Source organism: Primulina tabacum, chromosome 8, assembly GCF_025594145.1.
Source record: "Primulina tabacum isolate GXHZ01 chromosome 8, ASM2559414v2, whole genome shotgun sequence".
Taxonomy (NCBI): domain Eukaryota; kingdom Viridiplantae; phylum Streptophyta; class Magnoliopsida; order Lamiales; family Gesneriaceae; genus Primulina; species Primulina tabacum.
The window spans coordinates 36,306,560-36,378,158 of NC_134557.1; the positions used below are offsets into that span (position 1 = coordinate 36,306,560).

The following is a 71,599-nucleotide window of genomic DNA, read 5'->3' on the forward strand; positions in this document are numbered from 1 at the left end:
GGTATAGATAAGTTTATATTGTGTTACACTTTATGGAGGTGTAACAAAGATTGGTCAAGAGGCTCTCTCTCGCGCACGCCGGCGCAGGGAGGTGCAAATCATGGGCCCGATTTGTAGTGGAAAAAGGTTTGACTTGTGTGCAAGCGTACGAGCACGACCTGGATGCGTCGAATGTTGAACCGATCAAGGCAAAAATCGCCTAGCAGTCTATGCCATCTTTTGTTTTTTTTCGGTTGAGACCTTTCACATGCCCTTGAGACCTTTGACATGGCTTGGTTGTTGGTGCTTCATCTCCCTAACTCTTGGTGCTTCATTTATCATTATTAAGGCAACCTTTGGCCTTTCATATGGATGGTATTGACATGTATAAATAGGGGATGTGTCTAGCTTAGAAAGACACACCTACCACTTTCTCCTCGTTACGCTTCTGGTTTTGCTAAACTGCTGCTTCTGGTTCTGCTAGACTACTGCTTTTGCGTTCTGCTGAACTTCTGGTTTTGCTGAATTGTTGCTTCTACTCGTTAACTTCTGCTTCTGCTTCTTCCACTGATAAAGTTCAGGTACTATTTTTGTTCGCTAGCATAGTGTTTTATGATGCAACTCTGCTGGTCTGCCCGTTGTATCCTAGGAAACAGACGTCCGCTGAAATCTCGGAGCACATACCGGAGGGGGCGAATCTATTTTAAGGAAAACTGTACAAGCTACAGGTCTCGGTCTGATTTATTTAAGCATTGTAATATTGTTTTGATTCGCTGTACTGATTTGCTGGTTTTATACATATCTGTCCTGTACCATTCGGTATATATTGAACAAAAAACTTAAAACATATTTACTCATTACGTGGTTTGTTTCAGATATGGCTACTGAAACCAGCGTGCAAAGGGAAACTGGTCATGTTTTCCCAACTGTGCCTACTCAAGTTGTCCCACGTGCTGATGCGATTACTGTCCCAGCCAGCCACGGCGAAAAGCCTGAGAACTTCACTGGTGTGGACTTCAAGAGGTGGCAGCAGAAAATATTGTTTTACTTGACAACACTGAACCTGGCTAGATTCCTATTCGAGGATGCTCCTAACCTGAAAGAGGGTGAGGGAGATGTTGAATCCGTCAGTGCACTGGAGGCTTGGAATCATTCTGATTTCCTATGCCAAAATTATGTGCTGAATGGATTGGCAGACTCGCTGTACAATGTGTACTGCGAAAAGAAGACAGCCAAGGAGCTATGGGAATCTCTTGACAGAAAGTACAAAACCGAGGATGCCGGTCAACATCTATCAAAGAATCGAGGTGAGAGTATGTCTCAATTAGAATACTCTCGAGTCATTGGAAGTCTGATGTACTTAATGAGTTGTACAAGACCAGACATATCCAGTAAGCAAATTGAGTAGATTCACGAGTAATCCAGGAGTTGAACACTGGAAAGCAATTATCAGATTGCTAAGATACTTAAGGTACACTCGTGATCATGTGCTGCACTATACCAGATATCCTACTGTTATTGAAGGATACAGCGATGCAAATTGGATATCTGATATGAAAGACTCAAAATCTACAAGTGGATTTGTATTCACTTTAGGAGGTGCATCAATTGCGTGGAAATCTTCTAAACAAACTGTAATAGCCAGATTCACAAAGGAATCTGAGTTTATATCTCTTGACAAGTGTGCTGAAGAGGCTGAATGGCTGCGTCACTTCTTAGAAGATGTTCCAAGATGGGAAAAACCAGTACCGGCTATATGCATACATTGTGATAGCCAATCTGCGATTGGAAGGGCACAAAATAAAATGTATAATGGTAAGTCTAGGTATATACGTCGTAGACATAATACCATTAGACAACTACTCTCAACTGGAGTTATCTCTGTTGACTATGTAAAGTCAAAGGATAATTCAGCGGATCCGCTGACCAAGGGGTTAAACAGAGAGTTAGTTGCAAAATCGTCAAGGGGAACGAGGCTCAAGCCTATAGAATAAATTGGTGCGAAGGAAAACCCAACCTACGCTGACTGGAGATCCCAAGAACTAGGTTCAATGGGACAACCTATTCACACTAATTTGGAGAATCACTGTGGGAGTTATCCCTAGTCCATTCCTATTATGAAACAGTGAATGTTGAGGATAAGCTTATGGCTTTTAATGATTCTAATGAGAAGCAATATAGAATCACCTATGTGAGAGAGAAGTGGGGCCGCTTCGAAGGAATTGCAGGGCTCAATTCTAGACCCTCTTGCAGAACCAGGAGTGTGTTCATGGCCAAAACGAACACAATCATGAGAACTTAATAGTATCAGGGAGAGTCTTATGCGAAGTATATCACAATTCACACAAACGGATGTACAGTTCAAAGACATCACGTCTACTGTCAACCAGTGAATTAATATGTTTTCACAAAGGAAGGTTGAAAGGGTAACACCTACCTATCTTATGCAAGACTCAATTGTTGAACTTTATCAGAAAATCATTTCGTATAACTTTAAATTCCCATTTATGTTGGGGATTGTTGGATTAAAGGTATGTGCTTTTAGGCTTATGGGCTTTCCATGTAATTGAATGGAAATTTGAAAGGTGGGTTTGTCCCATGTTGAAATAATAAAGTCGTATAGATAAGTTTATATTGTGTTACACTTTATGGAGGTGTAACAAAGATTGGTCAAGAGGCTCTCTCTCGCGCACGCCGGCGCAGGGGGTGCAAATCATGGGCCCGATTTGCAGTGGAAAAAGGCTTGACTTGTGTGCAGGCGTACGAGCGCGACCTGGTTGCATCGAATGTCGGACCGATCAAGGCAAAAATCGCCTAGCAGTCTATGCCATCTTATGTTATTTTTTTTCGGTTGAGACCTTTCACATGCCCTTGAGACCTTTCACATGGCTTGGCTGTTGGTGCTTTGATCGAGCAAAACTTGCACTGTGAAATCCTTAATAAAAATATGGTTTTATATGCTCAAAATTAATCGCAAGTGCACGATGTCAAATAATAGTATAATGTACGTGAGTACGAATATCGTTCCACTGAAGACTGTATTTGACAATTATTATTTTCAGTTATTAAATCTTTAGCAACGAAAAATTGGTTGATTGATTATTACTACTATGATCAAATAAACATGCAAATAAGATTATTCAAGAATTGATTAATGGAATATAATATCTAAAATGGTTGATTAAAAATTCAATGAGAAATGAATTTGTTGGGAATGTCGGTTCACCTACCCCTCGTTAATTAATTAATTCGTTCAATAATGATTAAATGCTTCCGACAGGATTTCCTATTCAATTAAACACACTCTCTCGAGCCATGCCAAACTAATTCTACTCAATGAAGTAATTAAATGTCTTTAATTATTTATCAAGAGCGAATTGCATGTCGATCTATGAAATCCTCTAGTTTTCGACCCTTAGGATTATAACTATCGGCGCGTATCCAATTTCATATATCTATGTAAATTGTAGATCCACGGATTATACTACTCGTTCTTATCACAAGTTATTCTCTCGAACACACTCGCAATATAAAAACGTTGTTAAAGTTAGCTACGCTCTAACAACACGATAAAACAATAGTATAATCAAGAATAAATCAGAAATCGATATGTGAATTAATTTAAATCAAAGTTCGGGATAGGATCCCCTTAAATCCCAACAAATATGTGAAGTTAGCTACTAGAATTCATAATTAAAATAAACAAAACAATGTTTGAATGATGAAAACTAGATTAGAAATACTAGGCTCGAGGAAAATGCAAGGAACGACGCCCGGAAATCTTCGAATCTTCGATCCAAGCGCAAAATGTAAGAAATATGACACATGTTAAAAGAAGTAGCGTGTACAAATAGGAATTGGCAACGACCAAGAAAATTTAGATGCGTACACGATTCTTCTTCTGAATCTCGGCTCCCGATACACTCATCGATGGTATGAGAAAATGCCTATAAATAGAGCGATTGAGGTCCCTAAGCATACACACCTCATAAGAAATATACACCATCTATCGAGAGGGTGGAGTGCTTAAAAGGCTTCAACTGAGAGGAAAAGCATAGAAATCAAAATTTTCAATGGCCGGAGGTAACACTCGATTTAAGCTTCCGCATATTATTTTTTCATGTTCATGTATACGTAAAAACATGATTTTGAGAAAAATCTCTAACATTTGGTGTCAGAGCCGTTATACCTCTGCCTTGAAAATTTGTTTTCATATCATGAAATTTTGGGAAAAGAATTTTAAGTTTTACGTAAGAAACTTGAAATTTAAAGTTTGGAGATCATAATATTAAGAAACTTACCTGAGAATTTTGTTCTCGGTTCCACCTTTAAAATCTTCCTTGAAGTCTTGAAAATTGGAGAATTTCTAAAAGATTTTGAATGAATTTTCTCTACGGGAAAAATTGCCGAAGATGTTGCAGAAGAAAAGAGGTTGAAGATAACTCTGCAAACTAACTTCAATAATGAATTTAAATGCGAATTATATTGAAAAATATTTTAGAAAAACAATATTCACATTGTGTTCATATTAAATTATATTAAGTTGTTTATAATTTGAAATGAACATATCAAGTAAGATGTGAATATAATAAAATATTTCAGATATTCACAAATGAACAAATAATCCTCACTTTATCACTACTATGATAAAAGAGAAAAACTGATGAGGAGCCCACATTTTTATGTAAATGTGATCCTCACTTTATCACTACTCTGATTGAAGAAAAAAACTGATGGGAAACGTATTTGTTCATATTAAGTAAAAATGTGAATATAAATTTATTTAATAAAAAAATTTGGCTTATAAAGATTCACATAAATGTGGATAATTAAGTTGAATAATAATTATAAGGTGATGTCAGAAAACATAATCTGGGGGAGTTCTTCATAGATCGGTTTAAACTGCCTTGACTAGCCACTGGTCTCCCTGAGGAACGTTGCTCTGTCTAGGAGTTAGGTATTTAAAGGGTCTTAGCACTACCTATCTTTCCTGGGAGCACTCTTGGAAAGTGTTGATTGCGAAATAATTATTATATAAAGCATTAAGTAAAGCCAAAATTTTGTCCGGTGAACCGTATAATTTTAAATAATTGAGGAATAGCCACAGCATCCTTAATTATGAAAAATTATGCATTAAGTGGATTTGGATCACATAATGGACATCAATTGTAATTAATTATATAAACATAATAAATTTTACCTCACAAGGATTTTTATTATATTTATATAACTAATTAGGTTAAAATATCAAATTATATATTTTTTTAATTTACCCACAGAAGTTAAGAAAAATACATTTTGATAGTTTTATCATAAAGTTACAGAAAAATCTTATTGAATTAAAATTTTAGCCCACAGGCAAATTTTATGTCACTAGATTTTTAAAACATGAATTACATTGGTAAAACATGATATTGTCTCAAAATTTTAAGCATATGATATTTTGTGCAGTCATGCAACCTGCGAGTTTTTCTGATATGAAATGTCACATTCCCGAACTAAAGGGCGATAATTATAAAATATGAAAAGAAAGAATTCTTCTTCAATTAAGGGTGGATGGATATTGATTATGCTATAAGAAAAGAGGAACCATGTGCTATTACTGAAAACAACATTCCAGATGATGTTGATCTTTATGAAAAATGGGAGCGATCTAATCGACTTTGTGTAATGTTCATAAAGACAAAAATCTCTGCTGGTATGCGTGGTTCTGTCGATCAGCATAATAATGTCAAAGAATTACTGAAGGCTATCGATGAACAATTTCAGTCTTCAGATAAAGCACTTGCTAGCACCCTAATTATGGAATTCTCTTCATTAAGACTCACAAATGTGAGAGGTGTGCGAGAGCACATCATGAAAATGCGGGACATAGCGGCTCGGCTCAAGACACTTGAAGTGAAAATGTCTGAGACTTTTCTTGTGCACTATATTTTATGCACTCTTTCACAGTAATATGGACCCTTCAAAATTTTCTACAATACACATAAGGATAAATGGTCGATTAATGAAGTAATGACCATGTGTGTTCAAGAGGAAGGAAGGCTGTTAATGGAAACGAGTGATAATGTTTTTATGACTACACAAGGAAAGTATAAGAAGCAAGCCAAAGTCAAGGGAAAAGGGAAAGGAATAATTCCACCCCAACCTGACATCAAGAAAGAATCCAAGTGTTTTTTCTGTAAAAAGACGGGACACATTAAGAAGGATTGCAATAAATTTAAGGACTGGCATGAAAAGAAAGGTATTCCTATTTCATTTATCTGTTATGAATCTAATATTGTTGATATGATTTATAACACGTGGTGGATTGATTCTGGTTCTACAATCCATGTTACAAATACCTTGCAGGGTATGCAAAACCTAAGGAAGCCAATAGAAAATGAGCGAAGCATCTATTCAGGAAACAAGATGTCTTCGCATGTGGAGGCTATTGGGACTTGCTGCCTAGTGTTGAATAGTGGTTATATTTTAACATTAGAAAAGACCTTTTATGTTCCTACTTTTTCTAGGAATTTAATTTCAGTTTCAAAACTTGTACCTCTTGGTTATTCATTTCAGTTTTTGGATAAATCAATAAATTTATTTTATAAATCAAATATTATTGGAAATGGTACAATGGTTGATGGTCTTTTCTCTATTTCTTTACAAAATAATAACACCACTATGCATGTTCAATGAGGTATTAAAAGATGTGTTATAAATGAAGATTCATCTATACTATGGGAGATTGGGACACATCTCCATAGAGAGAATTAAAAGATTAGTAAATGATGGAGTACTCGGTACTTTAGATTTTACTGATTTTGAGACTTGTGTTGACTGTATTAAAGGAAAACAGACTAATAAGTCTAAAAAGAGTGCCAAGAGGAGTACAGAAATATTAGAAATCATACATTCAGATATTTGTTGTGCAGATATGGACATGCAAAGTCCGAAATACTTCATCTCCTTCATTGATGATTATTCACGATACATGTATATCTACATGCTTCATAACAAAAACGAAGCACTTGAAACCTTTAAGATTTTTAAGGCTGAAGTGGAGAAAAAATGTGGAAAACATATTAGGATCGTGAGAACAGATAGAGGTGGAGAATATTACGGTAGATACACTGAGAATGGACAGGCACCTGGTCCGTTTGCGAAGTTTCTCCAAGAACATGGGATTGTTGCCTAATATACTATGCCTGGTTCTCCGGACCAAAATGGTATAGCTGAGAGGAGAAACCGAACATTATTGGACATGGTGAGGAGCATGTTTAGTAGCTCCAAACTTCCTAAATCTTTGTGGACTGAAGCTCTTAAGACAGCTGTGTATATATTAAAACGAGTTCCAACTAAGGCTGTCCCAAAGACGCCATTTGAGTTATTTAAAGGTTGGAAACCGAGTTTGCAACATATACGCGTTTGGGGTTGTCCTTCTGAAATAAGAGTTTACAACCCACATGAAAAGAAACTGGACCCAAAAACTATAAGTGGATACTTCATTGGGTATGTCGAAAAATCCAAAGTGTACAGATTCTATTGTCCATCTCACAACACTAGAATTGTGGAATCAAGAAATGCAAAATTTCTTAAGAATGATTTGATTAGTGGGAATGACCATTCAAATGACATAGTTCTTGAGAAAGATCACATTAATTCACAACCCTCTTATTCAAATGATAGATTGGTCGTTATTCACACCCCTCAAGACCAAATGGGTGTTAGGCAACCGATTACTGAAGTTCCACAAATCGCTGATGAAAATCCAGTAGATCAAGTTGTTAATGAAGAACAACAAGAAATTGTTGATCAACCAAACAACCTAAGGAGATCTACTAGAATAAGAAGATCAGCTATATCTAGTGATTATGTTGTGTATTTACAAGAATCGGATATTAACATCGGAGCCGAAAATGATCCTGAAACGTTTTCACAAGCCATGAGTTGTAATGAGTCAAAACTATAGTTTAATTCTATGAAAGAAGAGATGAATTCTATGGCAGTTAATGGAGTCTGGAATCTTGTTCAGTTGCCTAATGGTGTAAAAGCCATTGGATGTAAATGGGTCTTCAAAACAAAGAAAGACTCGTTAGGCAACATTGAAAGGTGTAAAGCAAGACTCATAGCTAAAGGATTCACTCAGCAGGAAGGAATCGACTACAAGGAGACTTTTTCTCCTGTATCTAAGAAAGATTCTCTTCGTATCATTCTAGCATTAGTTGCACATTTTGACTTAGATTTACAACAAATGGATGTGAAAACAGCTTTTCTCAATGGAGAACTAGAGGAAGAGGTTTATATGAAACAACCTGAAGGATTCTACTCTAGTAATGGTGAGCAATTGGTTTGTAAGCTTAAGAAATCTATATATGGATTGAAACAAGCTTCTCGTCAATGGTATTTAAAATTTCATGATGTTATCTTTTCATTCGGATTCGTTGAGAACCCCATGGATCAATGTATATACCAGAAGGTCAGTGGGAGCAAGATTTTTTTCCTAATTCTATATGTGGATGATATATTACTTGCAACCAATGATAAGGGTTTTTTATATGAGGTGAAACAATTTCTCTCGAAAAACTTTGATATGAAGGATATGTGTGATGCATCTTATGTCATTGGCATTAAGATACAAAGAGACCGAATTAGAGGTATTCTAGGTCTGTCTCAAGAAACCTATATCAACAAAGTTTTAGAGAGATATCGGATGAAAGATTGTTCACCAAGTATAGCTCCCGTTGTAAAAGGCGATAAATTCAATTTGAGCCAATGCCCAAAGAATGATCTAGAGCGGGAACAAATGAAAAACATTCCTTATGCTTCTGCTGTCGGAAGCTTGATGTATGCTCAGGTTTGCACTAGACCTGACATTGCATTTATTGTTGGGATGTTGGGAAGATATCAGAGTAATCAAGGTTTAGATCACTGGAAAGCTGCAAAGAAAGTCATGAGGTACCTTCAAGGGACCAAAGATTATATGCTTATGTTCAGACGAACTGAGAATTTGGAAGTAATTGGCTACTCTGATTCAGACTATGCTGGCTGCATTGATTCAAGAAAATCCACTTCAGGGTATATTTTCATGCTAGCTGGTGGATCTGTATGTTGGAGAAGTGCAAAGAAGACATTGACTGCTACTTCCACTATGGAAGATGAGTTTATATCTTGTTTTGAGGCAACCTCACATGGTGTATGGTTGAAGAGTTTCATTTCAGGGCTTAGAGTTATGGATTCTATATCTAGGTCATTAAGAATATATTGTGACAATTCAGCTACTGTTTTTATGGCTAAAAATAACAAAAGTGGTAGTCAAAGCAAGCACATCGACATTAAGTATTTAGCCATACGAGAACGTGTTAAAGATAAGAAGTTACTTATCGAGCAGATTAGCACTGAATTGATGATTGCGGATCCTTTGACTAAGGGCATGCCACCATTGAAATTTAAGGATCATACAGAAAGAATGGGACTTGGTTCCTTTATGTAATTTTGTTGTAAGAACAAAGTTAATGAAACTATGATGTGATATTTTCTCATATTTGTTGTGCACACATTCATTGATTCGAGAAATATCAATAAAGTTGGACCTCGAATAAACATAAGTTTTATTCATTAAGTTATACAGTTTGAGATACATAATGCATTGTGATACATGGAAGATAATACTCGCTTCTAGAGGAACTATCGCCATGATTCATGTATTCTGTTTTCTACTATGATAAATGAGATATATGTGTCAAGTGGGAGAATGTAAGAAATATGACACATGTTAAAAGAAGTAGCGTGTACAAATAGGAATTGGCGACGGCCAAGAAAATTTAGATGCGTACACGATTCTTCTTCTGAATCTCGGCTCCCGATACACTCATCGTTAGTATGAGAAAATGCCTATAAATAGAGCGATTGAGGTCCCTAAGCATACACACCTCATAAGAAATATACATCATCTATCGAGAGGGTGGAGTGCTTAGAAGGCTTCAACCGAGAGGAAAATCATAGAAATCAAAATTTTCAATGGCCGAAGGTAACACTCGATTTAAGCTTCCGCATATTGTTTTTTCATTTCATGTATACGTAAAAACATGATTTTGTGAAAAATCTCTAACACAAAAACCCTCCTCAAGCTTGTGGCGGCTGCTCCAATATGTCTGAATGCCCTCAAAACGTCCAAAGATCCCCTCCATATCATCCACATCCTCAGAATAAGGTAAGGAATCGGCAAGGAACTTTTTCCAAAAATAGGTGGCGCTCAGGCAGTAGTCAATTACCGTTCGAGCGCCACACCTTCTGCAATATTTCTTGAGGAATGCGGCATTCGCGCTCGGGAGGTAGAACATTATCGCCCGAGCGTCGATTCTTCTGTAAGTTGGCTCTTCGGAAGGTAAATCTCGCGCCCGGGCGGTAGAAAATTACCGCCCGAGCGCCATACTTTCTGGACATCATCTTAGCTATTCACCTCTCGTGCCCGGGCGGTAATTTTCTACCGCTCGGGCGCTAGCCTTTCTGCCATTTTCTTCTTGGCTTGCGCACTTTGCTCCAGATTTGGTTTTCCCGGTCATTTTTCCTGCAAATTTGTCACACACAAGTGAGACATGATCAAATGCAAATGTTTACTCTAAAATGAACAAAATGTAAATGAAATGTATGCATGCACAATGCAAACACACACAAACTAATGCAATAAAACATGTAAAAACCACGTCTATCAACCCCCTCATACTAACATTTTTCTTGCCCTCAAGCAAAGTAGGTTACAGACTATAACTATAACATGAAACAAACACAAAGTGAACGTATTAAAATAACTAGATTGATGGCGAAGTATCAAACTGACATCTCCTGCCTCAGCGGGTTTGTGAACCACATCCAATTAGTCAAAACACAACATCCAATAATACTCCTTTTCAAAACCTCGCAAAACAATTGTATATTTCCAAGAAGTGTGGTCGTGTGTGTTGTGGATTTTTCTAGCTTATGTTTCAGACAGTTTTATTCGCAAATCATGTGGGTCGTCGTATCAACAAGTTAACGCAAGTTTCTCTTTCCTGAGTTCTGTTTCCATTTGGGACCAACCAGTAAACACAAAAAGTAGTAGAGTTTCATGGTAGAACAACAAAATGTAGGGAGTCAATAGCTATAAATGCTCAAGTGGTTCAGAAAGATTGGGAGTACGTAGATCATTTTCACTATGCCCTTGTTAGAAATTTTCTCTGACATTCCTCAACTCCTTACATCTCCATTTTTTTTAGTCTTGGGATAGAATTTCATTCCTTTTTGGCTCCCCCACACCTTGCATCCCCTTTTTTCTTTCCTTCTTTTTTTTCTAATTTTTATTTTTCAGGCGCATAGTTTTCTCATGCGTACTCCCTAGGCTTGGAATAAAGGGTATGTTTATTTATCTGGCCTAGAGACGAATTTTTAGGTCCTATGCACGATTGGGATGAAGGATATTTGAGGTATACTTTTGATTTTCTACTCGAGTTCATGTTACTGGTAGTCACTCATTTCAACAGATATTCATTCAAGTTCTACTCGCATCTTATGTTTCTCCAGTTCCCCTCACAGATTATTTTGAACTTAACTGTCATCGACACCATTATTAAAATCCACTATGTGTGCATAAAACGATTTCAATTCACTTGGGGATTCATAACGAGTGATAAGACTAAGCAACATGCAGTTCATTTATCTCACAATCATCATTGGCTACCAATTTACTAGTTTCACCATCATCTGACACTCATGCAAGACAAATACGAAAAACGACCCCCTCATACTAAAGGAGTGCAATGTCCCCATTGCACAAAAACCAAAACACAAAAATGAAAACACGAATGGAGACACAAAAATAAATGCACGAATGAAACAACAATAAGAAATAAACATAACGCAATAGACAATAAAAATGCAAAGAAGAGGAAACAGTGAACTCCCCTGATCAAGGCTCCTCCTCATCGTGCTCCTGTGGTGGCACTCCGGCGGCATCCCCCTACTGAAGATAGTCAAACTGAAACTGTAAAACTCAACAAAAGTACAAGAAAGAAAATTAAAACGAGTAGAGAGGGAAAGAAGTTAGTTCTCAATTTATAGTCGAGAGCTAGACTGCAGGTTCCCCTCAGTTCTGATTGTTTTGGAATCGAGTGACTCCAATTTGTCGTTCCCCTGTGCCACCTAAATATTTCTTCAGTCGTTGAGCATTGACTGTGAATGGCTCATTTTTTTCATCTCTCACGGTTATGTCTCCCGGGGGAAACACCTTGGTGATCATGTAAGGGCCCGTCCACCTTGACTTGAGCTTGCTAGGAAACAGGCGCAGCTTGGAGTTGTATAGCAGCACTATTTCACCTTCTTTGAATTCTCTCGACGTGATGCGCTTGTCAGGTGCTCGCTTTGTACGCTCTAAGTACACGTACTTCAGGTGTGGAGGCCGTGATTTTAGCTCACGTGTTAGCGGTTCCTCAATGCTTGACTTCTGAGGGGTCAAATCTCTTCGATCCCCCATGTCCTTCAATTTCACCCTTTCTGGATTCTTCCATTGATGGTTGGCATTATAGTATGCCACTCTTGCAGATTTTTCTTCATCAAGTTCATCCTCCTTCAATTCAGTGGTGAGCGTAGCTTCCAATGGGTCCTTCCTAGCATCCTGCACAATTTGACACACAAGTGAATCCGATGAATCAACTATAAAACAATCATTAGTGTGCTTAAGAGCGTTAAAAACATTAAAAGTGATTTCTTTCTTTCCCACTCTCAATCTCAACTTCCCTTCTTGCACTTCAATCACGGCCTTGCCGGTTGCAAGGAACGGTCTCCCTAAAATCAAAGGCATCTCCCTATCCTCTTCCATGTCAAGCACCACAAAATCTGTAGGAAATGTAAACTTTCCCACTTTCACCAATACATCTTCTTTGACTCCTCGTGGATGTTTGACGGATCCGTCAGCTAGTTGCAAGGACATCTGTGTCGGTTTAGGCTCGCCCAATCCAAGTTTCCTGAATACAGATAAAGGCATAAGATTAATGCTCGCACCAAGATCACATAAAGCTTTAGGAAAAGAAACATCACCAATCATGCAAGGGATAAAAAAACTCCTTAGATCCTTTAGCTTTGGTGGGATCTGCTTTTGTACCAATGCAGAGCAATTCTCAGTCAATTTTACCGTCATGTGATCCTCCAACTTTCTCTTATTAGCTAAGATGTCTTTCAGAAATTTAGTATAACTCGGCATTTGCATCAAGGCATCAACAAAACGAATATTGATGTGCAATTTTTTAAATACCTCAAGAAACTTACCGAATTGCACATCAAGTTTTGCTTTTTTCAATGCTGCAGGAAAAGGAGGAGGTATAATAATTTTGGATTGTGCTGTGGGTGCTGATGTAGAGTTAGAAAACTTACCTGTGTGCTTACCAACCGCTTCTTTTCCTTGATCCTCTTTTTCTTTTTCCTCTGGTTCAAGCATTTTTCCACTCCTCAATGCTATGGCTTTCACTTGCTCTTTCGAGTTAGTCTCAGTGTTGCTTGGCAAGGTGCCTGGCTCTCTACTTGCTATCATCTTCGCTAACTGCCCAATCTGATTCTCTAGCCCCTTTATCGATGCATCCTGATTCTGTAGTCTAGTCTCGGTGGCTGAAATGAACTTGGACATCATCTGCTCCAAATTGGACTTTTCTTCTCGAGGGTCATATCGATACATCGGTTGCTTACTGTACTGCTGTCCTCTTTGTGGTCGATTTTGATTGCCTTGACCACCCCATGAGAAGTTGGGGTGTTGTCTCCATCCAGGATTGTATGTAATTGAGTAAGGATCATTCCTCGGACGGTTTTGAACCCCCACTTGATTCACCGGTGCCTCCTTGTTCACATAGAAAGGACCACTGTCTTGACAGTCCTTAACATAGTGTTCTCCTCCGCATTTTTCACAAAATATCTCCTGCAGACGCATTGGTGTCCCGTTTACGTTCATGTTGTCTATTTTCCTGTTAAGTGCTTCTAATTGTGCAGTGACAGCTGAAAAATCAGTTACCTGATGTACTCCTGCATTCCTTCGCTGAGTGTTCTTCTCATATTGAGGGTGATAGCTGCTAGCAGCCATCTCCTCCAGTAACTCGTATCCTTCCTCGGCCGTTTTCCTCAACAGATTTCCACAGGCCGCAGCATCTATCATGGTACGGTTAGAGGAAATTAACCCATAGTAAAAAGTTTGGACAACTAACCTAAGAGGTAGCTCATGGTGTGGGCATCTTCGCAATAAATCTTTGTAGCGTTCCCAAGCCTCATAGAGTGACTCCTGCTCAAATTGAGAGAAGGTGGTTATGTCCGCTCGCAGCTTCATGGTTTTTGATGGAGGAAAGTATTTTAAGAGGAATGCCTTGGCCATATCTTCCCAAGTTGTGATTGAACCTACGGGCAAACAATTCAACCACGATTTAGCTTTATCACGCAAAGAGAACGGAAATAAACTTAGTCTAACAGCATCATCTGAAACTCCATTAAATTTAAAAGTATCGCAAATTTCTAAGAAGTCGGCGATGTGAGTGTTCGGATCATCCAGCGCATTCCCCCCGAATTGGACAATGTTCTGGATCATTTGAATTATGGCTGGCTTGATCTCAAACTGGTTTGCCTTGACAGTTGGTCGCACTATGCTTGGACGTGCTTCATCAAGTGACAGTTGAGCATACTCAAGCATGGGTATGCGCCTTGGCTCTTCGACCCTTAGATCTTCGTGATGCTCCTCCTCACGTTCGTTCCTGTTCATTATGTCTTTAAGCTTCTGCTGTTGTCGTCTCCTGCGTAAGGTTCTTTCAATCTTGGGATCAAATATCTCTAGTTCAGACTCCAGAGACCTTGGCATGCACAAAAGAGATACCTGCGAAGAAATCGAAGGTGCCAAACAAAGTAAAATAGAGAATGCTAAAATAAATAATTGAAAATAAAATTGTAGATTAACAGTTCCCGGCAACGGCGGCGAAAACTTGATCAAGCAAAACTTGCACTGTGAAATCCTTAATAAAAATATGGTTTTATATGCTCAAAATTAATCGCAAGTGCACGATGTCAAGTAATAGTATAATGTACGTAAGTACGGGTATCGTTCCACTGAATACTGTATTTGACAATTATTATTTTCAGTTATTAAATCTTTAGCAACGAAAAATTGGTTGATTGATTATTACTACTATGATCAAATAAACATGCAAATAAGTTTATTCAAGAATTGATTAATGGAATATAATATCTAAAATGGTTGATTAAAAATTCAATGAGAAATGAATTTGTTGGGAATGTCGGTTCACCTACCCCTCGTTAATTAATTAATTCGTTTGATAATGATTAAATGCTTCCGACAGGATTTCCTATTCAATTGAACACACTCTCTCGAGCTATGCCAAACTCATTTTACTCAATGAAGTAATTAAATGTCTTTAATTATTTATCAAGAGCGAATTGCATATCGATCTATGCAATCCCCTAGTTTTCGACCCTTAGGACTATAACTATCGGCGCGTATCCAATTTCATATATCTATGTAAATTATAGATCCACGAATTATACTACTCATTCCTATCACAAGTTATTCTCTCGAACTCACTCGCAATATAAAAACGTTGTTAAAATTAGCTACGCTCTAACAACACGATAAAACAATAGTATAATCAAGAATAAATCAGAAATCGATATGTGAATTAATTTAAATCAAAGTTCGGGGTAGGATTCCCTTAAATCCCAACAAATATGTGAAGTTAACTACTAGAATTCATAATTAAAATAAACAAAACAATGTTTGAATGATAAAAACTAGATTAGAAATACTAGGCTCGACGAAAATGCAAGGAACGACGCCCGGAAATCTTCAAATCTTCGATCCAAGCGCAAAAACCCTCCTCCTCAAGCTTGTGGCGGCTGCTCCAACATGTCTGAATGCCCTCAAAACGTCCAAAGATCCCCTCCATATCATCCACATCCTCAGAATAAGGTAAGGAATCGGAAAGGAACTTTTTCCAAAAATAGGTGGCGCTCGGGCGGTAGTCAATTACCGCTCGAGCGCCACACCTTCTGTAATATTTCTTGAGGAATGCGGCATTCGCGCCCGGGCGGTAGAAAATTACCGCCCGAGCGCCGAGTCTTCTGTAAGTTGGCTCTTCGGAAGGTAAATCTCGCGCCCGGGCGGTAGAAAATTATCGTCCGAGCGCCATACTTTCTGGACATCATCTTAGCTATTCACCTCTCGCGCCCGGGCGGTAATTTTCTACCGCTCGAGCGCCAGCCTTTCTGCCATTTTCTTCTTGGCTTGCGCACTTTGCTCCAGATTCGGTTTTCCCGGTCATTTTTCCTGCAAATTTGTCACACACAAGTGAGACATGATCAAATGCAAATGTTTACTCTAAAATGAACAAAATGTAAATGAAATATACGCATGCACAATGCGAACACACACAAACTAATGCAATAAAACATGTAAAAACCACGTCTATCATGCTTCATCTCCCCAACTCTTGGTGCTTCATTTACCATCATTAAGACAACCTTTGGCCTTTCATATGGATGGTATTGACATGTATAAATAGGGGATGTGCCTAACCTAGAAAGACACACTGACCGCTTTCTCCTCGTTACGCTTCTGGTTTTGCTGAACTGCTGCTTCTGGTTCTGCTAGACTACTGCTTCTGCGTTCTGCTGAACTTCTGGTTTTGCTGAACTGCTGCTTCTGCTCGTTAACTTCTACTTCTGCTTTCCTCCACTGATAAAGTTCAGGTACTGTTTTTGTTCGCTAGCATAGTGTTTTGTGCTGCAACTCTGCTGGTCTGCCTTTTGTATCCTGGGAAATAGTTTTCCGCTGAAACCTCGAAGCACATACCGGAGGAGGCGAATCTGTTTTAAGGAAACTGTACAAGCTACAAGCCTCTGTTTGATTTATTTAAGCATTGTAATACTATTTTGATTCGCTGTACTGATTTGCTGGTTTTATACATATCTGTTATGTACCATTCGGTATATATTGAACAACATTAATAAATCATAAATTTGTTTTGGATAAATCATCATTTCAAGCCACGTAGATTCCTGTAAATTTTTTAGCACGATGTGAAAAACCGGATCTAGATATCGTGCTATAAATATTTTTAGTTTGTCGAACGTACAAAATTAAAATAATATTAGAGACAATATGCCCAAACAAATTATGAATTTTTTTATAAAGATAATTAGCATATAAAAAAATATTGAAATGCGTTAAAGAAAATAGAAAATAGCCGATAATTTCAAGAGTAGGTTTCTTGTGAAACGGTCTCACGAATCTTTGTCTGTGAGACGGGTCAACCCTACTGATATTCACAATAAAAAACAATACTCTTAACATAAAAAGTAATATTTTTCATGGATGACTCAAATAAGAGATCCGTCTCTCAAAATACGACCCGTGAGACCGTCTCACACAAGTTTTTACGTAATTTAAAACGATGTTATATGATATATTTATATCTTTGTTTTTTATGAAATTTATATATTTTTCTTGTGTATGGATTACTTATTTCAATAATTAAGAATATAATCAATAATAAAGTAAATTGCAATATTTTAAACGTTGTTTTTTAAAATCAAAATGTCAATATGTTTCACGTTTTCGTCAAGAATTTTTTTCCTTGCTATTACGATTGTTAAGAGTTGATTTCTGATTTATAGTAAGAATATTTATTGAATGGATTTGAGCCTTGAAAATTTTGCTAATATAAGGGTATTCGGATCAATTATTCTAATCAAATTTGTATTGAAAAGATGACTAAAAACAAAGGATACCAAACTTGAGAAGATGCCCGTATAAGCTTAGTACCTTCTTGCTTTATTGATTATTTAAATATTATTAATATTCAAGTAGATCGAAGATTTAGTTGTATAACTTACTCCATTGCGAGCAGCCAATGCAACCAATGTACAAATCATGTGATTGTCAACATATTTCAAATGACCCACCGCTGTTTAGCCATAGAATGACAGACCCATACATACTAAGCATCCCCGAAAAGCAGAGTATATGAACCGATATACATATGCCAACACTCGAGCTCGTGAAACTACACGATTATAATCACACCGGAATAGGAACTGCAGGGCCAAGACTCATAGAAACGCATCCTTCTCAAGCAGCTTTAGTACCTCGTTTTGGTCATTTAATTTGGCAACGTCTATAGGAGTCTTTCCATCCAAGTTCTGAAGAGTGCTGCATAAACCAAGAAAAGTTGATGTGTTGGAAAGAAAACGTGCAAATTAAAGCTGGGGATGACGATCAGAAAAACAGGCTTACACAGCTGCACCATTGCTCAACAAAAGCTCCACGCAGTCCTTTCTCCCATAACCGGCAGCATAATGAAGAGGAGTGTTCTTATTCTTATCCAGAGCATCAACCTTAGCCCCAGCCTCTAAAAGAATTTGAGCACATTTAACCTAGAACAAAACCAAACAGCTTTTGGGTGAGAACCTAAAATAATTAGCCGAAAGTCTGTAAAACTACACAACAGGAGTAATAAAAGGCAGCATGCGAAAGAGAATAAAAAAAGGAAATCCAAGCATAGATGGTCAGTGATCGATGAAACTAAAAAGGTTAAAGGAAGGAGTAAGAGGATGATTCTTGTTAGTTTTTCGAATACCTCTCCATATCCACATGAAAAATGCAGCGCAGTCCGTCCCTCAGAATCTTCTTCATCCTTGTCAGCACCATCGGCTAAAGCCTTCTTCAATGCCTAGTTGTTGATAAACAGTCGATAAGGACAGAGAAACCATGATTATAAATGTACTTTTCAACATAATATTGCTAGGAGATACCTCTTCATCACCAACACTAGCTGCGTTATGGACAATGGATTCCTCATCATTTACCTCCTCTGCTTCGTCTTCCCCAGCAGCATCACCAGCAGATGTGGCACTTTCTCCTCCAACAGCAAATCCCATAGCCTCACCCAACTTCTGGAGAGCATCTTTATCATTCCAGTATCTAATTATAATACTTATCAGTGGGGGGGCAATCCAAGTAATGACTAGTTCCCCAATCAAAAATCGAAAGAAAAGCTCAGCTAGTGTGTAAGAGTGAGATGGATCACCAAGATATGTAACGAATATCGGTTAGGACTTAGAAGTATGGTAATGATCCACAACAGCACCATGATTTTAAAATGCATCAAAATATTCTACCAGCTATACTGTAGGCATAGGAATAAATCCTAAACAATTTTTTTAAATATAAACATATCAGTTGACCAGGGTAAAAAATTTCTAGGTTTTTATTCGAATGAATCATTTGTTTTTCTACTTCTCATAGTGTAATGACAGAACATCAGCTCAACTAGAAAACAAGAGCTGAAAAATAAACCGTAATCTTCTAACATTCAAATGTGATAAAAAAAATGTCTTTCCAATTGTAAAAACACAGAAGATACACCCATAGGCCAACAGGAACACCCACTAGTTTGCAGGATGAATTATAAATCTCCCTAAAATAATAATAATAATAAACTACTGGAAATTTCAGAATATGCAGGTAAAAGTAGTTTTAATCAGTCAAGAAAATCAAATAAGTTGAGTTACAAGGACATGTTAAAAGCATTTAGAAGCATTTAACCATATTAAAGTAAACAAAACTCAAAAAAAGATATAACCTCATCATAGCAGCAGGACCCCCAGTTTCGATCTCTTCCAATATAGGCTTCAAAGATGGATCTTCCTTCACACGGGCCATTCGTTCTTCAAGTTGTTCTTTGTTAGCTGGATTTGTCATACTCTCAAGCAGGCCAGACATGGCCGGATCCTGCAGAAAAATCAGAATGATGCAACTTTTGACTTTATATAAAACGATAGTTTGTCGGGAAATAAGGAAAAGGTAGCCCCGAATTACCTGCATCAATGAGTTTCCAAGCCTCTCAGCCATGGTCATGAATTGAGGATTTTCCATGACCTTTTGCATTGTTGACATATACTCTTGCGAATCAAAATTAGGGATGCCATCTTCAAGTGCAGCACCTTGAAAGGATTTCTGTAGCTGTTCTGCCATCTGATTGAATGAAGGATCCTTGGCTATCTGTTCGGCTAGTTCCTTGATGCTTGGGTCCTGCACATACTCAACATAAATAAGAGAACGAGAATATAAAATTATAATATTGATTTAACACTTTCATCAGAAAGCTGATTAATCCACACTACCCTAAATATATCATCGCCCCGTTAATTACTGCTACTTAATCATTAGATGCTCCAAGGTATGCATAATTATCATATGACACAAGAAACATCATATTCTTTCCTCAGTTGCCTCTCATGACATAAATTTATTTAATGGTTTTAGGTTCAATAGACAATAGAATAAGCAGTTCTTCCGGTTGTTTTAAGAGGGGAAACATTTGCCCGTGAACTAGTATTCGAAAGTTTAATTAAGTTGGAGAATAAATAATGATCCGAGTAAACAGATTAGCAGCAACAAGTTTAAAAAAAACATGGACACGTAGTTGTCCTTCATGAAGAAGAAACTAGTAGGAGCTGACACCAACATGCTACGGATTCACCATAATACTTTCTCAATCTAAGAAAAGCCATAAGTGATGAGGAAAGTATACATACATTAAGCAGTCCCGTCATGGCGGAGAAATCGAAAGGATTTGACATTTCAGGAAATGGAGCAGGGATTGAACTGGTCTGTCCAGATTGTGTTCCCCCAGAAGCTGAAGGAGCAGGAGATTTACTTTTAGGCGCATCAGACTTCTCCTCTGAAGAACAGAAACGTAGTTTTTATACACTCAGCATTCATTTTTTCTGCCTAATGGCAAAAAAATCATCCTTAAAACACAAACTCATCAACTAAATAAATTTCTGAAAGAAACGAGATCAACAAAACGCGCATAAAACACACTTTCAGCTCAGATAACATACCGTCTGCAGCAACCGGAGGTTTTTTTACTGGCTGAACACAAAAATAAAAAATCAATCAGTCAAATCAACAGCTGTAAACAAGTGAAAACTGGAATTCATACAATCAATTAGGAAAAATTGTATTAAATAAAAACTTCGAAATACCTCGAATAACCGAATCAATAGAAAAAAAAATCAGTAATTACTCCAATAAATAAACAGAAAATGGATCGAAGTCAACAACCACACTCCAGATCGAACAATCTACTTTCCAATAAAAAAAAATACTAGAACGAATCAAAGCGGGGATAAATTTAGCAAGAATACCTCAGACATGAATGCGAAATCTGATTGAGATGTGTTGGATCCTTTGCTTCGAGTGACCGGAAAGCTTTGCAGGACGCGAAACAATGGTTTGAGGTTAAAAGATGGGATAACAGAGAAAATATTAAAATAATATAACATAAAATAAAACCACGGAAATGGGCCACCTCGCCTTTACAGGGTTGATTGACCTGTTTTGATTTAAGGCCCATTATTTGTTATTTTAGTAGGCCTGATAACTATGGCCCAAACAAGGATCTACGACCCATTTTGGATATAGCAGACATATAAATAACTAACCATAAACGCATTTGATAATTAAGTTATTGATTAATATAATGAATATATAATATAATATAGTATAGATAGACATTGTATTGGTTGTAAGATGGTACGATGAATGATGATACAACAAATTGAAAGATAAAAATAACATATTTATTTTATAACTTCAAATTTTGTAAAATTTGAGTCAAACATTGAATGATAAAAGAATGTTGAATATTATCTTTCACATCAGATGAGGCTTGAGATTCATGCAGTATTATGCCATTCACATGTATCGATTTATCATCTCTATATTTTACAATATATAAAAGAAAAACTTGGAGTTTTGAATTTTGATTATTCTTTGCCTTAGCTGTCAATTGGTTGTCAATAATTATCAACAGAAAGCACCAAACAAAAACGAATAATTTAATTAAACATGGTTTATTGATTTTAAAAAAATTGCTTATATTATCATTGATTAGAAGGTGTTTTAAAAAAAAATAAGTCTTTTGTTAGATGGTCTCACGAATCTTTATCTATGAAACGAGTCAACCTTACCGATATTCATAATAAAAAGTAATAATCTTAACATAAAAAGTAATATTTTTAATAAATGACCCAAAAAAGAGATCTGTCCCACAAAATACCACCCGTGAGACCGTCTCACACAAGTTTTTGTCCTAAAAAAATTAACTAAAATGTCAAGATATGTTATTCAATGCAACAAGTAATTACATAGTTATTATGACATGAAGAATAGTATTACATTGTTCATTTAATACATCCCATCCGGCGATCTATTTTGAAGTTGGAACTCATTCTCTGTTTCTAGTCACTTGACGAATCTTCTGCTAACCTATGATATGCACAACGAACATTCGGCTCGTACAGCTAAAACTGACAAGAGCCTCTATAAGGTAGATGAAGCATGCTCTTCTTAATGATTCTTGAAGAGCGAAAAAATCGGCGCTTTGTCTGTTAAAACATTTCTGCCATTACGGGAGATGGACTCGATTTTCCACGCAGGACCAAGAAACCAAGATACTGCAGCTCCACCTAGTAAACCTCCAACCTGAATTTTTTTAACTAGTCAACGAAGTTAGAAATCCATTGTTTCAAGACAAATATATTTTAGATTTAGCTAACATACATGTCCCCAGTTGTCAATGCCTTGAGATAGGAGCCCAATAGCCTGCACAAGCCGTCGTTTTTGTTAGGAGAACTACCGTGGCTTAGGTTTGAAGATAGAGAATTCGAGATGGGGAAAGCAAATCTCCAACTAAAGCAGAAAAGAAACAAGCGCTTATATGTGCCTAAGAATGAAAGAAGTGCCAATACATGGTGTTTCAGAAGGTGTTTAGTGGCAGATCTAGCAGGAAACAAGTGCTGTATCCCAGTCTTCTAATGAAAAGGAATTATATTGATGATAATAAAGTGTAAGTTTTGACGCTAAGAGTACAAATTCCCAGCCTCAATTAAAACTGGGAACAAATAGTAACGTCTAATCGTTCATACAGTCATGGACTATAGCACACTAGTGATCATCTGATTTTCCTGGAAACCAAAAAACAGCGGAACTTTTGTATTCAGAATCGGTTTGATTTGATTCATACAATAAATCCATTCATAGAACCATTCACAAATGGAATTAAAATCTACGACAACTATCATGGATGGAAGATCACTCTTGTTCCATGTTAGACCGCAATTCTAGAGTTTCGCACTATCTATGATACACTAATATATCCGCTCATTGAGACCCAAACATGAATTCAATAACTATTCATACATTCTAAACTATCATGGGTCATCCTTATAACTATAGAAAATCATTTTTCTAGAATATGCATCTTACTCTGACGAGAGTGTCAAAAGATTATTCACTCAACTAAACATATAAAATATATACACATGTATGCAAGCAGTGAATCCCCTGCTACACTGCACAAGGACCTACTTGATTTACAATATCAATGAACTTGGCACCTTGTGCCCTCAAGAAGTCAGAAAACAAGCCATGATATAATGTTTCCTGAATAAAGGTACCATGGTGTATTAAGTTGTGAAAGTTAATGGTGCACAACTATAATCATGAATTCTTTACTTGATTAGTGGGACCCAATTAGAGAATTTATGGTGCATTTAGGTTTTCACATTTGAAATTTATGGGTTTGAAATGCATTTTCATTATTACATTATTACATAACTGAAACAAAAGAATTTCAAATCGACCTCCCTACTATTCACGTTATGATTATATTAATCAAAATAGATTTCAAATCCTCAGAATATTCCAGTCATTTGAAATTCATTGTGATTGAACGAAATGGATTTAAGTTTTCTTTGTTAAAGTTATTTAATGATAAAAATAAATTCGAAATCATGGATTTCACACCGTCGAAGGATACCACGCCTATCATTGAGCCAATTACACGCATTAACGAGATACCTAATGTGGGAAAGGTACTAACCGGTAATCATTTCCCTTCTCTTAATCAATCTTTTTCTCATCATTGTTTATTTCCTTCTTCCTTCACAGTGTTGGGGTTGTCTAGTGGTTACTTAGGAGGGGGGCAGGGAAGGTCAATGAACCGTCGGGTAACGAGAGAGAGATTTCCTTACGGGCTATCATGGATACAAGTTCTGATACTAAAGATCACAGTGGGGGAAAAGATACAGAAGGAAATTGTTGGGATGAGGTAAAGAAGTCAACCGGAATTTTAAGAAGAGAATTAAGCAGGTTGAATTGGGGAATTAATTATGAGCGAGGAACAACCTCGAAGGGGTCTTTATCTTTGTTATGAAAATATGCACTTGGAATATAAGAGGAGGAGGGGCGGCAAAAAGGAGAGAGCTTGTTCGTGCGGTCATTCGTAAGGAAGCTCCGGATTTAGTGGTTATCTTGGAAACTAAGCAAGAGTTGATTGATAAAAGATTTGTGGCCAGCTTGTGGAAAGCCAGATTTGTTGATTGGGTTTATTTGCCTTCGGTTGGGAGCTCAGGGGGTATACTCGTTATGTGGGATCCCAGGGTGGTGGTGGTGAGCAACAATCTGATAGGGAATCATTCGGTCTCGGTTGAGATTAGTGGGAGTGAAGAGCATAAGTGGTGGTTTTCTGCTATCTATGGACCAGTGAAACCAAGAGAAAGAGAAATGTTATGGGATGAATTAGCGGGACTGAGCACTATTTGTGGGGCAAATTGGTGCCTGGGAAGAGATTTCAATGTGGTCTGAAATGCAGGAGAAAAACTGAATAGCAATTCGATTAATACGAGCATGATGTGTTTTGACAGATTGATAGAGGAGTTGGGACTTCATGACCCTCCGATCTTGAACGCAAAGTATACATGGTCAAATTTAAGGGCACATCCAATTTGTTGTCGACTAGACAGATATCTTTTCGCCGGGGGATGGAGGGAATTGTTTCCCAATTTCAGGCAGACAGTGCTACCCAGAATTACATCGGACCATTGTCCGGTGATACTTGACACTACTAAGGTGTTGTGGGGTCCTACTCCGTTTAGATTTGAGAATGCTTGGCTTTCACACCATACATTTAAAGACTTGGTTGGGATGTGGTGGAGTAATGTGGGCTGTCAGGGGTGGGAGGGGTATAAGTTCATGCTCAAATTGAAAGTAATAAAAGTTGAGGCATCAAAATGGAACCAAGATGTTTTTGGAGATGTGGGTGTTAGGTACAAGGAGTTGACATCGATGATAAAGAGGCTGGATGTGTTAGAGTCCGAGGGAGGGTGGTCGGAAGTTTTACACGAGGAAAGAAAAACAGTGAGGTGCGAATTAGAAACGTTATCACTTTTCAGATTTCGAATGGATCAACAAAGATCGAGAATTAAATGGTTAAAGGAAGGGGACCAAAATTCAAAATTTTTCCACTCACTATTGACAAACTACGATGGATAAACTAATGTTGGAGGATGGAACAATGATCACTGGGGAGAGACAGATTGAGGAGCATATACTTAACTTTTATAAGAATCTTTACAGAAAATCGGACGGGGTTGGGGTAGGGGTGATCGATGGAGTGGAATTGTGTCTCTTAGAGTCGATGGAGGCGGAGGAGTTGGAGATTGAGTTTTCAGAGGAAGAGATTAGGAGCGCAGTGTTTGACTGTGACGGTGATAAAGCGCCAGGCCCCGACGGTTTCACAATGGCTTTTTTCCAACATAATTGGGAAACGGTTAAGGCAGACTTGATGAGAGTGTTTGAGGAATTTTATGAAGGAAGGGTGGTTAATGGCATCACAAACGAAACATATATCTGCCTAATTCCAAAGAAACAGGACGCGATTAAGGTGAAGGATTTCAGACCAATTAGTCTCACGACGAGTTTGTACAAGATAGTGGCAAAAGTGTTGACTAACAGAATTAAGAAAGTCTTGGATAGAACTGTCAAGGAGACACAATGTGCTTTAATTAAGGGGAGACAGATTCTGGATTGTTGCCTAATTGCGAATGAGGTGGTGGAGGACTATCGAAGGAAACATAAAAAAGGATGGATTCTCAAAGTTGATTTGGAAAAAGCATATGACAATGTTGATTAGAGATTTCTGGATTATGTCTTGAATATGAAAGGGTTTGGGGAAAGATGGAGGATGTGGATTAGGGGATGTGTTTCGAGTGTGTCTTTTTCGATTTTCATTAATGGAAGGCCGAGGGGAAAATTCAAGGGGGAGCGAGGACTTCGACAGGGAGATCCATTGTCCTCTTTTCTGTTTAATTTAGTAGTTGATGTTTTGGATAGAATGGTTGATAAGGCCAAGGGATTGAATGAAGTAAAAGGACTCGAAGTTGGGAGAAGGAAATTGGAGATATCGCACATTCAGTTTGCGGATGATACTCTATATTTGGTTCAGTCGAAGAGGCATGTAGTCGCATTAGTGGATATACTTAATTACTTCGGTCTTCAATCGGGTTTGAAAATAAACTTGGAAAAAAGTCTGGTTTTGGGAATTAACTATCTAGATGATGAAGTTGATGCTTTGGCACAGGAAATTGGATGTAAAAAAGATATCTTGCCAATAAAGTACCTAGGGGTCCCAATGGGTGGTGATCCATCGAAGATAGACTTTTGGGAACCGGTCTTATAAAAAATGGCAAGGAAACTAGCTTCATGGAAAAAAGCCTTCCTATCAAAAGGGGGAAGATTGGTTTTGATACAGTCAGTGTTGAGCGCTTTGCCATCATATTACATGTCTTTATTTAAAGTGCCAAGAAGGGTTGAGAAGTTGATGGAAAAGTTGATGAGGGATTTTTTGTAGGATGGTGCAGATGGGGATAAGCATTGTCATATCGTCGGCTGGAAACAGGTTACTAAACCTAAGGACAGGGGTGGATTGGGTGTGGGGAATATAGGTTTAAGAAATCGAGCATTGTTGGGGAAATGGTGGTGGAGAGGGTCGTTGGAAGGAGATACGTTATGGAAAAAAGTGATAACAAGCATTTATGCTACTCAACAAAATGGGTGGGATGCGGGTTAGGCAAGAAACACAACTTTCAGAAGCCCGTGGAAATTTATCTCTCGTTCTTACTCGGCTTTTCTTCCTTTGGTTGGGGCGGTGTTAAGAGAGGGTAATATCATTCGATTTTGGGAAGATGTTTGGGAGGGGGGAGTCATTTTCAGAGAGTTTTCGTTCACTTTATAGGATTTGCAAAACTCCAAACAAACCGGTTAACAGCTTTCTGGCATCGCATTCTGAGGGACCCAATTATATCTTTCATTGGGACATTCGTTTTAGAAGAGAGTTAAATGAGGTCGAAGTGGGTGAGTTCACTAACCTTTTAGGGGTTCTAGATTCGGTTAGACAAGAGAGGGGTGTGGGGGATTTTAGAATCTGGTTGGGAGACCAGTCAGGAGTGTTCTCAGTTCGATCATTTTACAATTCATTCTTTCCTTTTTCATCTGTTCCTTATTTTCCGTACTTTGAAAGAATCTGAAAAGTACCGATCCCTCATAAAGTACGGGTTTTAGCGTGGATTGTGGCTCTGGGGAAACTCCCCACTTGTGATTCCATTCAAAGAAGGTGGCCCCTATGTATGTTGTGTCCTTAGTGGTGCGTGTTATGTCAGAGACAAGAAGAAAATCAAGACCACTTGCTGGTGCATTGCTCTTTCGCAAGAGATATTTGGACAAAAGTCTTGATAGAGTTGGGTTTTCAGTGGATACTTCCGAGGAACGCGGCAGATATGATAATCATGGAGCTGGGAGGAGTTACAAACAGAAAATTTACGAGCTTCCTGCCAATTGTCATACACTGTACGCTTTGGTCTATATGGTTGGAGAGAAACAAAAGAATTTTTCAAGACAATTCTGACACGACAGACGAAGTCTGGGAGAAGATAAAGTTCAGGGTCGCGAGCTGGACAATCATTATTAAATAATTTCAACATTTGTCTATTTCTGAATTAATTAGGGATTGGAATTATGTATGGGCATGATCTTACTAGGATAGTGCATAATATGTTGTGTTCTTAGTCATCGTGCGGATTACTCATCCGCTTGCTTTGTAAAACTTCTATTATTAATAATATCTAGTTTCTTATCAAAAAAAAATATACTTCTCATCAAATGGTTCTTCAATCAAGAACCAATTCGGTGGTTGCAATCTCTAAGAAATGTATTTAAAGGTTGACCACCTTTACATATCTGCATTTTATATGGACTAAGTAATCACAAAATCTTAATTTAAAACGATCATGGGTGTACACATCAAGGATGACAAAATTAAAACTAATTACTAATTAATTATATAAAGAATGCTTCAGAGTGAAGTGATCCAAATCCTACAAGTTAGCTTGTGGACACGTACTCTAACAGTAATTTCTACGCAACAATAACAACAAGACAATGGAAGGAAAGAATGATGATTTGAAAATTAAGTATAGTCAGCGTAAGTGTTGGGGCTGTATCTTGTGGCCTTAAAGTCTTGAACATATGTTGGCTGCATCATGACAAAATCACATCGATTATACAACATATTGCAGCAATTTAGATTCCCGGAAACAAATGGTTTAAATCTTCTCCTACACTAGATGTTACAACATATTCATCCTAGTGTGTATGCTGCTCACGTGTCCCATTGGCCAACAAGAGGTGAATATCTAAAGATGGTAGAAGACCCAGTATCTTCGTATATGTCGCAACATCCACTTAGAATAGGAAATAACATATTTTACCAAGTATAATGGAAGATATGAAATGTGAGAAAGTTAAAGGCTTACCATATTTAAAGCAATCACTTTAGCTATCTGTCGCAACTCGCCTTCACTGCCTGTAATAATCCCTCTGTGCCTTAGTATAAACAGAGCAAAAGATCCAACCTAACCGTGCCACCATTTAACCAATTAAAAAGATACCTTGAAGCGTAATAAAGTTTCACTGTGTAAAATTGCCTGAACTCACCAGTCCAAAGATAGCGCCAGATGCACCAACTGCAGGAGCTTTACAGAACCAATAACTCGTCGCTGAACCTAATTCACATCCAAGGATGAATTTTAAAAATTGGTTCTTTTGGAATAAGAAACTGGATTTTTTTCTAGTAACGGGGTTTATTGTTACTTGCAATTGCAGAAGTGATGTATATTGCAAGATATCTTTTAGGACCACATATATCCTCGACGGTAGGACCAACTGAGTTGAGAGAATAACAATTGACCTGAAAAAAGAAAACCCTTTACACAGAGCATGTTTAATGCTCAAAATACTCTAAATGTCATCAGTACTGTTTGATTCAAACCATTAAATGCACAATATTTGCATGCAAAAAGGAAGATGTAGCTAGCCTCCATAACTGCCCTTCACTAATGAGGCTATTAATCTGCAATGATAGAATCAACAATGATAATAACATCAATGATGTGTTCTGGTATTAGAATTCAAAGTGCAATATCAAACCTTGGCTCCCCAAAATAAGAGCTTGCCCTCTGAGACAGTTTGCGCCATATAGGCCCTGTACATAATGATACACTTTTATGTGTAAATGATATGTATTTTCTCTGTTCCAATTTGAACATTCCATATCTCAATTTAGAGCATACAAAAACTGCATCATATTTGCTTGAAAGCTACTTTTCTTCCAAAAGTATCCCTTTTTCGAAATTATTGAAGTAACACCACAAATTAACAGCCACTACTTCTAATGGAGAAAGGGTAAACAAATTCATAAATAATTTACTTTTCAATACACATCTGTAACTACACCTGAAAATTGGGAATGCGATCAGGGAGCAATTAACACCACCCAAAAAAATGCTTAGCCAGATAGGTTTAAGGCATTGATGCTTACAGTACATTAGCAGCAAGAAGTATATTGGTCCATTGCCTTTTTCCAAGTAAGTCATTCCTAGATGTCCTTGAGAATGACTTTCCAACATCTCTAGAATCACTTCTAATTTCATCTCCATTGAAAAAACTTAAGCTCATCACTGTAGCAGACAAAGCATGGAATGACCATTGAAAATAATTAAAGCCCGCAAACTGAAGGGCTCTTACTTGACATATATCCTTCAACACAGGCTCGAACCCGAGAGAAGAAACACTCTGCAGATATAGTAAAACACGTGCATTTAATGAGATTGTATCAGAAACCAAGAACATAAGACAGACGGACGTGCTATAATCTCCCTGGTCTGAATCACAGGGTAGTGAAAAGAATCCCAATTTCAAGAATCTCTTTATGAGAAAGCATTTAATAGAATCCACAACCATTGGCAGTTCAAAATGCTGTTTAATTGCATTATTCTACAGTCTCACGGGTGAAAAGAACAAATATGAGATTCAAGAAAACAATACGCCTGCAACAATATATTCCATGGACATTTGCTGTATTCAGGACAGAACCATTTGACCAAAACTTGCATTCTAAGAAAATCAAATCTTAATTTATTCACGTGAGATTATCTGCCACAACCCTAAAAGATAAAGTCTTAGTAGTAATCTTTCTTGAGCTTGAGCCAGCACAAGACTAATTCAGCTCATGTAAATGTTTCATGACAATCAAACAGTAAAAGAAGAAATCAGGAGCACTTCCATTCGAGCACAAACTTGTCTCCTTCAGATTAGCAAAATTTCCAAAAACTTTAATTGACTAAGCAGTATAGCTAGTTCATCCATTCTCCTCGAGCAATAAACTTGCTTTATTCACATTTTCCAATGCCAAAATGGGAAATTGGGCTTCTTCTTTTTTTGGTTTACCTGGAGCGATGATTGGAAGGCTCGGGCTAAATTAAGGCGGCGGTGGAGGCGGAGAGCGACGGCGGCGGAGGTGATGAGATGGTTGGTGGGTCCAAGACCCCTCCCGCTCGGTATGGGGATAGAGTTCTTGGAATTTGACGACATTATTGACCCCCACCAATCACAAGATTCTCGTGAGGGTGCCATTTTGACATTCCATTAGTCTAAATTATATGGAGGAACTATAACAAAAATTAAATTCAATTAACGGTAATTTGTAGAAAAATACACCTGTCAATGATTTTTTTAAGATTCAATACAAATAAGTTTTTTTTTGTATTTTAATACCTGACAAAAGACAAACTTAGTTTTTACCACATGTTTCATGTATTTTACCTTTTTACCCTTTTTACTTAATAAAAAATTATATAAATCCCTTTTTTTGTTAGCCATATTCTCTTTCCACTCACCATTCCCGATGCATTTGGACCACATATACATTGAATTAAAATATTTTTTTATTTTAAAAAACAATTCACAACTAAGTATTGAACTTTTTGAAATACTTAATTTTACTTGCGAAATAATTAATTTCAATTTTAAAATACTTGATTTAGTAAATGACATACTCATAATGTGTATTAAAATATTTGATATTCGAATATGCAACGCAAGTTCACCAAGTGCTCGTATTTCCTTCCAAGATCCATTTGGATGACATGTTCATTTCATTTAATTATTTTTTTATTTTAAAAAACAAAACAAATTCGCAACTAAGCATTGAACTTTTTCAAGTACTTAGTTTTACTTGCGAAATACCTAATTGCAGTTTTAAAATACTTGATTTGGTAAATGAGATACTCAGAATAAGTATTAAAATACTGGATATTCGAATATGCAACGCAAGTTCACCAAGTGCTCGTATTTCCATCCAAAATCTATTTAGATAACTTGTTCATTTCATTTAATTATTTTTTATTTTTAAAAAAACAAATTCGCAACTAAGCATTGAAATTTTTTAAGTACTTAGTTTTACTTGCGAAATACCTAATTTCAGTTTTAAAATACTTGATTTGGTAAATGAGATACTCAAAATGAGTATTAAAATACTGGATATTAGAATATGCAACGTAAGTTCACCAAATGCTCGCATTTCCATCCAAGATGCATTTGGATGACATGTTCATTTCATTTAATTATTTTTTTGTTGTTAAAAAACAAATTCGTAACTAAGCATTGAACTTTTTCAAGTACTTACTTTTATTTGCAAAATACCTAATTTAAATTTTAAAATACTTGATTTAGTAAATGAAATACTCAGAATGAGTATTAAAATACTGGATATTCGAATATGCAACGTAAGTTCACCAAGTGCTCGCATTTACATCCAAGATTCATTTGGATGACATGCTCATTTCATTTAATTATTTTCTTTATTTAAAAAAAAAACAAATTCGCAATTAAGTATAGAACATTTTGAAGTACTTACTTTTACTTGCGAAATATCTAATTTCAATTTTAAAATACTTGATTTGATAAATGAGATACTCAGAATGGGTATTAAAATACTGGATATTAGAATATGCAACGTAAGTTCACCAAGTGCTCGCATTTCTATCTAAGATACATTTGGATGACATGTTAATTTCATTTAATTGTTTTTTTATTGTTAAAAAAAACAAATTCGCAACTAAACATTGAACTTTTTCAAGCACTTAGTTTTACTTGCGAAATACCTAATTTCAGTTTTAAAATCTTTGATTTGATAAATGAGATACTCATAATAAGTATTAAAATACTGGATATTTGAATATGCAACGTAAGTTTACCAAGTGCTCGTGTTTCCATCCAAGATGCATTTGGATGACATGTTCAAGGACTTTTTAGCAGCCACAAAGCATTGAAAGAGAAAAAAGGCTTGGAGCGAAGATTTGAAGATTTCCGGACAATGTTTTTCGAGCGAATAACCCGTGATAGGAACGAGTAGCATAATACGTGGATTTACAATTTACATAGAAATATGAAGTCGGATACACGTCGATAGTCATAGTCCAGTAGGTCGAAAGCTAGGGGATTTAATAAAACGACATGCAATTCACCCTTGACAAATAATTAAAGAGATTTAATTACTTCACTGAGTTGAATTAGTTTGGCATAGCTTGAGAGGGCATGTTCAATTGGATATGAAATTTCGTCGAAAGCATAGATCATTGTCGAACGAATTAAGTAGATTAAGGAGGGGTAGGTGAACCGAGATTCTCAACAAATTCATTTCTCATTGAACTTTAATCAATCATTCTAGCTTATTTATTTCATCATTCAATCCTTGAACCATTTCATTGAGTTTTTATTTAATAATCGTAGTAGTAAACAATCATCTGAAGTATCGCTGCTAAAAATTGAATAACTGAGAGTAATAATTGAGAAATACAATCCTTAGATGAACGATACTCGTACTCTTGTACACTATATTATTACTTGACATCGTGCACTTGCGATTATTTCGAGCTTGAATATTATTGATTTTTACTAAGAATTTTACAATGAAAGTTTTGCTCGATCACTAAGCATAGAACGTTTTGAAGTACTTACTTTTACTTGCGAAATACATAATTTTAATTTTAAAATACTTGATTTGGTAAATGAGATACTCATAATATGTGATAGAATACTGGATATTCGAATATGCAACGTAAATTCAGTCATGGTTGGTTTTCCAACTAAGATTCATTAGAATACTTATTCATGTCATTTAAAGAAATGAACACAGTTCATTAGTGATCGTGGAGTAAGAGTAAGTTGTTTGTAGATCAAAATAAGCACTTACTTTTAACAAAAATATAGTAGCATACTTTTCCCGGAGTAAAAGTAAGTTCTTTCTTTGTATATCGAAATAAATTGTTATTTTTATTTCATGAGGAGTGATGAACAATGTATTTGTTAAAATTTCAATTGCATTGAAATTGCATCATAATGCATATTAGAAATATCCAGTATTTTATTACCTATTCTGAGTATCTCATTTATGAAATCAAGTATTTTGAAACTGAAATTAGGTACTTATCAAGTAAACTAAGTACTTTAAAAGTTTCATGTTTAGTTGGGAATTTGATATTTTTTTACAAAATAGATATCACACGATAAGAATATGTCGTCCAAATGCATCTTCTAAGGAAAGACCAACACTTGGTGAACTTACCTTGCATATTCGAATATCCAGTATTTTAATACATATTCTGAGTATCTCATTTACCAAATCAAGTATTTTAAAATTGAAATTAGGTGTTTCGCAAGTAAAACTAAGTACTTGAAAATATTTAATGGTTAGTTACGAATTTGTTTTTTTTAACAATAAAAAAATAATTAAATAAAATGAACATGTCATCCAAATGCATCTTCGATAGAAATGCGAGAATTTGGTGAATTTATGTTGCATATTCTAATATCCAGTATTTTAATATTCATTTTGAGTATTTCATTTATCAAATCAAGTATTTTAAAATTGAAATTAAGTATTTCGTAAGTAAAACTAAGTACTTCAAAAAGTTCGATGCTTAGTTGTGAATTTAAAAATAAAAAATATTTAAATGAAATGTACATGTCATCCAAATGCATCTTGGATGGAAATGCGAGCATTTGGTGAACTTACGTTGCCTACTAGAATATCCAGTATTTATTTAACTTTTATGAGTATCTCATTTACCAAATCAAGTATTTTAAAACTGAAATTAGGTATTTCGCAAGTAAAACTAGGTACTGAAAAAATTTCAATGCTTAGTTGCGAATTTGTTTTTTTTAAATAAAAAAAATAATTAAATGAAATGAACAAGTTATCTAAATAGATTTTGGATGGAAATACGAGCACTTGGTGAACTTGCGTTGCATATTCGAATATCCAGTATTTTAATACTCATTCTGAGTATCTCATTTACCAAATCAAGTATTTTAAAACTGCAATTAGGTATTTCGCAAGTAAAACTAAGTACTTGAAAAAGTTCAATGCTTAGTTGCGAATTTGTTTTGTTTTTTAAAATAAAAAAATAATTAAATGAAATGAACATGTCATCCAAATGGATCTTGGAAGGAAATACGAGCACTTGGTGAACTTGCGTTGCATATTCGAATATCAAATATTTTAATACACATTATGAGTATGTCATTTACTAAATCAAGTATTTTAAAATTGAAATTAAGCATTTCGCAAGTAAAATTAAGTATTTCAAAAAGTTCAATGCTTAGTTGTGAATTGTTTTTTAAAATAAAAAAATATTTTAATTCAATGTATATGTGGTCCAAATGCATCGGGAATGGTGAGTGGAAAGAGAAGATGGCTAACAAAAAAAGGGATTTATATAATTTTTTATTAAGTAAAAAGGGTAAAAAGGTAAAAATATATGAAACATGTAGTAAAAACTAAGTTTGTCTTTTGTCAGGTATTAAAATACAAAAAAAAACTTATGTGTACTGAATCTTAAAAAAATCATTGGCAGGTGTATTTTTCTACAAATTACCCTTAAATTAATAATATAAATCTAATTTATTGAATTATTTTGTTTTAATTCATACCATTTTCTATATGTATAATGATTTTAATTCTCACAATAGACATATGATTTTATTTTTATAATTTTTTAAATATAAGAATTTTTTTGACGAGACAATATAATTTTTAAATATAAGAATTTTTTTTACGAGACAATATGCAGCTATTATTATTTGAGTGTGCACGGAATATTTCATTGATTTTAACATAATAATATAAACTACATTAGATAAGTCACAAAAATTCTCGTGGGATGGTATCACGGATTAATTTCGTTAGTCGAATCACTTATTTTGGTCATACATGAAAAAATATTATTTTTTATTGTGAATATCGGTAGGATTGACCCGTGCCACATATAAAAATTCATGAGACCGTCTCACAAAAGACTTATTCTACATAAGTTATATACAATATGCTCGATAAAAAAACAATATTTATAGAAGAATGGAATTTTGTCTATTTGCATTGCAGTGACCAACGATATAGCAAATTTAACCATTTCGTTTAATGATGCGTGGCTGCACAGACTCTTCACAATAATTATACAATTTTATGTTTTTAAAATAATTAAAATAAATTTGTTAAATAATAATTTATAATAAATTATTAATAATGGATTTCATTAAATTTATTTTTGCATCTATTAAAATTTAGATTAAAGTAATGGATTTATAAAAATACTAGAAACATTTTGAATGATCAAAAATTGAACTAATTCATAAAAAAAAAACACCCATTTCATGTTGAGGAAAATAGTAGATTTTAATCATTTTTTTTTGAAAATAATAATAGATTTTTAATCCATCTAAATTTTTTAATCAATTATATAATTAATAATTAATGACATTATTTTGAAATATTAGCAGCTCTAATGTGAAAAGCATGGCCAACCACGCACTCCCAATTCATCGGCATGGCCTTATCCACACTCCCTGCCCCTCCACCGTCTCTCACCGCTCAGCTCTCCGCCGCGGCCGCCGCCTCATCAGCCCCAAACCTCTTCCACTCCACCGCAATATTCTCTTTTCCATCTGCCCAACTAAACCCCATTCCTAACTCCTACTCCACAGCTCTCACTCCAGCTCGCTATAAGTGGAGAACACATGTCTCCTTTTTCACGGATTTCTTAAAAAACAACAAAAAGAAGAGTGCCAAGGAGATTAAAGAAGAGCTTTTTAAGGCCATCGAACCCCTTGATCGTGGTGCTGAAGCCACACCTGAAGACATGGAAATTGTTGAGCAGGTCTGCATATTTCTTTTAGATTTCAATTTCTTGAGAATATGTATTTTTGTTCTACAGTGAATTATGTGTCGGATACATGTTTATGTTTGATGTTTAGTCTTTCATTATCAGTTTGCTAGCCCGCCTACTTTTATAGTTGTTGGAAGGACATGGTTGCGGAAGTTTTCAAAAGTGTTTGGCTGATATCAATTTGTAATATGACTTTTGAGAAGGCAAAAACAATATTTTATTAAGTGCGCCTTGATCAAACTATCCACCTTGCTATATCGAATTCCGCCTATTTCAGTTTTTACAACATTATGAATGATACCATTTCTTTGGATAATGATTTGTAATATTTCTATTGGTTTCGATTGTCTTTCAATACCCTTTCTGTGGTGAAAGTAGCGGTTGACATGTAATTTTTTAGCATAAGAACCGTATGAATCTTTATGCAAATTTTTGTTTGGTGGAAATAACTGGTAACAGTACAAGATTAGAGCTTTATAGTCTTGTGAGCAGCAGACAGCAGTTCTTACTGGCCTCCAGAAGTCTATGCGGCAATGATGTGGTACTTGATATAGTTGCATGTTTTGAATGGTTTAAGTTATGACTAGATTATTACAACTTTTAGACACAAACAAGTCTTTTTAAAATTAATATCATAGTCAAAATCATGATTTAAATTCTGTTAGCGAAAATGCTAATAACAAAATCTTAGAAGTAAACTAGTGAAGACAAAGCAGTAACCGAAGTAAGTATACTGTTTACGGTATGACTTGATTGATCCCGGTTTTCTACGCGCCCAAACGCAGCGGAAGTTTAAAAATTTTATTTTATTTTGACAATCAAAATAGGTTTTGCTTTGGGCGCTCGTATGATTTTAATTAATAAACATACATATGATGTTTAGTAATATACCTTCAGTGAATTAATTCACTTGGCTCCAACTACTCCGGTATTAGCGGACGTAGCTCTTGTTGTAAATCCCTACGAACATTCTTCGATCTCCTAATCCGGTCCACGACTGGAATATTTGTTCCTCTTCTAAATTGCACTAGAAATTTAGAAGAACTTTGCGTAGAGATATAACACGAAAAATTCGACTCAATAATCTAAGCCAAATTTTTCTTTCTTTTTGAAGGAATTTTCGAGAGCAACTTTTCTTGGGAAGAGCCAAAAGTCTCGTGTGTCAAGAAGATCATCGAATGAATGCATCCCAACAATAATATCTTTTATTTATTTTCTAATCCATCTTTTAACTTAATTAATTAAGTTAATTATAGATTTTAATAAATTATCTCCAACAAACTTTCGGATGCCCCAATTGAAAAATATGAATCTCATATTGATTCTCGAATGCATGCCATTTACAATAATAAAATATTCCAATTATATTTCTAATCTTTCTTTTTCTACCTAATTAATCCAATTAATCAAGTTAACTAAAGATTCTAAATCCATGCCATATTAAATGTAATCTCGAATATTAATACATATATTTTGATAATATCATGCATTAATATTATTTTGCTTTGTGTGCAAGTTTTTTTTTTTTTTTAAATTATGGTATCATGATTATTTCCATAAATCAATACCATATTTAATAAAAACTTAATGGGCTATATTTTAACTCAATTAAAATATAATATGATTATTAAAGCTCATTTAAACTTTAATAAATTAACATGATGTGCTTATACTCTTACAAGCCCATGATCCATGCTCCCATTACATTAATCTCATCATAATCCCGATCGGTGATCAAATATCATCGATGTGACAATTTCAACTTGTTTGTTATTATGATGCACACTTTAATTTCGAGATCACCAATGTCTAAATAAGGCAGGTGTACTCCTTTGACTGTCTTAACAGTCATGCTCTCAAAATTTCTATAAACTTTTATAAACTTTATTTATAAGCTTATCGATTGATCATATCAAGCTTATTTCTTATAAATTCAACTCATTGAATTTATCATCTCAACGGGAACAAATAAACCAGTACTTGTGTGACCCTCAATGGTTCAGGGATACAACTAGCCGTGGGTTCCCAACTCTTTGTGATTCAGAATAATATTTATTCTTATTCGGGCTTACCCTAGTTAGCCTCATTCTTTTCATCAACACCTTGATTAAGAATGTCAAAACTCATTTCTAATTGCACCCATCGGATCATGGTAAGAGCGTCTAGTAGCATCGCCCCCATGATCCCCTAGGTATCACTGATAGTGCATGCAAGAACCAGTCGATTATGATTAACGTACAGTACGGTCCCTTCATCTCATATATCCCAATCGAATCTCCACCCATTGGTTCATCGAGGGTTGCATATTAATTCGATCATAATGTGATAACTATAATAGTGGCATCGCGTGTACTATTGGAGAACTCCTTCTCCAACGTACATCTTATACTCTGGCCAGAGATTCCATGCACTATTATTACATCAGATCACATAGGATATCCACACCCGTAGGTGAGCGGTGAATCCCCGACTACAATGCATTGGCTCCTATATGTATCGCAACTGTACCCAACCTCGCCACCTGATGACTCTCCTGGAGCCGGTAAACGAGTCAAAGCACAGCCCTAGCATATAGAGCCTCAGTGTTGTCCCGGGTCGTAAGGACTAATGGTGTACAATCATAACCACAGACTTATCCTCTCGATGAATGATAACCACTTGGAAAGTCCGAGGGAGGGTTGTTCGGTATAATCATCATATGACTACCCATCTGTATGTTTGGACATCTCTATGCCCTTACCAAGAAACGCAGTACACAACATCACAGATGCTAGTCTCGAGCTCAAGCGACCTTTATCCATGTTTTAGGCGGCTGAATCGACTAGGAACGAATTTAGAATATGCAGTGTTTACAAATGAGTTTCAACATCGAATTACGATTCATTTGTATTAAAGCATAATCAAGGACTTTATCTATGCTGTTTGCATGGGTATACAGATAAAGTATAACGAAACCATTAAAAGTTAAATTATATTAAAATAAAGATTGTTTATTTCACTTGAGTCAATAAATTTCCTAGCCAACCGTTGGCTTGCAGGACATCTACTCTAACAATCTCCCACTTGCCTTAGAGCCAACTACCCTTAATCACATTGCTTCGCGATGCTTTTCAAACAATGGTCCTGGCAAGGGCTTTGTAAGTGGATCGGCAACATTATCTGCAGAGGGGACTCTTTCAACTGATATGTCTCCTCTTTCCACTATCTCCCGTATGATGTGGAACTTCCTCAGTACATGTTTGGATCGCTGATGAGACCTTGGTTCCTTTGCTTGCGCAACGACACTAGTGTTGTTCCAGTACAACGGGACTGGATCAACTCCATTAGGAATAACGCCCAACTCTTGGACAAAATTCCTCATCCAAACTACCTCTTTAACTGCATCAGATGCAGCAATATATTCAGCTTCAGTGGTGGAATCCGCAATGGTGTCTTACTTGGAACATTTCTAAGAGACAGCTACACCATTAAGCATGAATACAAAGCCAGAGGTCGATTTCGAATCATCTACGTCACATTGGAAGCTAGAATCAGTGTAGCCTTCCAATTTCAATTCTCCACCCCATAGACCATGAACAAGTTCTCAGTCCTTCTCAAGTACTTAAGAATATCTTTCACGGCCTTCCAATACATGGGTTTGCCTGATATCTGCTTGTAACACTCAAAGCGTAAGCAACATCAGGACGTGTCTATATCACACCATACCTGATACTACCAATGGCTGACGCATATGGAATATGTGTCATCATCTCTATCTCTTCATCAGTTTTGGGACACAAAGCTTTAGATAGAGTAACACCATGACATATTGGTAAGTATCCTCTCTTGGACTCTTCCATAGAGAATCGTTTCAGAATGGTATCGATATAAGTGACTTGGGTGAGTCCTAGCATCCTTTTTTATCTATCTCTATAGATTTGTATTCCCAATACATAAGATGCTTCACACATGTCTTTCATGGAGAATTTACAGGCCAACCATACTTTAGTTGATTGCAATAATCCTACATCATTCTCAATGAGCAGGATATCATCAACATAAAGTACAAGAAATGTCACTACACTCCCACTAACCTTCTTGTACACGCACGGTTCCTCAGGATTATTAGAAAAACCAAACTCTTTGATAGTGCTATCAAATCTGAGGTTCCAACTCCTTGATGCCTGCTTGAGACCATGTATTGATCTCTGAAGTTTGCATACCTTATGCTCACTTCCTACTGATGTGTATCCTTCAGGTTGAGACATATAAATTTCTTCTTTGATGTCTCCATTGAGGAAAGCAGTCTTTACATCCATTTGTCATATCTCATAGTCATATCATGCTGCTATGGCTAGTAGTATTCTAATGGACTTAAACATAGCTACTGGTGAAAAAGTTTCCTCATAGTCAACTCCTTGCCTTTGAGTATAACCTTTTGCAACCAGTCTTGCTTTGAAGGTCACTACCTTCCCATCCGCCCCAAGCTTTCTTTTGTAGATCCATTTGCATCTTATGGGAATGATTCCCTCAGGTGGATCCACTAATGTCCAGACTCGGTTTGAATATATAGAGTCCATTTCTTACTGCATGGCTTCAAGCCATTTGGTTGAATCAGTATCAGATATTGCTTCTTTGAAATTCATTGGATCACATCCAACACAATGCTTATCATGGATTTGTTCATGAAGAAGCGTATATCTAGCAGGTGGTCTAATAACCCTATCAGACCTTCTAAGAGCTTGTACTTCAACTACTGGTTGTTGGAGATTAGGTTCAACTACTATAGTTGAGGGAGTATCTTGAATTTCTACAAGTTCTATCATCTTGCCTTTTTCTATCTAATAGAAATTCCCTTTCATAAAGGTGGCATTTCTTGAAAACAAACACTTTTGCTTCATTGGGATGATAGAAATAATATCCAACAGAATTCTTTGGATATCCTACAAAGTAGCACAAAGTGGATCTACTATCCAATTTGTCTCCCACTGTCTGCTTCACGTAAGCAAGATATCTCCATATTCTCATGTAAGAATATTTGAGAGTTTTTTCCATCCATATCTCATATGGTGTTTTATCCACTGCTTTAGTATAAACATTTTTCAACAACATTGCCGTAATTTCAAGCGCAAAGCCTCAAAACGATGTAAGCAATTCAGTGAATCTCATCACTGATCGAACCATGTCCAACAAGGTTTGCTTACAATATTCAGAAACACCATTCAATTGTGGTGTTACTGGTGGAGTCCACTGTGAGAGAATCTCGTTCTCTTTTAGATAACCCAAAAATTCAGCACTTAAGTATTCTCCACCTCGATCAGATCGAAGTGCCTTAATACTTCTTTCTTGCTGATTTTCTACTTCAGATCTGAATTCTTTGAACTTTTCAAATGCTTCAGATTTGTGTTTTATCAAATAAACACATCCATACCTCGAAAGGTCATCAGTAAAGGTAATGAAGTATGATTGCCCATATTTTGTGCTAACACTTAGCGGGCCACAAACGTCTGTGTGGATCAAATCCAGTAGACCATATGCACGTTCCACGTTTCCATCGAATGGAGTCTTAGTCATTTTTCCTTTTAGACAGGATTTACAAGCAGGTAGAGAATTTATGTCCGACGAGTCAAACATGCCTTCTCCCACTAGTTTGTGCATTCTTCTTTGGGAAATATGACCTAGTCCAGCGTGCCATATTTGTGTGGGATTTGGATCATCTAACCTTTTTTTTTGTTGTTGTTGAAATCATGTTTACTTGGACATTCACTTATCATTTTCAGAACATTTCTGGAGCATATAATTTCTTATGTCCGAACTTCTTGCAGTGAAATAAATATGTTCTGACTTATCGGGCATTGTAGGCCCTTTAAGTGTCCTTCAGAGTTTGCCTTTTATTGAGTTTGTTTTTCTTGTGAGGGCAGAACATTTCTTTCCCTTACCTTGTGGGCCATTTTTCGTCTGACGAAATGTCCATTAGAAAAACAACAATTACTTGTTTTATGGTGATCTCATAAGTCATAATCATATTGACTAGCTCTTCAAGGCTATCATCTATCTTATTCAAATGAAGTTCACCATAACCTCGTCAAATGAGGAAGAGAAAGACAACAAATTGATGTTATCTATTAACTCGTTAGGAATCACATATTTCAGGCCCACCACATTCTCAATAAGCCCAGTCATATGTACACCATGCTTATGGGCCAAAGCCCCATCTTGCATATGTGTATTCATGAGCTTTTAAAAGTGGTGCGCCTCACTGTACGAGTTTTATGCACCATGCAACTCTTGCATGTGTATTCGAATGTCAGCAGCATTTAACATTTCCTCATACTGTCCCTACAGTTCATTTGACAAAAAGCGAGCATGTTACACTTTAGCTTGCATACTGTGGTCCTACCATCTTGCATGCTTTGTCAGTTCAACAAGACTACATTAGTGTGTATGTTATTTTCTCTGAATTCAGAACAATTTTTCCAACCAGTCATGAAAATTAGATTCGATTAGCTTGTTAATAATAAAAATTGATTACGTGACGAAATCGAAAATATACTGATATGGAAACAGAATAATGGTTGCTGATTATTTTAAAATAATTTTAAGATATAAAATATGGATTTTATTTTATAAATCTCTCTCCCACTATTTTGACATTTTCACCACCCTCTGATGAAAAGGGAAAATCGTATTTTCTTAGTGGGCACGTAGAGTCCAATTAGCCAATTATAATCCCGAATAATATCAGCCAATTATAATTTCTAAAAGGTAGAATCCAATTGCATCCCTATGCAACCTCCGCGTGTTTTGCCTCACGTTTAATAAGGACCCAATAATATGATGCCGTTTATTTTCGCGTGTCAAACCGACCCATCAATATTGAATTGTAGTAGACGGTCGCCATGAGTTCCCCCAATAATATGAGCCGAAGTCATGGGAGTTCCACTCAATTCACATCATATGTCCGGTGGAAGTCACAGCTTTCCGGCGTCCAGGCCTCCCCAATAATATGAGCCAGACACTGTCCCCGGGTAGCGATCAACATGCAACCACGGTTGATGGAAGGCAAGGAAAAATTAAACTCTTTTAATTTTTACTTTTACGGTTTGATATGAATTTTGAATCATATTCAAAATGAGGGATTTTAATTTTAAAATTGTCTCATCATTTTAATTTCAAATCGCGTGCCACGAGTTTGTATGTTTGCCGGATACTGCAACAATATCATCTAATAATATACATACATGCATACTACTATATATCACATTTATCATAATATGACATTCAACAATAAATAAGGATGATCGATCGCCAACACTATTAGATCCATGTGAGCCAAACATGGATTCAGGTCCAAAACCTAGGTGAATGCAGGGATGCAAATGCAACAATTAAAAGAGCTTCCAATATTTTACATGTCTTCATCTTGATCATCGGGCCCACCATCTTCCAGTCTTGATCTCCCAATATTTCTAATAATTACAATTAAATAGTCATGGCACATAAGGGATACATCTCATGGGGTGGGAACGGGCCATAAACCAGGCCCACTTTAATAATATCAAATATTAATAAAAAAAACCGAATAAAACATTAAAATATCCTAACATACACCTAACACATTGGTCAAGGCTCTCGATCATCCTTCATGCATTTAATATCAAATATTAAAATCAATTAATTAAACAAATTTAATTAACTGATCAATCATATATCTAATAATTTATCACTAACCACCACAATTATTAAAAAATTTAATAAATTAAATAAACTCTTTTATTTAATTTTCAATTAAATCAATAATAATTGATTTCTTGTAAAAACTCATTTTTACCATAAATAATTAAAATCATATTCTAATTATTTATTTCACAAGAAATTATTAATTTTTCAAAAATTAATTTCCAAAATAAAAATTGAACCAATTTTCAAAAATATCAATTTTACCCAAAAATTTGAAAAATCAGAAAATCGCACTCTAGGCCCAAACAATTCAAGCCCATTATTCAGCGCGCTTCCCGAGACGCTCCCGGGCAGCCGCCCGCCCGCTGCCCGAAACGGCTGCGGCCCTGTGCGCGCAGAACGCGCACAGGCGCGCCGACGCCGCGCGCAGGCGTCTTACGCCTGCGCTAGCGCAGGGCGCACAGGCGTCCGACGCTGCGCGCTGCCGTGCGCGGCCCTGTGCGCACGGACTGCCCAGAACAGTTCCGGGCAGATTAATTTTTTTTTTGTTTTTATTTCGAAAATCTGGAAAAATTAATTTTCGTGGTGCTAAATTTTCTGAAAAATTTTCTTGTGTGGTTAGAAATAAATTATTAAATATCAAAACCATACGATTTAGAAAAACCTTGGCTCTGATACCACTGATTGATCCCGGTTTTCTACGCGCCCAAACGCAGCGGAAGTTTAAAAATTTTATTTTATTTTGACAATTAAAATAGGTTTTGCTTTGGGCGCTCGTATGATTTTAATTAATAAACATACATATGATGTTTAGTAATATACCTTCAGTGAATTAATTAACTTGGCTCCAACTACTCCGGTATTAGCGGACGTAGCTCTTGTTGTAAATCCCTACGAACATTCTTCGATCTCCTAATCCGGTCCACGACTGGAATATTTGTTCCTCTTCTAAATTGCACTAGAAATTTAGAAGAACTTTTGCGTAGAGATATAACACGAAAAATTCGACTCAATAATCTAAGCCAAATTTTTCTCTCTTTTCGAAGGAATTTTCGAGAGCAACTTTTCTTGGGAAGAGCCAAAAGTCTCGTGTGTCAAGATGATCATCGAATGAATGCATCCCAACAATAATATCTTTTATTTATTTTCTAATCCATCTTTTAACTTAATTAATTAAGTTAATTATAGATTCTAATAAATTATCTCCAACAAACTTTCGGATGCCCCAATTGAAAAATATGAATCTCATATTGATTCTCGAATGCATGCCATTTACAATAATAAAATATTCCAATTATATTTCTAATCTTTCTTTTTCTACTTAATTAATTCAATTAATCAAGTTAACTAAAGATTCTAAATCCATGCCATATTAGATGTAATCTCGAATATTAATACATATATTTTGATAATATCATGCATTAATATTATTTTGCTTTTTGTGCAAGTTTTTTTTTTTTTTAAATTATGGTATCATGATTATTTCCATAAATCAATATCATATTTAATAAAAACTTAATGGGCTATATTTTAACTCAATTAAAATATAATATGATTATTAAAGCTCATTTAAACTTTAATAAATTAACATGATGTGCTTATACTCTTACAAGCCCATGATCCATGCTCCCATTACATTAATCTCATCATAATCCCGATCGGTGATCAAATATCATCGATGTGACAATTTCAACTTGTTTGTTATTATGATGCACACTTTAATTTCGAGATCACCAATGTCTAAATAAGGCAGGTGTACTCCTTTGACTGTCTTAACAGTCATGCTCTTAAAATTTCTATAAACTTTTATAAACTTTATTTATAAGCTTATCGATTGATCATATCAAGCTTATTTCTTATAAATTCAACTCATTGAATTTATCATCTCAACGGGAACAAATAAACCAGTACTTGTGTGACCCTCAATGGTTCAGGGATACAACTAGCCGTGGGTTCCCAACTCTTTGTGATTCAGAATAATATTTATTCTTATTCGGGCTTACCCTAGTTAGCCTCATTCTTTTCATCAACACCTTGATTAAGAATGTCAGAACTCATTTCTGATTGCACCCATCGGATCATGGTAAGAGCGTCTAGTAGCATCGCCCCCATGATCCCCTAGGTATCACTGATAGTGCCTGCAAGAACCAGTCGATTATGATTAACGTACAGTACGGTCCCTTCATCTCATATATCTCAATCGAATCTGCAACCATTGGTTCATCGAGGGTTGCATATTAATTCGATCATAATGTGATAACTATAATAGTGGCATCGCGTGTACTATTGGAGAACTCCTTCTCCAACGTACATCTTATACTCTGGCCAGAGATTCCATGCACTATTATTACATCAGATCACATAGGATATCCACACCCGTAGGTGAGCGGTGAATCCCCGACTACAATGCACTGGCTCCTATATGTATCGCAACTGTACCCAACCTCACCACCTGATGACTCTCCTGGAGCCGGTAAACGAGTCAAAGCACAGCCCTATCATATAGAGCCTCAGTGTTGTCCCGGGTCGTAAGGACTAATGGTGTACAATCATAACCACGGACTTATTCTCTCGATGAATGATAACCACTTGGAAAGTCCGAGGGAGGGTTGTTCGGTATAATCATCATATGACTACCCATCTGTATGTTTGGACATCTCTATACCCTTACCAAGAAACGCAGTACACAACATCACAGATGCTAGTCTCGAGCTCAAGCGACCTTTATCCATGTTTTAGGCGGCTGAATCGACTAGGAACGAATTTAGAATATGCAGTGTTTACAAATGAGTTTCAACATCGAATTACGATTCATTTGTATTAAAGCATAATCAAGGACTTTATCTATGCTGTTTGCATGGGTATACAGATAAAGTATAACGAAACCATTAAAAGTTAAATTATATTAAAATAAAGATTGTTTATTTCACTTGAGTCAATAAATTTCCTAGCCAACCGTTGGCTTGCAGGGCATCTACTCTAACATGACTATCGTGTAAGAAAGACAAAACCAAATCGAGGCCCGTAGCAAGTACAATTTTCTTAAAACGGATTCGCCCCCTCCGATATGTGCTGCGAGGTTTCAACCGGACGTCTGTTTCTCAGGATACAACGGACAGACCCGCAGTGATGTTGCACAAACCACTACACTGACTAACGAAATAGTACATGAACTTTATCAGCAGAACGAGCAGGAGCAGAAACGAAGGAGAAATACAACAGTAGGCAGAAGTGGATGGTTGTTGTTGTGTCTTCTGGCCTTGGCACATCCCCTATTTATACACGCTGACAATAGCCATACGAAAGGCCAAAGGTTGTCATCAATAGGGCAGCCGAAGCACCAACAGCCAGGCAGATGGAGCAGCAACAGTCAGGGCATGTGAAAGGTCTCAATGGGTCTCAAGGGCATGTGAAAGGTCTCTTTCGAAAAAAAATTTGCAAAATGTGGCATAGACTAGCTAGGCAATTTTTGCCTTGATCGGTCAGACATTTGACGCACCCAAATCGCACTCGTACGCTTGCACACAAGTCAAGCCTTTTCCAGTTCAAATCGGGCCCATGATTTGCACCCCTTGCATCGGCGTGCGCGAACGAGAGGCTCTTGACCAATCATTCTTATACTTCTACAAAGTGTAACACAATATAAGCTCACTTATACAGCTTTATTTTTCCTATGTGGAACAAACCCACCAATCTTTAATTTCCATTCACATATGAAAAGTCCATTAACACACACAACCCAATATTATATATATATATATATATATAATCCAACAAATTCCAGTTCCGGAAATTGATGGATAACTGTAGCCGGCAATTATTGTGTGGACTACTCCAATCAAAATGTCATTCTTGCACTACAGCTGAAAACTTGAAAGTTTTTTTAGCTGTGCCTTTGCTATCAGAGTTAAATTTTGCATGACGGTGGTTGAATTTTTTACATTCCTTAATACGTGTTCCTGCAAATGAAGCTCGGTTGCGCTTGAAAAGTGGTTACATTTTAAACACACAATAACGTTTTATTATCATAGGGGAATTAGCAGCTTGCACGAAGTTGAGTTTACTTGTCTTACAGGAGATGGACTTTGGTGGTTCTTGGTGTTTATTTTCATTCTTTCTCTTTGTTTTTTTCAACTTTGTTCTCAGATAGTTAGCAAACTGGAAGCAGCTAATCCAACAAAAGAACCACTAAAGTCTGGTTTGCTCGATGGGAAATGGGAGCTTATATACACAACATCACAGTCAATTTTGCAAACCAAGGTACAGTTTTATCTGCTGGTGTTTCTACTTTTGGCTTTGCTTCATCTGAAAACTTGTCGTGTGTTTGTTGCTTCAAGCTTTTACTGCACATATTTGTGTGTGTGTGTGGCAGAATACTCACAATGGTTAACAATATGAACAGAGGCCCAAGTTTTTAAGATCTAAAGTGAACTATCAAGCAATTAATGTGGATACTCTTCGGGCTCAAAATATGGAAACTGGGCCATTTTTCAATCAGGTAAAGCCTTGTTTTGAGTTGTTTTTCTTTTTTCTCTTGTGTATGTGATCGGAGCAGACAAAGCAAAGGATATAGCCTAGCAAAAAATTATTCAAAATGCATGTCTAATTTTTGCAAAAATCTAAGTTTTGACCCCCAATAGAAGCTGTATTCTACATTCCCTTATGGGCATAAGTTATCTGCATCAATTCTGGAATCAAGTCAATATTCATGAATCATTGAGAATTGATGGTCAATTTATTGTGAAACATGAATGTCATGTCATGGGTCCGTCCAAGTAAAACTATGTACACAATTGTACCTCTAGCTACTACTACTCATGCATATTCACTTTACCAAAAATAGTATAGGCAAGGGGAGAAATCCATTACATGGTCTTGTGAACTCACTCACACATCTTCTGCAATCCGATATGGGGTTGGGAACTTGTGATATTACAGTGTACCTATAACCTAGGCAGATAGCTAGTAGGTAAGAGTGAAGGATCTTTATTTTTGTTCTTTATATTGTCACACTTTGATGAACACAAGGAGTCCAATACATCACAAAAAGAAGAAAAGTTAAATTTATTGGCCTATAGAGAATGAGGATACCCAGAATTTGTTCCGACTCTTAACATGGAATGTCGAGGATCTGAACTTTAAATTTCATCAAAACGAGCATTCTTGTTTACGTTGTTTAACATGTTGTAGGTTACAGCAGATTTAACGCCTGTAAATCCAAAGAAGGTGGCAGTGAAATTCGACTATTTCAAGCTAGGCGGTCTTGTAAGTCATGCCTAATTCAATCCTATCATATAACAAACACGAATCCGTCTTGTTATAGCCAATTTTGATCTTTGCTCGAAATTTTAACACTCAAAACACCTATAATGAAGCAAAGCTTACAGCTTGTTTTTGTGCTTACCGGAAGCAACATAACATAAGCTGATGAAACAGGTACCTGTCAAAGCCCCTGATCGAGCTCGAGGAGCACTGGAAATTACGTACTTAGATGATGAGTTAAGGTGAGGTGATCCAGACTCCATGGTTTTATGTCATTACTGTTTTCGCATGCGGACGTATAACAAACGCAAGACTGTCGCATTCTTGTTTTTTCTTACTCGAAAAATCCATACGATTTCTTGTTTGAATGTGACACAGATTCTTTTTTTCAGAATATCGAGAGGCGACAAGGGAAATCTCTTCATCTTGAAAATGGTTGATCCCTCCTACCGCATACCCTCTTGATCTAATTCCAGAAGGCAACTTGAGTGTAAATTTCATCTCTTTTTAGTTTCCATCCTTTGTTTTGTATTATGTTTTTCAAGTATAATCACTTATCATGATATCAGGTGTTCACAGTGTTAGCATAGTGAAACACAAATAAGAAACCGATGATTTACTGGTTTTTTAAAGCTTTTAGTGGCTTAAAAAATTTATTATACGGCAAAATATAGAGCTTTTCATATTTTTTTGTTTGAAAGGTATATTTTTCGATTTAATCACTATAATTTGTCTGTGATTTATAGTATAATTATGAAGTATTACATAACCAAAATTATTTTTATATTTTATATATGATAAATCAAGCTCATTATTTAAATAAATGAAAAGAACGGTAAATAAAGTTTGGCCAAAATGTTTGGGTTTTTTTATAAATAATTTAAATTTTAAAATTTATTTCAAAAATAATTTAATTTTTTTTTTCAAATGTACTGCCACATTGGAGCGTCCGTGCTTCGTAAGCACGGAGGCTCCAACGTGGAGCAAGATCCGTGCTTCGTAAGGCTTACGAAGCACAGATTCTCAATATTATATTAGTTTTTCCTACTTTATTTTGTTTTTTTTGCTTTTGTCTTTTTTTTTTCCATCCGTTTATTTACTGAATGTTTCACATGAATTCTGAATTTGTGAATCTTCACATGATGTTCAATAATTGAAATCTAAATTTCCTTCGGTATTTTTCTTCTACATAATTGTTGTGAACTTCGACGAATGAGTTATCGATTTCTTCATTGAATTTGAATAAATTCTCTCTCAAATTTCATCGGAAAAATCTCTGACATCGATGTAGTATTATATTTTGGTGGTCATGTAGTTATCAATAATGGATCGGTTGAATATAGCATTACATTTGTTAGACCGATGCGAGTATTATGATCTATTAATTTGTTGCAGTTGGTTGAAATTGTTCATAAAATGTTAGGAATCGATCCAACGAATTTTTCTCTGAAGTTGTCAACAAAATATTCATTCACGTAGAGATCATCTTGACATGAAATTCAAGTCAATCTCGTTGATGATGATGCTTTACAGTTTATAATGCAATGTGATTATATGCATATGTTGCATTTAAATGTGGAAGGAAATTCAATTGAGCATCATGTTTGATTTGATGATCATGAATCCTATGTTCCACATGCATCCGATTCAGGGTTCAATAACCAACCCGGTACTTGTACATATGGTGGTTTCCAGGATGTAGAATCTTGTGTTCCACATGTTACTGAAGGACTCGGTAATATAAATTTCGATGATGTAAGTGGGTCTTGGGATCAATATATCAATGTCTCGTCAGAACAAAATCATACTCCATATTGGCCGAATTTAACATTAGATATGAGTGCTCGTTGTCCGGACCTGACCATTAATGATTATATTTGTAGGAGTGATTCTGAACCCGATATGTCATATAGCGAGTCTGAAGAAGAAGAAGTGAATTATGATGATGAATTGAATACATTTTCAAATCCCGATGAGGGGACATCATCTTGACAACCATCTCTGACACTTTACAGAGGCAGACCGTACCGTTTCTTTTAAACACTTCTGAAATACCATCATTTTTCAATAAATTTTTTGGGGAAGAGCCTCCTGATTCTGTCGATGTACCTTCTGGAATGCAAACAAGCTATTATAATCCGGAGAGAGGTGAATTATGCGTTAATATGTTATTTAAAGATAAGAATGATATTATTGCATCTGTGAAGGATTATTCAGTTAGAGTTATCAGGCGTGAGTACCGTGTCGTGGATAGCACACGCATTTTATGGAAATTACGTTGCAGAAATTATTCTTCTACGGTCATTTATCGATTGGGACTTCGCGCTTCTTTAAAGGCCAAAACTGGTTATTGGAAAATAACAAAATATGGCGGGCATCACACATGTATATCTACCTCCGTTGGTATAGACCATAAGAATTTGAACAGTGATATGATGGCACATACGCTATTGGGAGTTGTTTATTGTGATCCTTCGTACGAGATTAAGTATATCATTGAAAATGTGAAAGATAAATATGGATATCAAATCTCGTATGCGAAGGCATGGCGAAGTTTGAAACGTGTGATATGAAAATTGCTTATGGTACATGGGAGAGCTCTGTTCAATTACTGTCAAAATATATGTGTGTTTTGTCCAAATATAATCCGGGAACAGCTGTGGAGTGGAAGCATCTGAGAGCCAACACCGAAATGAGTAAGACGTTGAACTATGTTTTCTGGGCATTCAGGCCGTGTGTTGATGGGTTTCGGCATTGTCAAAAAATAATTAGTGTCGTTGGTACACACTTGTATACCAAATACAAACACAAAATGTTGATCGCTGTCACTCTGGATGCGAACAATCAGGTTCTACCGCTAGCATTTGCTATTGTGGATGAAGAAACATCATATTCTTGGAAATGGTTTTTGAAGAACCTAGGAAGACATGTTGTTCGTGGTGAAAATGATGTGTGTCTTATTTCTATAGGCATAAGAGAATCGTGCGAGCAGCTGAAGATCTACCATATTTTCAACCTCCTTATGGTGTGCATCGTTTTGGTTTGAGACATGTGTGTTCAAACTTTAATGCTAAATTCAAAGACGTACATTTGAAATATTTATGCTAGGCGGCAGGAACACAAAATCAAATTTGTAAGTTTGAAGCAGCAATGGAGGCAATCAAGCAAAAAAACATTTTGGTGCATAGATATTTGGATGGAATTGCGAAAGAGAAATGGAGTATGGCTCATGACGGTGGTTGGCGTCGTGAGGTGATGACAACCAATATGTCGGAGTGTTTAAATAGTGTGTTGAAGGGTGCTCCGTAGACTTCCTATATTTGTCATTGTACACTTGACACTTCTGAGGTGCGTACAATATTTCATTGAACGTGTGACAAGAGGTGGTCGTATGGTTCAGGAAAATCAGTTGTGGTCAGATTATGCATGTCGAAAGTATGAGAAATGGGCGAGAAAGTCTAATGAACATCGTGTTGTCAAATATGATATACGTGAGCAAACTGCTTCGGTTGCAACTGTTGGAAGACCAAGTCGTGGCCAACATATGCAGGTGGTCAAGTTATCAACAAGTGATTGTTCATGTGGTAAATGGACAATTTTTGGCATCTCATGTTCTAATGCTATTTGCACCGCTAAGTGACACTTTTTAGATCCGACGACACTTATGCAGCCATTGTATAACATAGCTGAGTACTTAGCAACGTACGAGGGCAGATTTCAACCTCTTGCAGATGAGCGATACTGGGATCTTCCAACTTTCGAGTTGCACCACAACCCGGTTAGACGTGAAAGAAGAAGAGTTGGTAGGGACAGAACAACTCGATTGAGAAATGAGACTGATACCGCGGTTTTTAGAGAGAGACAACATCGATGAAGTCTTTTGTTAAATTGTAATAACGCTTGATATGTTAAAAATAAATTGTTTGGTTTTTTTTATTTTAAAAAAATAGTCGGATAATGTTCGCGACCGAACGGTAAAATATAACCGCTCGAGCGCGAACGTTTCTGCATGGAAAAAATTTTCCAGTGCAGTCCGCGCTCGAGCGGTAACATATTACCGCTCGGGCGCGACTGCAATAAGTCGCCCCTTTCCCCTTTTTCTTCCCCTTCCCTTTCTCTCATTCTTCACAAAAATTTTCAAATCCCTAACTCTAAAAATCGCCCTATTCTCGTTTTTTCTGCAGCAAACCCTTCCAAATCACGATTCAAGCAACGGCTCGCACTATTCCTTAAGAATCAAGAACCTTCCACTATCTGGTCATCTTCTCCAACACACTTGACCACCTCCATCTCCTATCATCATGGCTCCCAAGAAGGCGAAATGTAATCCCTGCTCTTCCTCTTCTTTTTCCTTTGATAGAACTCGATTTGTGAGTGAGGCTGCTCGGGCTCGGTATGAGCATGTCAAAATTCATAGAAACCCGATTACCAAGCGGGGATTTCGTAGACAAATGGAGGATCGATACGTAGGGCCTCTTGTGGGGTTGGAGATGCGGGGATGGGAAACATTTGGAGCTCAACCTAAGGCGGCGATGGTATCGGTGGTGTGAGAATTTTATGCCAATGTGGGTGAGAGGACGGATGACAAGACCTTTGTTCGGGGTAGACTTGTGTCGTTTGATTTGGGTACAATCAATGCATTTTTAGAAACGCCCGAGGTCGATGATTCCGCCTTCCAGGCATTGGTTGATGCCCCTGATTACACTGTGATACTCGACACCCTGTGTCATCCAGGGGCAATCTGGAAACCAATAGGGGGCCACCGAGTTGTTTTGATGAGAAATATCTGACGGCCGATATTGCCCTTTGGTATTTTTTTGGAAAGGAGAATGTTGTCATTCTAACACAAGAGTGAAGTACAAAAGAAGCGGGCCATGGTACTATATGTGTTATCTGAGGGTTACAACATCAATGTGGGAAAGCTCATCAATTCTCAAATCATGATAAGCGTTCATAATAGCCACATTGGGCTTTTTTTTCCCACTATCATATCAGAGTTGTGTGTGAGGACATGGGTTGTGTTCCGTGATGATGATGAGTGGCTGCAACCAATGAATCCCATTCGTGGAGAGGACTTGCAGCGGAAGTATGCGAAACAACAATTATACTTTTCAACTCATGAGATAGATACAGGTGGATCGAGCACCGCCGTCCCGCGTCGCCCACAGCCCCGCAGGTGGTCCCAAAACGACAAATTGGATGAGACTCTTGCCTTCATGGATCATCAGGAGCAAGTCAACTCGAACATCAATGAAAATTTCGCCTATGTCGAGTCCATGATGCGCACAATGCTAATCCACGTGGGTGTTGACCCAAGCTGAAATAAAACGCATAAACAAACACATCAAAAAAATGTTTTAACATTTACACATCTCAACACAAGAAATTACACAAGCGAAAGATAAAATGAAAAAATCAGAAGTGATGTCTCTGTCCTCAAATTTGTTGTTCTTCGTTTCGTGCTCATCTGCGAAAAGTAAATTAAAATTGAAGAACCCCAAACTTTAGTACATGCAATGTCTCCAATGTACAGTAATAAACAAAGAAAAGCATGGGATCACATACCTCATTCAGCTAGCATCAGGAATCGTTGATCACGGCTCATCCTCGTCATTCTCTGGTTTTGGCACTACCGATGCATCCCCTTGCTGCTGATATTCATACTGAAAATGGAACAGGGGAATGAACGGCGGAGGTTGAGGGATTGTCCCTGGGTCAACACCCCTATGGATTAGCATTGTGCGCATCATGGACTCGACATAGACGAAATGTTCATTGAAGTTCGAGTTGACTTGCTCCTGATGAACCATGAAGGCAAGAGTCTCATCCAATTATTCGTTTTGGGACCGCCTGCGGAGCTGTGGGTCACGCGGGGCGGCGGTGCTTGATCCACCTGTATCTCCTTCATGAGTTGGGAAGTCTAATTGTCGTTTCGCGTACTTCCGCTGCAACTCCTCTCCACAAATGGGCTTCATTGATTGCAGTCACTCCTCATCATCACGGAACACAACCCCTGCCCTCACACACAACTCTGATATGATAGTGGGAAAGAAAAGCCCAATGTGGCTATTATGTACGCTCATCATGATTTGAGAATTGATGAGTTTTCCCACATTGATGTTGTAATCCTTAGATAACGCATATAGCACCACGGCCCGCTCCTTTTGTACTTCACTCTTGTGTGAGACCGACATCATTCTCATTGCTAAAAACAAATAGCAAAGGGCAATATCAACCGTCAGATATTTCTCATCAAAACAACTCGGTGGCCCCCTACTGGTTTCCAGATTGCCCCTGGATGACACAGGGTGTTGAGTATCACAGTGTAATCAGGGGCAGCAACCAATGCCTGGAAGGCGGAATCATCGACCTCGGGTGTTTCTAAAAATACATTGATTGTACCCGAATCAAACGACACAAGTCTACCTCGAACAAAGGCCTTGTCATCCGTCCTCTCACCGGCATTGGCATAAAATTCTCGCACCACCGATACCGCCGCCTTAGGTTGAGCTCCAAATGTTTCCCATCCTCGCCTCTCCAACCCCACAAGAGACCATACGCATCGATTCTCCATTTGTCTACGAAATCCCCGCTCGTTAATCGGGTTTCTATGAATTTTGGCATGGTCATACCAAACCCGATCCGCATCACTTACAAATCGAGTTCTATCAAAGGAAGAAGAAGAGGAAGAGCAGGGATTACATTTCGCCTTCTTGGGAGCCATGATGATAGGAGATGGAGGTGGTCAAGTGTGTTGGAGAAGATGATCGGACAGTGGAGGTTCTTGATTCTTAAGGAATAGTGTGAGCCGTTGATTGAATCGTGATTTGGAAGGGATTGCTGCAGAAAAAACGAGAATAGGGCGATTTTTAGAGCTAGGGATTTGAAAATTTTTGTGAAGAATGAGAGAAGGGGAAGGGGAAGGGGAAGAAAAATGGGAAGGGGAAGGGTCAATGAAATATTGTACGCACCTCAGAAGTTTCAAGTGTACTATGACAGATATAGAAAGTCTACGAGCACCCTTCAACACACTATTTAAACACTCCGACATATTGGTTGTCATCACCTTACGACGCAAACCACTGTCATGAGCCAAACTTCATTTCTCTTTCGCAATTTCAGTCAAATATATATGCGCCAAAATGTTTTTTTGCTTGATTGCCTACATTGTTGCTTCAAACTTACAAATTTGATTTTGTGTTCCTGCCGCCTAGCATAAATATTTCAAATGTACGTCTTTGAATTTAGCATTAAAGTTTGAACACACATGTCTCAAACAAAAACGATGCACACCATAAGGAGGTTGAAAATATGGTAGATCTTCAGCTGCTCGCACGATTCTCTTATGCCTATAGAAATAAGACACACACCATTTTCACCACGAACAACATGTCTTCCTAGGTTCTTCAAGAACCATTTCCAAGAATATGATGTTTCTTCATCCACAATAGCAAATGCTAGCGGTAGAACCTGATTGTTCGCATCCAGAGTGACAGCGATCAACATTTTGTGTTTGTATTTGGTATACAAGTGTGTACCAACGACACTAATTATTTTTTGACAATGCCGAAACCCATCAACACACGGCCTGAATGCCCAGAAAACATAGTTCAACGTCTTACTCATTTCGGTGTTGGCTCTCAGATGCTTCCACTCCACAGCTGTTCCCGGATTATATTTGGACAAAACACACATATATTTTGACAGTAATTGAATAGAGCTCTCCCATGTACCATAAACAATTTTCATATCACACGTTTCAAACTTCGCCATGCCTTCGCATACGAGATTTGATATCCATATTTATCTTTCACATTTTCAATGATATACTTAATCTCGTACGAAGGATCACAATAAACAACTCCCAATAGCGTATGTGCCATCATATCACTGTTCAAATTCTTATGGTCTATACCAACGGAGGTAGATATACATGTGTGATGTCCGCCATATTTTGTTATTTTCCAATAACCAGTTTTGGCCTTTAAAGAAGCGCGAAGTCCCAATCGATAAATGACCGTAGAAGAATAATTTCTGCAACGTAATTTCCATAAAATGCGTGTGCTATCCACGACACGGTACTCACGCCTGACAACTCTAACTGAATAATCCTTCACAGATGCAATAATATCATTCTTATCTTTAAATAACATATTAACGCATAATTCACCTCTCTCCGGATTATAATAGCTTGTTTGCATTCCAGAAGGTACATCGACAGAATCAGGAGGCTCTTCCCCAAAAAATTTATTGAAAAATGATGGTATTTCAGAAGTGTTTAAAAGAAACGGTACGGTCTGCCTCTGTAAAGTGTCAGAGGTGGTTGTCGAGATGATGTCCCCTCATCGGGATTTGAAAATGTATTCAATTCATCATCATCATTCACTTCTTCTTCTTCAGACTCGCTATATGACATATCGGGTTCAGAATCACTCCTACAAATATAATCATTAATGGTCAGATCCGGACAACGAGCACTCATATCTAATGTTAGATTCGGCCAATATGGAGTATGATTTTGTTCTGACGAGACATTGATATATTGATCCCAAGACCCACTTACATCATCGAAATTTATATTACCGAGTCCTTCAGTAACATGTGGAACACAAGATTCTACATCCTGGAAACCACCATATGTACAAGTACCGGGTTGGTTATTGAACCCTGAATCGGATGCATGTGGAACATAGGATTCATGATCATCAAATCAAACATGATGCTCAATTGAATTTCCTTCCACATTTAAATGCAACATATGCATATAATCACATTGCATTATAAACTGTAAAGCATCATCATCAACGAGATTGACTTGAATTTCATGTCAAGATGATCTCTACGTGAATGAATATTTTGTTGACAACTTCAGAGAAAAATTCGTTGGATCGATTCCTAACATTTTATGAACAATTTCAACCAACTGCAACAAATTAATAGATCATAATACTCGCATCGGTGTAACAAATGTAATGCTATATTCAACCGATCCATTATTGATAACTACATGACCACCAAAATATAATACTACATCGATGTCAGAGATTTTTCCGATGAAATTTGAGAGAGAATTTATTCAAATTCAATGAAGAAATCGATAACTCATTCGTCGAAGTTCACAACAATTATATAGAAGAAAAATACCGAAGGAAATTTAGATTTCAATTATTGAACATCATGTGAAGATTCACAAATTCAGAATTCATGTGAAACATTCAGTAAATAAACGGATGGAAAAAAAAAAAGACAAAATAAATTAGGGAAAAATAATATAATATTGAGAATCTGTGCTTACGAAGCACGGATAATGCTCACGTGGAGCAAGATCTGTGCTTACGGGAGCAAGATCCGTACTCGTAAGCACGGATTGCGGTACATTTGAAAAAAAATTAAATTATTTTTGAAATAAATTTTAAAATTTAAATTATTTATAAAAAAAACCCGAAATATTGAATAGTTTATTTGGTTAAATTTTTTTTAGATATCTTATAAAATTTTACATATTATTATATATTTTGAGTTGGTCCATTTTCAGGACATTCATAAACAACTATGTCACTCATGGAGCGTTTTTAGAAGCCGTTGCCTTAAATGACCTGTCGGAGGTAGCTCTTTAAGGTATTTTTTCCTTGTAGCTTGGTAGAGTGTTACTCGGCTGAGGAGCGCGAGTTGACTTCAACTACATCGTGTTTGTAAGTACATGATAACTCTGTAATTCTACCTATTAGACTAGATGTTAAATCTAATGGTCTCAAGTGCGACATCTTGATATGAAAATAAATAATAAAATTGGATACTGAGATTTGCGCAAAAAATCTTAAAAATTATTATGTTAAAAACCACATGTATAATGAAAAGATTTTGTTATGATATTTTGCATGTTATAACTTCTCATTATGTGGCTAAATAGAACACACTCTCTCAATACATGAGAACAAAACATCTCACAAATATTATAGAACAATACACACAAATGTTCTGAGATGAGAGAAGAAAGCTGATAACAGGAGTCTCAACTCTATAATGGGATGAATGAAATTATCGAATTGTGGCATTATTTATAATCAAACTCCAAGGTTTGATAATCAAACTTATCATGTTCACTGGTCTTGTGTGAACATCAGCTATGTTATATTTTGTATGGATCTTCTGCTTATTCACACTTCTTCTTCTAATACTTTTTATACTAAGTGAAATTAAACTCCAATTTGTTTTGTTCTGGAATAAAAAACTGGATTCCTTCCAATGTGTAAGACACTCTCTGACTGTCACAAAACAAATGAACTTTCTCTTGTTTGTGTCCGATCTCCTCCAATAACATTTTAATTCATATTGTCTCTTTGTGCACTTGAGTAGTTGTCATATGTTCTACCTCTGTTGTAGATAACGTCAAAACTGTTTGCAGTTTTGAAACGCATCTTGCTGCTTTTTTTTGCAAGTGTAAACACATAATCAGTAATAAATTTCATCATATGAGAATCATCTGAATAATCTGAATCGATATAGTCTCTGAGTGTAAAAATCTGATCTTCCATGACATAATGCAACATTTGAGGTACCCCTAATATATCTAAGAATCCTCTTAACAGTACTCAAATGTTCTCGTCCAAGATTTGTCATGTACTGACTAATTGTTCCCATTGCTTGTCAAAGATTGTGAAAGATTCCCTGCTGCTACCCTCGCCCTCTTGGAAAGGTAAGGCACATCAAGACGAATACATATTTGACTTAAAGGATTTGGATTTGAAATGGTACTTGAAAGAATGATTTGAAATAATTTTATATTGGGATTGATTTGAAATTCACCTCAATATCTCAAAAATAACTATTTGAGATTTTAAATTTAGTATCAAGTAAATTTATCCAAACAAATCAATGAATTTGTTATTTTTAATTTGAAATTTTTAGCTTCATATTCATGTATCCTAATACTTATATTACAGTTTGAATTAAGTTCTTGTATTATTTTAATAAGTTCTGGTAGAAATTAAAAAAAAATAAGAAATCAAAGGATTTGAAAAATAATGGTGAAAAATAGAAATGAGGATGTTGAAGACTATAAAAGTGTAATTTTGATACTTTATTCGTTTCTTGCTGGGATTTCATGGACCATGCAAGATGTTCATGCAAGCATTTAATGCAACATGTTTGTCCAGATTGATTGATGTGACATTTCACAAGATGTTCATGTAAACATCTTGCAAACATTTAATGCAACACGTTTCTCGATGGATTTATGTGACATTCACAATATGTTCGTGTACATATCATGCCTCTATAAATGTTATCATTCATTGTTTGAATAAAATTTATATAATTTTTCAAATTTTGTATTATCCTTTTTTTTCAAAGAAATACCAACATTTAATTTTTTGAAAAATTAGTCTTTTTTATACTTTAAAAATATATGATAGCACTCTGCAGTAAGTAGAGTTGTTGATATATATAATAGGTTCACGTCAAAAAATTTATGCTAAAAACGAAATAAATATGACTTAGTGTTATATTTAATAATGTTTTAATTTTCCATATAATTAATTTATTTATTTATTAAAAATAATAATATTGTTCATTATTTCTCATAAACACACACACACGTATAATATATATGTATATATACATATATACACACACATATATATATAAGTAATAGTTTATATTTAAGGATAATAGTTTATCATTTCAATTAAAGTCAATTTTAATTGAAAATTTTAAATCTAAAATAACACACAGTAATTACGAATTATATGAGTATTTACAATTTTTCAAATTCATTTAATTAAATAAATAAATATTATAAATAAAAATAAAATAATTATTTGAAAAGGAAAAAATTATCTTAAAATATATTTTTTCATGAGTCGGACAGAAGATCGTCTCACAATTTGATTAATGGTCTAATAAGAATTCCTGCGAATTATTTTTAGTATTTCTTATTTTAATTAAAAAAAATTGTATAATACCTTTGTATGTTTTTATCGATATTTAAAAAATAATTTGATGATATATTAGGCATTTAGAGTAAAGAAAAAAAATGAAATGTATTTAAAAAAATTGATTGTAAATAAGAATATCTTAAATGTTTACATTGATCATTTCATTTAATTTCAGTTACGATTTTGAATTTATATTATTTTTATATAATCAACTCTTCAAAATCTCAAAAATATTAAATAAATATACGTTTTTCAACTTTTTATTCAAAAATGTTATCTTGAAATTTTTTATATATTGATTACCATTATTATTATATAATTATAATTTTAATAAAATATTTTAAAATATATTGAATGTTTATATATCGATATTATAATTTTTTAATTATAATTTTAGTATAAATATTTTTTAAAAATTGTTTAAAAAATAATTAAAATTTAATGAATTTTTCAATTTTTTTTATTAGTAAAAATTTAACTCGTCAATATATCGAATATAATGTTAAATAATTAATTTGATAGTAGGATTATTATTATTTATTAGAATATGATCTCAAATAATATAAAAAGATTTATATAATAATAAAATATATTTATTATATCAATAATTTTAATTAATTTTTTAAACGTCTTTTTTAAAATAGTGTTGTTGAGATACTTTTCTAAAAACTCAGCAGCATTGTGTACCCATCTTTACTTCCAATTTAATCGAACTCTAAATGCAACAATGTTATAACTTTTTCCTGAAAAAAACAAATCGAAACTTATTTAATATTTAGCTGAAACTATGGACTCGTCCCAGAAGACAAGGTATCAGAACAGAAGATGGGTTATGGAACTTGTTAAAACGTTCCGTCTAATCAAGCCCCAAAAATTTCAATTTCTATTATATTTTTCCAAACTGAACTTGCTGAACGTTTTCTTCACAAAAGTGTAGAGCAGATTTGGTGGGGTGCGCCAGGCCCATGCAATAGTGCAACGCAAGGGCGACGCTTGAAGGCCCAGGCAGCAAGCTACCTTGATTGACCTTCCCCCTAAAAATATTAATTTAATATCGTGTGTGCCATTGGCCCACGTATCAGATATTAAACTGATAAGAACAGATACTACACTTGATCTTAGCCAAAAGGCCGAGAAAGGTATGCTTTATTCTGCGTGGGAACAGCCTTTTTATACAACTTGCGCAAGCCTCACTTTTCTCAATAATCGATGTGGGAAACAGAAGTGGGAGCTTTGCTGTCTTCACAGACTATGAGGAGCTACGGACGAGGAATCAAAGAACAACATGGTATTTAGTAGACTGTACTATTTTTTATTTAAAAAAATATTCTTTCACTAATTTTTATAATTTAATGGTAAAGATCATTTCCATTATATATAATAAAATCCACAAAACTATGATAATAATTTTAATAATATCATATGAATCCAATATTTTTTCATCATTGATTTGTCAAAGTCTTACCCATATTAAATTTGGTTTATTTTTGTATAAGTGAAAACATAGATCGGCGAAAATCATAAACCGAAACTCGAAAAAGAAAGCACGCCGGAAATATATTTTCGTATCGTAAAAACTATACTTATTGCAACAGAAATTAATGTATCCCTTTATAAAGGTAATCTATAATTTATACGATTGCATTATTCATCAATTAAGCAAAGCTTGATTTCACCAGCACAATATGTCTTTGCCAGAAGCGAATGAGTTTGCATTTGATAGAACAGTGAATTGCGAAATTCGGTGCTACCCGTCAAATTTATTCGAGATCGATTCAAAATTCGGAATTTTTTTATAATTTTTGCTCAAATAAAGATTTGAGTTCGAGTTCGGCTCAAAATTATTCGAACATGTTCGCGAGTTAAATATTGAAACATTTTTCTAAAATTGTGTAGGGGCTTCATATTTGGATTTTTTGGATTTTTTATTTGTTTCTATACATCGAAACATAACTTTGTGCCACGAGTATTAAATTTGAAAATATTGTAAAAAAGGAAGGTTACCCTTTCAACATGGAGTAGGTTATTGCCTTCAACATGAGGTTATTGGATCTTCTAGTACTGCATCTTAAATTGAGGTATTTGAAATGATTTAAAATTAAATTAATTTTTTTGGATTAATTTATATTATGCAGATTTCAAATATACCATTTATAACTATATAAATTTATTTGAAATTCATCCAATATAGATATCGTTTCGAATCCAAACATTAAATTCATTATCAGATTAAATCCATTGTTTTACATTAAATTTAAAATCATGTTGAGATGAATAGATAGGAGTTTCAATAATATGAGTAAAAACTTGTGTGAGACGGTCTCACTAGTCGTATTTTATGAGACATATATAGGGATGACAACTTTCCCCACGGGTTTGGGGCCCCGCGGGGAAACCCGAAACGGGGATGAGGATCCCTGATTTTTTCGGGTTTGGGTTCTGGTTCGGGGATTTAAAAAAATCCCTGATGTAATTCGGGGCGGGTATGAGATTACTATCCCCATCCCCGAAATCTCCGAAATCCCTGAACCCGTCCCGAAAATAATATCAATAATAAAATAATAGTATTATTAATATTATTAATATAATAATATTATTATTTTTTAAAATATTAATAATCTTATTATTATTAATATTGATATTGATATCAATATTAATATTATCTCTAATAATAAAAGATAATAATAAGTTTTGGTTTGAGAAAATCTCCGAATTCGTTATCGTCTTGCCATATTAATATTTTTGAAACGGGGATGGGGGCAAGGATGGGAAGTTGATCCCCGAAGTTTTGGGTTTGATGATTCCCCGAACCCGAAAAAGCAGGGATTGGGGCGGGTATGGGGGTGTGGATGGAATTCGGGGATGAAGATGGGGATAGTAAACCCGCCCCCGCCCAGGCCCATTGTCATCCCTAGACATATATCTTATTTGAGTCATCAATGAAAAAATATTACTTGTTATGATAAGAATATTACTTTTTATTGTGAATATCGGTAAGATTGACCTGTCCCACAGATAAAGATTCATGAGACCGTTTCACAAGAGACCTACTCCAATAATATATATTAAAGCAAATATAGCTAAAAATTAAATACATTTATTTAAACTCCAAGTAACAAATGATTAGTTCTGAACGAAAAGAGCGATTTCTATGATATTTATATTATTATATTATTTATATTAGTAAATAAGAGGTCCTATAATAACTCACTCTAATTTCTAAAATAAATCATTTTTTTCCTCAAAATACTCATCCCACACTACTAGCTTTATTTCCACGATAAAAACATAATAAAATAAAATTCAAAATTAAATAGGAAACAATTACACGAAGCCCGAAGAAATTTTACAAGAGTAGAAGAAAATTTCGAGACCGAGCATCCTTGTTTCTCACCACTTCTTCAAATGAAACCCTAGAGAATATGCTAATGTTCATTTGAAAACAACTCCGACCGAGCCGGATCCCAAACGTTTCTATTTATAGCATATAATGCGTATTACTTCATTGATATAGTGATCCACGTACAACATAAGCAGCTTAATTTTATAGATTTGCAAGATTACAAGTACTAGCACAAATGCGCCATTTTACTCGGCATTCACGGAGATCTTCATCTCAGCTAGGCAGTGCCCTGGAATACTGCAAATGAAATAATTTTGTCCCTTTGCGAGTTTGATCTGATCTTTCCCCGACCGATAAAATTTGGACCCAGAAGGAGTCGTGCACTCGTTGTATCCAGCCCCGTTCACTTTCACAAGATTGTGGAAGCTTGGATTGTAGTTGAACACTGCAAAATCTACGACATGTTACGATATCTCCAAGATCTGGTTTGTCATATCATGGTTGTGGAAAAGGTCGTAGAGACTGCTGTTTTAATTCTATAGATATGTATATGGTGGATTTTTTTATAAATTAAAATTAAGAATAATTAGAAATTTTGGAAAAATATATTAAAAAAATTGGAAATATTTGCGATAAAAATTCTAAAGCCATTCCGCAACGCAAGGGCCGTCCGCAAAAAAGTCACTTCAAGCATATAAAATGGATCGCTTTACGTGCATTTATTTACTCTTCGTAAATTTTATGCTAACCTAGTACATCGCCGGCCACGAAGCGCTTGCCTTGGGGCCAGCCAGACACGAAGAAGCTCCAGCCGCCGTCATCTCCCACGGTGTATGTGGCAGCTTCAGCCACTCCGCCGTGGAAAACCACCACCATAATCACCATTGCCGCCGCCCCAAGGGTTACTGCACTGCCTCTTCCCACAGCCATGTTCGTTTCCTTTTTCTTATATATCTTTCTTTTTCTTCCCCTAACGACATCGGCAAATGGAATAAAATTTATATAAAGGAGAGTCATCAAGTCGGGACTCAATTAAATTATTAGGTCCCACCTATGTTACATATTCCATGGACTGCGTCATACCAAGTATACTACGTAAACATCACTCAATAAAATTTAGATTTAATTCTAAGTGACAGTGAAAACACGTTCTATTTGTGTTACAATGACGTAAATTTATCCGATTTGAAGTTAATTCCAAATGATAGCGAAAACACGCTAATTCACTTGTGGTGCGTAGCAGTGGCAGAGCCGCCCGGACTAAAATTTTAAACTCTATAATTTTTTTAATATATTAAATTGATCTATCCGGAATAATATTATTTTATTCCAAAATTATATAAAATTTACATATAATTTTTTTTTAAAAAAAAATTGGACCACCCGGACTAAAACCCGGGTACAGGAGCCATTGGCTCCGCCCCTGGTGCGTAGTGACGAACTTTTTTCGATGAAGTCTTGATTGAATCCAAGTGACCACGAAAACACGCTCGACTCTAAGCATGTAATAAAAAAATCAATAGAACTAGATATTGCTAGTGAAACACTCACTTAATAATTTTAAAAAATACATTATATGAACCTGACAAAGTTCTTATAACCCGCAATGACGAGATTGAAGTGAAGAAGCTTCGAGGCGTTGCAGTAATGAGGGGAACATAACAGTTGAGGCATTTAAGATTTTGTAATAAATTTTGAGCCAACAATTCCGACTATCACTATGTAGGACACTAACGATTTCTTTCATGGGCTAACGACTTTTCGGGAGATGCTTTTGGATTCGTGGGGGATAAATGGGTAGTTGGTGTAGGAGGCATTTTAAATCGACCATTAAATGTTATTGGTAACGGTGGGTCGTCATATTTCAAATTCAATCCACTTATTTTATATGACGGGATTTGTCGGCCCTTATTTTGGTGATTCGGGATATTACAAACTCAATTCACCTATTTTGTGGTCACATGTGTGACAGTCTTAACACGTTTCAACAAGTCTAATAAAAATTTACATCAAGTTGAACAAAATTAAAATTTTTATTTTTAAAAATTTTATATATCAAATCCGCTAAACTAGATTCTCTACACTGACTAGCAATGGATATGACTAGAAGATGACATGTATGCCTGTTAATTGGAAAACAGAAAAAAAGAATGTAGAAACATCTTTGGATGAAACTTCAGGCAGTTTAACTAAGGTTTGGTTCGATTATAGTTAAGAAAATCATTTCAAATCATATGTTATCAGTTTTAAAACGACCAAACCAAATCAAACCAATATAATTTTGCTTTGGTCTTATTTGACTGATCAAATATAATTTCGAGTTGATAGCTAATCTATCACGTCCCGAGCTCGGGCCCGCGACTGGACAATGGACCTCTATAGCAACTACTTCGCATTCGTCCTAACTTTACGAAAATGATTAACTCAATTTGCTATAGAAGTCAATTGTAGCCTATTATAAACTCATTTTAAATTTTTGTTTTTTAAGACGTGGGACAAGTGTATCAGTGATCTTTATTTGAAAAAAAGTATCAACTGATACTAGATTGAAGTTGAATAAATATTTTTTTTATAAACCATAATAATTATAAGTAAAATATTATAAATTAAAGTAGTTATTCCATGTTATAGATTTATGGAACCTATATAAAAAAAGCTAAAATTTTAGGACTATGATTACCTTTATTTGGGCTTGAATATGCAAAAAATAAATTATATATGTAATTCGAAATCAAATAAAATATTTTTATATTAACTAAAAATATTTTGCATATATATATATATATATATATATATATATTTATAGAAGAGTATATAAAGTGAAAACATAACGGTAAACCACAAAGATGTGTATTTTTTAAAATCAACTAGTTAGTAAACATTAAATAATAATGAACTTTTACTTATTGGAAATTTTTTTTATTAAAAATAAAGCATGGCTTGAAAATGAAATAAGAATAATATTTCTATATTTTAGAAGACAAAAATTTGTGTGAAGCGCTTTTACGGGTCGTATTTTGTGAGATAGATTTTTTATTTGAGTTATCCATAAAAAAATATTATTTTTTATATAAAAATTATTATTTTTTATCTTCATCTATTTATCTATGTTCATTTTAAGAATATTTAATATTAGTGATTTGGTTTGGTTTCGGCTGAGACATGGCCTTCTCCTTGGCTCGTAAATCCGTGTCCGCTCTTCGCGCTGGTCACCTCGTAAGTCGCTGTTTGAATTCGTCATTGTTGATTTGATTTCTCTTGTTACAGCACAATTTCGAACTAGGATCCATGAATTTTGTTTATTGGTTTTGTTTTCGATTTTATATCAACGTTGATAAGAAGGTGTTGTTTTGCTTCTTGATTCGAGTCATTCCTAGGGTTGAGTTTGGATCCGATTTGATTTCGTTCATTCCGATGCCATTTATATTGTTTTAAGGAATAAAATCAGTACGAGTTTGCTGGTTGGTAAACATTTTTTACTTGATTTTTGTGGTTATATGTAATTCCGATTTCTGATCCTCGTACACAGCTTGTTTTACTGGTTTGATTGATAGTTTAGCTCATTTATTCGGTTTTACTGTTTCTAGGATTAATTGAATACGGTAGTTTGGGTTTAGTATGAATTTATTTTGCTTGCATCTCAATTGATGGAATATTTTTAGCTATTTGATGGAGGGGGCGAATCTTTAATTCCTCCATTGCAAGTGTTACGGACCTTGCACATCGTGAATACATCACTAAGAGGGATGTTCTGCTAACGATTTTATTTTTTGTATTTTATTGATATATTTGGGGTTGGGGAATGTAGGCTTTGGCAGGGCAAACCTTGAAAGGAACCAGCTGCGCTGGAGCAATTTATCAGCGCTCATTTGCCACAAAGCAGTCATTCTCTACCGATAAAGGTTTTTATTACATTAGAAAATTTTGAATCATTTTCTGTGTTGAATTAACATTTGCTTTTGGCGTATAAGACACTTGAACAAATGGTTGTGTATTGAGATATGAATGGCAAATATTAAATAGTGCTATTGAACCAGGTGAAAGTGCTTTTGTCGTGGTCCTTTGTGTATTTACATATGGAATTAGGATTACGATTTTGTAATCCGATCTCTCCTACATGAAAAGGAAAGTAATTCTTGGTGAATATCATCATTCTTGTTGCCATTTTCATTTTGCTTTAGACCATTATAGAACAAATGGAAATCTGGTGCTGCGGTAGATTTCGGCTGTGCATATTCTCTGGTATTGTCATCTCGAATACAGACTACCCATAAACAATTGATTCAGCATGCAGTTTCTTCGTCGAGTTCATGCTACCAAATACTCGTGATATTTTGCTTAATAACCTAAAAAGAAAAATGACACTGTCAAATGTTGATTTTTAATTGGTTTTGGGCTCTTTAACCTACAGATGACGAAGAAAGAGAGAAGCTTGCAAAGGAGATATCAAAAGACTGGAGTTCTGGTTAACAGATTTTTACATCTTTTACCTGAATTTGTTTTTTTTGGTAATCATTTCCGTACAACCTTACATTTTGGCTCCTTGTTACCTACTTGTAGTTTTTGAGAGGAGTATAAATACTTTATTCCTCACTGAGATGGTTCGAGGTCTGTCGCTGACACTCAAATACTTCTTTGATCAGAAAGTAACAGTAAGTGTTTAATTTTTCATCTTCTTTCTATCACGGGAAGGTTTCAGATTCTTTGCTTTAAAGATTTTGACTAAAGTGGATTGCAGGGGAGTTCAATTCCACAGCATATTATTATGTTTATTAACAGGGCCTCTGATAAGCAAGGCCTCGACTCTTGGTATTTCTAGTCGATTGATAAATGCCTGAGATTACTTTTCTTGTGCAGATTAATTATCCTTTTGAGAAGGGTCCTTTGAGTCCTCGTTTTCGTGGAGAACATGCCCTGCGACGTTATCCAACTGGAGAGGAACGCTGCATTGCCTGTAAACTATGTGAAGCTGTTAGTAGTAGATTCCATTGCTCCTTTTGCTCAAGAGTATTTCATGGCGGTATTATAGGGTCAGTTTATAATTAGTCTAAAAATACACTTTTCTAGTAGAAATTTTGTCGAGTGCTTTTCTTTTAAATAGAAGGACAAGCTGTTTGTTTTTAGATATATAATAGTGAACAAAGTGCTATCTTATTATTTGTTTAAAGAGATGCTAAATTCTGACCTCTAAAAATCACATTTTGTTTTACTTCTGCCTTGTTTATGCGCTTTTATACAATAGAGTCTCAATCAAAACATTACTTTTGCATAAAATACTCGTCGAACTCATATTTGGTTATTCATAAAACTTTAGGGTGATGACGTATATTTCCACGTAGGGATTCTGGACTTCAACATGGCGTCTATTAGTTTGTTGCTTGATTGTCATTCGTATTTCTAAATTATCTACCTTACTGGAAATGTACTCCAGTTCTAAATCATTACATATATCGGGGCCTTCTGGTGCAGCTGTATTTATGTAGCCTTGTTGCTGATTATATTTTTATTTCATGAAAGATTCACTTTTGTACAGATTTGCCCTGCTCAAACAATTACCATTGAAGCTGAGGAAAGAGAAGATGGGAGCAGACGGACAACCAGGTATGCTTGAATCTTGTATTTGTGTGCACAGACTACTTCTTATGGGTCACACTCATACAAATCTTGATCTGCAGGATATTGACATGACAAAATGCATTTACTGTGGTTTTTGCCAAGAAGCATGCCCTGTCGATGCAATTGTTGAAGGGCCCAACTTTGAATTCGCTACTGAAACACACGAGGTCTGATCTTGTAACTTTAATTTTGGTTGAATGACATGTCCGAATACAACACTAATTCATCATCATACTTCTTGAATGTGATAATAGGAACTTCTATATGACAAGGAAAAGCTCCTAGAAAACGGTGACCGCTGGGAGACTGAGATTGCTGAGAATCTCCGTTCGGAAAGCCTTTACCGCTGATTGCTGGTTCGTTCCCATCATCTCCAAAACATGGACGTGCAGGAGATATTGAAGTTTTTGAAAAACTATATCAAATAAAGGAAAAAAGTTTTAGTGAGTGTCAATGTCATTCTTATTAACTTTTTAAAACTTGCCTCACCATCAGATAATGAGATTCTACATTCGATGTTTAATCCTCTTTCTCGATGCTTTGGTGAGTAATTCCTAGAGCAGACTTGGTTCCTTATTTTGAATCTCCTTTTTCCGAGTGTTATTTTATTCCACTTCTTCCATGCCTCTTAACGTCTAATGTGAATGTGCTTGTACACTTTCAGTTCTGATGTAATTTTGCAGACTTCCTTTGGTTTACCTGTGCTCTTTTCCATCTTGATGATCTTGCGAGCCCATCATATTTTTGGCATCGTCCATTGGTTTTCTACATTGTGATTATGTGGGAATTGGGATTGATATATTTTGTGAAAGACTAATTTCTAACTCGACCCGACTCATGAAAATTATTATTTTTTGTGTTAAAATTATTATTTTTTATTGTAATTATAGATCGAATTAAACTATAAAAGATCATGAAACCGTCTTATATAAGATATATTCTTTAACAAAATCTCTCTCTATTAAATCTCGATCTACAATTCATATGCTATTCTTCAATAAATCGGTTACTTTACCTTCTTACCGCATTACTGGTCCTTTGGTGAATTAATTGGTATCCCTTGATATCTATGCTGTGCTGTAATATAGAATAATTATCTGCAATTTGGTTATTTTGTCTTAACCGAAATTCTTAAAGCAACATTACTCTATCGAATAGCCTTACGAGAACGCTATTTTTTTTTTAAAAAGAAATATTTAAAAGAAAAGAACTAGTGATTAACAATGCTCACGATAAACTCGTCGGTCGTCTCTATTCTCCAAGATTCAACGGGGGAGACCAATCACAACTTTTTTCCACCATTGATGGTATAGGTACTTTTAGGTTAAAAAACGATGAT

General features: G+C 35.8%; 7 protein-coding genes and 1 non-coding gene across 10 annotated transcripts; 3 read left to right on the forward strand and 5 right to left on the reverse strand.

Annotated features, from left to right (window-relative positions):
* The first annotated feature begins 5,535 nt into the window (after positions 1 to 5,535).
* Positions 5,536 to 6,044, forward strand: LOC142554723 (uncharacterized). Its single transcript, XM_075665392.1, has 2 exons — positions 5,536 to 5,930; positions 6,014 to 6,044. The coding sequence occupies exons 1-2, from the start codon at positions 5,536 to 5,538 to the stop codon at positions 6,042 to 6,044; spliced, it is 426 nt and encodes a 141-aa protein (XP_075521507.1).
* An 11,809-nt stretch (positions 6,045 to 17,853) lies between these two features.
* On the reverse strand, positions 17,854 to 21,311 carry LOC142553996 (ankyrin repeat domain-containing protein 2B-like). Its single transcript, XM_075664592.1, has 9 exons — positions 21,190 to 21,311; positions 20,884 to 20,914; positions 20,575 to 20,720; positions 19,856 to 20,068; positions 19,620 to 19,768; positions 18,790 to 18,958; positions 18,615 to 18,707; positions 18,272 to 18,411; positions 17,854 to 18,187 (listed from the first exon to the last, which is right to left on the reverse strand). The coding sequence occupies exons 1-9, from the start codon at positions 21,196 to 21,198 to the stop codon at positions 18,088 to 18,090; spliced, it is 1,050 nt and encodes a 349-aa protein (XP_075520707.1). The 5' UTR covers positions 21,199 to 21,311; the 3' UTR covers positions 17,854 to 18,087.
* An 864-nt stretch (positions 21,312 to 22,175) lies between these two features.
* Positions 22,176 to 30,862, reverse strand: LOC142553997 (RHOMBOID-like protein 10, chloroplastic). 2 transcript variants are annotated; one of them, XM_075664593.1, is made up of 9 exons: positions 30,668 to 30,862; positions 29,760 to 30,013; positions 29,369 to 29,423; positions 29,211 to 29,291; positions 29,033 to 29,129; positions 28,877 to 28,944; positions 28,696 to 28,794; positions 22,607 to 22,648; positions 22,176 to 22,528 (listed from the first exon to the last, which is right to left on the reverse strand). In XM_075664593.1, exons 1-9 carry the CDS (start codon positions 30,851 to 30,853, stop codon positions 22,394 to 22,396), a joined length of 1,017 nt encoding a protein of 338 aa, XP_075520708.1. In that variant the 5' UTR covers positions 30,854 to 30,862; the 3' UTR covers positions 22,176 to 22,393. The 2 variants fall into 2 exon arrangements, with proteins under 2 accessions (XP_075520708.1, XP_075520709.1); XM_075664594.1 differs by lacking the exons at positions 22,176 to 22,528; positions 22,607 to 22,648 and adding an exon at positions 28,040 to 28,120.
* Positions 30,863 to 36,061: 5,199 nt separating this feature from the next.
* On the forward strand, positions 36,062 to 50,052 carry LOC142553998 (putative plastid-lipid-associated protein 4, chloroplastic). Its single transcript, XM_075664595.1, has 6 exons — positions 36,062 to 36,435; positions 48,250 to 48,363; positions 48,506 to 48,601; positions 49,294 to 49,368; positions 49,540 to 49,607; positions 49,758 to 50,052. Exons 1-6 carry the CDS (start codon positions 36,106 to 36,108, stop codon positions 49,828 to 49,830), a joined length of 756 nt encoding a protein of 251 aa, XP_075520710.1. The 5' UTR covers positions 36,062 to 36,105; the 3' UTR covers positions 49,831 to 50,052.
* A 6,585-nt stretch (positions 50,053 to 56,637) lies between these two features.
* Positions 56,638 to 57,138, reverse strand: LOC142554724 (uncharacterized). The gene has a single exon (XM_075665393.1). It carries the CDS (start codon positions 57,136 to 57,138, stop codon positions 56,638 to 56,640), a length of 501 nt encoding a protein of 166 aa, XP_075521508.1.
* Positions 57,139 to 62,248: 5,110 nt separating this feature from the next.
* On the reverse strand, positions 62,249 to 62,444 carry LOC142554864 (U2 spliceosomal RNA). The gene has a single exon (XR_012822230.1). It is a non-coding gene; the product is annotated as a U2 spliceosomal RNA (small nuclear RNA).
* A 2,445-nt stretch (positions 62,445 to 64,889) lies between these two features.
* On the reverse strand, positions 64,890 to 65,574 carry LOC142554725 (basic blue protein-like). The gene is made up of 2 exons (XM_075665394.1): positions 65,394 to 65,574; positions 64,890 to 65,089 (listed from the first exon to the last, which is right to left on the reverse strand). The coding sequence occupies exons 1-2, from the start codon at positions 65,572 to 65,574 to the stop codon at positions 64,890 to 64,892; spliced, it is 381 nt and encodes a 126-aa protein (XP_075521509.1).
* Positions 65,575 to 67,772: 2,198 nt separating this feature from the next.
* Positions 67,773 to 70,974, forward strand: LOC142553999 (NADH dehydrogenase [ubiquinone] iron-sulfur protein 8, mitochondrial-like). 2 transcript variants are annotated; one of them, XR_012822067.1, is made up of 8 exons: positions 67,773 to 67,860; positions 68,453 to 68,546; positions 69,056 to 69,109; positions 69,205 to 69,296; positions 69,502 to 69,674; positions 70,178 to 70,249; positions 70,320 to 70,427; positions 70,515 to 70,974. XR_012822067.1 is itself a non-coding variant. In XM_075664596.1 (8 exons), exons 1-8 carry the CDS (start codon positions 67,807 to 67,809, stop codon positions 70,608 to 70,610), a joined length of 684 nt encoding a protein of 227 aa, XP_075520711.1. In that variant the 5' UTR covers positions 67,773 to 67,806; the 3' UTR covers positions 70,611 to 70,974. The 2 variants fall into 2 exon arrangements, 1 of the variants encoding a protein (XP_075520711.1); XM_075664596.1 differs by having other exon boundaries at positions 69,502 to 69,615.
* Positions 70,975 to 71,599: the final 625 nt, after the last annotated feature.

Coding starts and splice junctions, on each gene's coding strand:
- LOC142554723 (XM_075665392.1), top strand. CDS start 5,536: ATGGATATTGATTATGCTATAAGAAAAGAGGAACCATGTGCTATTACT. Junction 5,931..6,013: donor ATTTTATGCACTCTTTCACA/GTAATATGGACC, acceptor TGTGTGTTCAAG/AGGAAGGAAGGCTGTTAATG.
- LOC142553996 (XM_075664592.1), bottom strand. Junction 20,069..20,574: donor CCATGACGGGACTGCTTAAT/GTATGTATACTT, acceptor GAGTATGTGCAG/GACCCAAGCATCAAGGAACT. Junction 18,708..18,789: donor CTAGTGTTGGTGATGAAGAG/GTATCTCCTAGC, acceptor ATCAACAACTAG/GCATTGAAGAAGGCTTTAGC.
- LOC142553997 (XM_075664593.1), bottom strand. CDS start 30,853: ATGGCACCCTCACGAGAATCTTGTGATTGGTGGGGGTCAATAATGTCG. Junction 29,292..29,368: donor TCTTATTTTGGGGAGCCAAG/GTTTGATATTGC, acceptor CTATCATTGCAG/ATTAATAGCCTCATTAGTGA. Junction 22,529..22,606: donor GCATTGACAACTGGGGACAT/GTATGTTAGCTA, acceptor AAAAAAATTCAG/GTTGGAGGTTTACTAGGTGG.
- LOC142553998 (XM_075664595.1), top strand. CDS start 36,106: ATGGCCTTATCCACACTCCCTGCCCCTCCACCGTCTCTCACCGCTCAG. Junction 48,602..49,293: donor CTGGGCCATTTTTCAATCAG/GTAAAGCCTTGT, acceptor AACATGTTGTAG/GTTACAGCAGATTTAACGCC. Junction 49,608..49,757: donor TACTTAGATGATGAGTTAAG/GTGAGGTGATCC, acceptor TCTTTTTTTCAG/AATATCGAGAGGCGACAAGG.
- LOC142554724 (XM_075665393.1), bottom strand. CDS start 57,138: ATGGCGAAGTTTGAAACGTGTGATATGAAAATTGTTTATGGTACATGG.
- LOC142554725 (XM_075665394.1), bottom strand. CDS start 65,574: ATGGCTGTGGGAAGAGGCAGTGCAGTAACCCTTGGGGCGGCGGCAATG. Junction 65,090..65,393: donor CGTGGCCGGCGATGTACTAG/GTTAGCATAAAA, acceptor TAGATTTTGCAG/TGTTCAACTACAATCCAAGC.
- LOC142553999 (XM_075664596.1), top strand. CDS start 67,807: ATGGCCTTCTCCTTGGCTCGTAAATCCGTGTCCGCTCTTCGCGCTGGT. Junction 67,861..68,452: donor CTCTTCGCGCTGGTCACCTC/GTAAGTCGCTGT, acceptor TGGGGAATGTAG/GCTTTGGCAGGGCAAACCTT. Junction 70,250..70,319: donor GCAGACGGACAACCAGGTAT/GCTTGAATCTTG, acceptor CTTGATCTGCAG/GATATTGACATGACAAAATG.